Here is a 72,089-nt window from a genome sequence, read left to right on the forward strand (position 1 = left end):
CGGCGTGAAAATCAAGCGAAGGTGCGGTGCAAAAGCGATAGAGTAAACGAGCGAAAGAGTAAAAGAGACAGAGAGAGAGAGAGAGAAAGACAGAGGTGGGAAAGGATTACGGTGCGTCAACGGCGATGACTGAACGGGCCGTAATCGCTGTGCCGATCTAATATTTCGAATAGTTCGCATTTACAATAGGCTTTATTGGCGGGAAAACTGAGGGGGTATTTTGAGCAGGCGGGACATCCATCACGGGGTGTCAACGCGATTGTCTTCCGCGGCGTTTGCCACGGGAAAGTATTGACGTTCGGAGGGGGAGGGGGAGGGGCGTGCGCGCAAACCGCCGAAATACCGGTTGCGCTCATCGTCGCTCGGAAATGAATAAATGTCGTTAAAGTAATTAAAATCGGGTGCCGGCTGTCCGCGCGCGATCTCGAATAACGACCAAGTTCCCCCGATGCGCGGCGATATCGATTCGCGCGACGCCCGTCCCGTCGTGGATGACGCGTCAGGAAACGCGATGGACAGTATTACTTCGGCCAACGAATTTATCCGGACGACACGGCGCCCGGCTTCGCCATTGTGTCGTATTTAAATGAGCTTTCTAATGTGTTTAGCTTGAATACCACGTGTGGCGAAAACTACTACCCCCGTGTGTCGGCAGAGGCGCATTTTGCCGCCGCTGCCGTCAATATCAACAAGAATATCGTTTTCCTTATTATTCAACTTTTTGTTAAAAAAAAAGGAAAGAACGAGAAAACGTGGAAAATTTACTTTGCTCTACACTAGTCTAATGTAAACATTAATAGAAGTAAAATCCGAGTGGTCTATTCATTTTCGTGATGCCGTCGTTGATATAAATTTTTCTGTAATTTCATATTTTTTCGTTATTAGTGGATTTATGGAGAATCGGATTTGACAGGCATTCATTTCGGTCGCTCGCGATAGTATGTCTTATGCAGGAGATAATGCGTGCGCGAGCATGCGCGCCGCAATTTGTGTATCTATCGCAATGTGTATCTATCGCGTCTGAATGTGCTAAAATAATAACGAGAAATTGCGAGCCGCGAGTATAGCTGCGTTTGCAGGGGATGCCGACGTATAATCGAGGCGCACCCTCTCTCCCGGCTATCTGTTTTATTTATCCGATAACACGCCATTATGGGCGAATCGTGAATGCGGCTGTGCCGGTAACGATTGGCTATTTATAATAACACGTGGCATACGGGTAATTAGTTGCGCGCAAGCCACAGTGAAAAACCGAACGCGGCTATCGGTATCGAGAAAAATTACCGTCGTTTTTCATCGCGCCTTTGTCTACTTTATTTGGACTTTCATCACCTTTTTTTTTCGCCCACCAACTTGCCTGCTCGAGAAACACATTCAGTCGCGGTTCCGCGCACATTTTGTAGCGTACCTGCAGTGCAATTAAATTTCGCATTGCACTCCTGACGATTTTATCCACGATTGATTTTTTTAATCTTAACTACACGAGGGGCTTTGCAAATAGGCCACTACTTATATAGCGCGTCAGATGAAGCGATCATAAAAAGATAGACCTCTTCGATAACTTTCGCATTTACTCTCGCCGTGTTCCTATTTGATACTTTCAGTGCGGAAAAATATTGTCAGTATTTAAGCAAAAAAAACTTATAAAAAAATACGCCGATTAAAATAATTTAATTTACATTTACTTTTGTCAAGTGAAGAAATAGTATCGTATGATTTTAGTGTCATTTCAGATCGAAGCGCGTCGCGTATCGGTACACCGAAATTAAAAAGCGACTTTGAAGCCGGCGATGAAAAAGAAATTATGAGACCGCGCTTCTGTTTAATTCGGACGGCTATTCGATCAGAGAAGATTACGCCGGGATTTCATAGGCTAGGGAGGCAGAGATATGGTGGCTCGGATAAAGGAGGGCAGGGGAGGCAGGGGCGGCTGGAAAGTCTTGTCCATTGTGCCGGACCTGTACAATGCTTATCGACGGTGATTGCTTCATTGCGGACTAGAACGGGGATGCTGGATGTAAGGGCGTGATGCATACACCGACGCAGCTCGGCGTTATCGGGTTATCGGCCGTAATGCACACGCACGCCGACCACCTTTCTACTGGGTTAACATTTCAATCTGGAAAATGTAAACCATCCCACCCTCCGCTTCGCTCGCTCGCTCGCTCGCTCGCTCTTCCTTTCTCTCTCTCTCTCCCTCTCTCCCGCATTCTGTCTCTCTTCGCCGACACTCGCTCGTTTGCATATCGCCCGCTTGTTGTTCTCGCCCGGCGAACGGACAAATTTGACTACGGCGACTACCGATTGATTCTGCGATTGTGATTCCAATAGCCGCGTATGCCGATGCAAAATTAAAACGGTAGAATTGGCATTCGCACGATATTCCGCACAGCGTGAGAGCTTCGTATACGATCGATATTCATCCGCCGCGGGAGTTATCCAACGATGAAACGCGTACCGTTAAGAGAGAAAGAGAGAGAGAGAGAGAGGAAGAGGGAGGAAATACGGTGAACGCGCATCGGCGTGAACATCGAAAAGAGCAATCGGGCCTGTTCTCGATGCAGTTCCTCCCGACGCGAGTCTGCTCAGCTGCGTCTAGATGCGCTCGTATATTCTCTACGCGAGATGGGCAAAAATCCGTCCGTGCGCGCTGCCTCCTTTTTTTTCTACCCGCCTTTCGCTCGTAACGGCGGCGAGACCACCCTCCGCCCTCCCTTTCTCCATATAGGCGTGTAACGACGATGCGCAAACAATGACGAGGGTTACGTAACAGCTATGCACGATGCAAACACACCGTGTTGCGCTAAGCGCGTATCTGTAGCGGGGTGGGCAACGAGCGGTAACAGGGACTACGGTGGCGACGGCGGCGACGTCCAGGACGAACAATGCGTATCACACGGTGGCCTGTCTGAAAATGCCCGGGCGCTCGTTCCCCGTCGTGCCAAACCTCGCGCCAAACGCGAGCGCGATATCGGTATGCTTTCGAAAAATAGACAGGGAGAGAGAGAGAGAGAGAGAGAGAGAGAGAGAGAGAGAGAGAGAGAGAGAGAGAGAGAGGGAGGGAGCAAAGGAGCGGTATGCGTGATATCGAGCGTAATATCCGAAATAAATTTCCGATAATCGAGAGTCTGAAACTCTTTAAAGAATGGATTAGAAAAACTCGTTGCTATATTAGATTTCTACAGCGTCATTATTTTAGCTTGATGTTTTATTTATTTAAATCAACTTACCTGATTGACGTGACGTTTTTCAAGATGTATGATATAACGAGATACATAAAATTAGTATTGTTATTGCAGTTACGATTAATACGAACGTGTTTACGTTGAATCCACTTTGAAATTTAATACTTCGGTAACGCCTGTTTTTTTTTTTTATGCAAAGTGCATAACGACTGCGCGTATCTTTCCGGTGGTAGTCGAGCAAAATTAGCCAGCCAAGTTTCTTAACGATTCAGTGGAGCACCGCCGCACACACAGTCTGTAGACTTACGGAATTTCATCGGTGACCGCAGAACAAGAGGAGGCGGTGATCGCGCTTCCACGAGCGAATGCATCCGAGGTATAGGTACGATGACGGGATTGTCCTTCATTACGCACGAAGGAAAGTGCAGTCATCGGCGCGCATACCCGTAGGTATGCACACACAGAGGCATTAGCTCCCCCAAAGCCCAGCCGGTATTAATTCCACTAATTGGACGTGGTTTGGGTCGCGGCAAACATCGGTCCCCTGCCGATCGTCCCCCTCCCCTTCCCTCCCCCCTTCCCACACATCGACTTGTCCGGACCACGCGCATCGATCTCATGATCGATCGTCCTCTCGTAAGACAAAGGACGATTCTTATTCCGTTCTCGAACGAGTTGCTCTCGAGCCTCTAAGCTTTATCCCTCAACAGACGGGGTTCACGCGCAATTTATCATATCCGCGTGGTGGTTTCGAAGTTGCACACGAATATCAGTTTGCAAACTCGTCCGACGTAAATCTTTTTTAGATTATTAGCGTAGTCAGTAGCGAATATATTCGACCGTTATTAGATCGTTGTACGCGGCTACGCGAGCGATACGATTATGATAAATCGATCACAATGCACATATGTATCTAAACTTTGCGAGACCTTAAATGCTTCGTTTAAATTGCTTCTCCTTCGCAATGAGTTACGATTTTCGTAAATGCGGAATCTCAATTAACATGTGGAATGATGACACACGTGAGTGCCGAGAACGGAGCGGCACGCAGACTGGATTTGAAAATGTACGAATAGCGATCCCGCTCAACGAGGGATAGGCCCAGGGGGCCGCGTTTCGTTTGGGGATCTATAAGGTGACGAGATCAGCTGTTTCGGGTAAATATATCTACACGGACCGTGGAATCTGTACGTGGGCAAGAACACGGCTGTGTGCGATTGCGTACGGTCGCACGGATGTGTGCGATATATAAACACATACGACGATACTCGCATCGCGAAGGGTCTCCCTAGCGAATCTGGGTCACCGGGCCGATGAGGGACGATGAGGGGTTGACCGGCCAAAAGAGAGGAGAGAATGCTAGACTCTTTTCCCCTACCAGCCACGAAGCGTCTATGACGAGATAATCGGAGACTCTCTTTCGGCTTCGGATCTTTCCTGCCGTATGACATTTTTCGCACTTTGCTTGAGTGGAGCCAAAAAACCGCGTTTAAGATTAAAGCTCCTCAAAAAGAAAAGTTAGTCTTTCTGCTCGTATCCAAGATGAGAAACGTCACGTATATTATATTTAATTATTTAGCAAGTAAATACAAATATTCGACTTTCTCTTTCGTTAATTTCGTTTTTTAATCTGCTCTCGAATATATCTACTCTCGAGATTAAGCGTCTTGTTTGTAACATTCGCTCGAATAATTATTCGTATCCGCGTGCACGATTACGATTTTCATCTCTGTCTCGCGAATCGAGGCACTCTCGATCGCGGCAAAGTTCACCTCCAGGAACTGTCGGCGGATACGGGCGCCTTGGGTATGGCACAAAGATATTAAGCACCCATACCCTAACCGTGTCGAGCTACGGAGAGCGTAGACTATCCTATGTGCCGGACTGGTGGGGATGGAGAGGCGGAGGAAACGCGGAGGCGCGCGCGGCTAAGAGGGGGCAGATGGACTAAGGGTGGGCGAAGGCGCAACGGGGTGGCAGAGCAGGAGAGAGATCGCAAGGAAAGCGGAGTTACCTACAGAAGAAATAAGTGCGCGCGTGTAATGCTGATGGCGAATATGGTAGAGGAGATCTGAGGGAAGAGTAGAGAGGGTGGCGCGCGGAGAAGGTTGAGGAGGAGGAGGAGGAGGTGAAGGAGGAGAGTAGAGAAGGGAGAGGAGCAGGGGCAGATAGAGGAGGAGTGGGCTCGCGGACGGCAGAAGGGTGAAGAAGGGAGGCAGTGCGCGCGAAAGCGAGCGATCGATTCGAACGTTGGCGACATTCTTCGTCGTAGGGATAGGGAACAGTGGGAGAAAGAGAAAGAGAGATAGAGACACGGGCAGTATGTGTGTGCGCACGTGACGCAGAGAGGGATGACGAAAGAAGGAGATAAAGAGAGAAGGCAGAGAGGGCTGGTCGCGTGAGAGAGCGCGAACTCGGAGAACGTGGAGGATGGCGGAAGGCGTGGAGGGGCGGGAGACGAGAATAGTATCAGAAAGATAGAAAAGAACGAGAGGAAAGCGTATGATCCCGAAGAACTGAGAATGCGAAACGTGAAAGAATAGCGATATGAAGTGAATAAAAAAAAAAGAAACAAGAGACTTGTTAAACGAAGACGAGATTAGATGCGGGCAATGAAGGATCCACAATCAAAATGTAATGATGAAAATGGTGTAGACACTGTAGACAACCGAAGAAAGAAACAAGAGCGAAATATCGAGACTCGAGAGACCGGGCAACAATCAAGACGCCTGAGAGAAGAACAGCGCACGCGAAATAAGAGACAAGAGTGAAAGATATAAAAGCGGAGAGTGGGGCGAGGAGGTATGCACGCGCGAGCGAGCGAGCGAACCGAGGTAGGAAAGAGAACATAAGACCTAAAACGAAAGAAGACAAACCCAGTGAGGTAAAAGAAGAAATCCCCCACTCGCGCCACGCTCGCGTCGCCGGTACGTTCCAGTCGTACTGTCCTCAGGCTCTCTGCGCGTCTGCGTCTGGTTGTCCCTCTGTGTTGGTAGCCCCCGGAACCGTCCTCACCGGCGTAGTCGTCGTCGTCTACCACGTCGGTGGCAGAGGTTGGCAAATAGTGGGGGACGCGGGGGGCGGGTGGCCGAGCCGCCGCCACTCGGGGGAAGGTTCGAAAGGCGTAGACAGTGCGAGCCTGCCGTCCAATAGCGGGAACAGCCGCCCTGGTGGCTCCGCCAACCGGATAGTCAGTTGCGCGCACAGAACGCCCATCCTCCCCGTTTGTCGGGCTCCCACTGATGTTTTTATTTATTACATCTGTGACTGGGTAGGGAAATACTCCCGACTCGACCGAGAGAGCGTTTGCTACTTTGAGAACGAGCGACGCGCGTCCCTGCGAGTTACCGCGGCAGCCGCCTCCGTCGTCATCGTCGCCGTCGCTGCCGCCACCGTCGTCGTCGTCGCCGTCGCCGTCGTCGTCGTTGCCGTCGCCGTCGTCTTCCTCGCTGTCATCTCGTCTTTGACATCGTCACAGTCGTATACACGTTACGGTTCCCTCGTGCTCACGCGTTTCTATCGTCTAGGTCCCGTATGTAGTCGTCGCGATTCGCTTTCGCGTTTTTTGTGATATGAAGATGTCATTGTCGTGAGCTAGTGAAAAAGTTGCTGACGTCTCATTGACGAACTCGGCGCGACAACTGTCGTTGCCGTTTGCGCGATAACTTTTATTGTCAACCTCGCTGTCGGTGTGTTGTCGTCGAGTTAAAACATCTTCGCAATATGGATCGGTGAAAATAACATACGCGCTGAAAGTGGAGTAAAAGTGGACTGAAAGTTTGTTATGGACACAGAAATTTGCGTGCGTGTAAAGACTGACAGAACGTGCGGTCTGACTTGTGTCAAGACGCACGATTCTCGTTTGCAGTGATAAGCGACACGTTCAAAGGACGTTAGTCGAGTGCAATTTAAATAATTTAAATAAATTAAATTTTACGCTATTTATCGGGGTGTCTCTATATACGAGAGCTCGCAAAGAGAGGATTGCGAAAGAAACGGCTTGAACATGCATTGAAACGATTCACATTCGACCGTTCGAGCTGTTACCGATATTCGCCAGCGGGCGGACACAGTGATACGGCGACGTGAACAACGATAGGCACGGAGCGTATCGCTGGCGACAGGAGCGTGCCGGTGTGTCTCGTCGTCTCTACGAGTCGCAGGAAGAATAGAGACGCGCGTTTCCGACCCTCCATGGACCACGGAGCGATGGACAGCTCTTCCGACCACAGCAGCCGTGCCAGTCCCGTAACCGGCAGTCCGAAACATCCTCACAGCCCGTCGACGCAGCAGAGCCAGCAGCAGCAGCAGCAACAGCTACACGGCAGTCAGCATCAACCGCCGCCGTCTCATCAGTCGCACGGGCGCGATCAGATCCGCGATCATCAGCAGCATCGCGGTGTGCCGACACCGGGATCACCCACGAGAGGTTCACCACCCCAGGGCCTTCCTCTGAGTCCGCCGCCGTTGTCGGCCGGGGGCGGCCCCGGGGCACCGCCGGGTATGGTGCCTCGTATGCCGGGTCTGCCGCCGCCGGGACTGGGACTACTGGGCCAGCTCGGTGGTATGCTGAGCGGACACCATGGCTCGCCACTGGAGCTGATGGCAGCCCATCACGCGGTCCTGCCACCAAGATCCTACAACAGTCCACCGCCGATTAGTACTAGCGATCCTACCGCCAACGAGTGCAAGTTGGTCGACTACCGTGGCCAAAAGGTCGCCGCGTTCATCATCGCCGGCGACACGATGCTCTGTCTGCCACAGGCCTTCGAGCTGTTCCTCAAACACCTCGTGGGCGGCCTCCACACAGTCTACACGAAGCTCAAGCGTCTGGATATCGTGCCGTTGGTGTGTAACGTCGAGCAAGTTAGGATCCTACGCGGCCTCGGAGCCATCCAGCCCGGCGTCAATCGGTGCAAGCTGCTCAGCTGCAAAGATTTCGACATTCTTTACAGGGATTGCACCACGGCCAGGTACGTCCACGATGCTCGGATATACGCGATGACAGGATTCTCTTATCTGTTTAATTCTCGTTCGTCAATTAGGTCGCTGCAATTTGCGAACATACGCGTTTCTAGATCAGAAAAAACTTGCGTTCGTCTATATTCGTAGCTGACAACTGATATGCAGAATATTTCGGGCAGAAGAAGAGAGTCAGGCCTTTTAAAGATCGTGACTTAATTTTGACGAAACTAATTTTTTTTGACGTTGCCTCGTGGCGATCGTGCCGTTACCATATTTTAAATGTTTCTGAAAAGAAATCCCATATCCACTTAACAGGGACGAGTAGCAGATGTTTGTCGACTGTTAGCCATAATTAATGCCAGTCCGTGTTTCGATAACGAGATAAGAGGAAGAAAAAGATTCCGGAAATAACACTCATATACTCATGGGCGCCTCAACGCGCTTTCTTGGGCGCCGTTCTACGAACGGAAGCTACGATTCTCGCATACATTAATAACGCATGGTGTCGCCGCTGGGCAGCACTTTATCTTCGCCCCGTACCTTGGCTTGGCTTTCACGCTACCAGTCCGCCAAAAAATACTTTAATTGTGCACCACCTACCGCTCCTTAAGACTTGATCATCGTCGAAAACAGCTCCCGGTGACCCTCGGGCCTTTTCGTATAGGCAGTTCACGAGCGATCCTCATGCATCGTGAAATTGCTTCACGAAATTGCATTTTACGATTTGGAAAGAATACCATTTCGGGGGTAATTTTATTTGCATTCAAAATGATCGCGCCCGAAACGAGAGACATATCGCATCTGCATGTAAAATAATACTCACGAAATGAAACAATTGTTTGGTGCATCGTACTACAATAGAGAATTAAGATATCCGAGTCGTGTGGCAGTGGCACGTGCTCCTCGTTTCTAGGATTGTCACCGAGTTCCCGCGCCAACAGGTGTCCCTTTCACGGCAGTTTCTCTGAATGAATCGTCCCCGAATAGGGAGAGAAAGAGAGGATGCCGGGCGAGAGGAAGAGAGCCTGGTTGTACAAGCTCTCTCGGCACCCCACCCACGAGGTAGACGACAGACGAAACGGAATGGTAAACGGAACGAGGGGATTTAAGGTCGTCAGAGAAAGTGTTGTCCTCTCGATGTCGTCTATCAATCCGGATCGTCCCATCCCTCAATATTTTATTTCTGGTCGATAAGCTTGACAATTTCGCTCGATATATTTTTGACAAATTAATCACTCGCTATATTTAATTGTCACATACACGAGGTTCGCGGCGGGCCGGGAATCGCGCGGTAAACGGGCAATACTTGTTCAGCGTGCGATGCGCAGCGGCAGTCACAACGGAAACGGATTCAACGCGACACGGAGAGAGAGGGACCGAGCGAGAGGGAACCGAGGGATATCCCGAGGGACGGAGTGAAAGAGCTAGAGAGATAGCCAGAAGGAGAGAGCGAGCGCGAGAGGTAGAAGGAGGAAGCTCGTAGGGATCGCAGGGATCCAAATAATCCGGAGTCGCAGTCACAGAACAGAGTTCCGCGAGCCGTCGGCTCGTGCGGGTCTCGTCTTTCCAGAGCATGTTTTATCGTCCCGTTAGATTGCTCGTTCTCGTGATATCAAGTTCGAGTTGTAGCTCGATTAAAAAAAAAAAACTCGGCAGTTTCCTCGACATTCTGTTATCTCTATTCATTAAGATAATTTTTATGTTTCTTCCTTTACGAATAGTAGTACGATCTAGAGAACGAAGAATTGCTGTTATTTTTTTAAATAATTCCGTCTTACGATTTTGAAATTCTTCCTCTGAATTGTCACGCATCAATATTAGAACACGACTTGTTATTATAATAATATTGACCATATATGTTCAGAAATATTCGCGTTATGTTCATCGCGTTGTGATGATTGCAAAAATGAAGCAGGCAATCAGGCTCTTAGCTCTTTAGTTTGTTCTCAAAATACTCGGACATTATTTCCACCGGCCTTTCAACAACTCCGATCTGCGGAGAAACGAGATTGTAGAAAAGCGAAACGGCGATTGTGAAAAACAGGATGATCAAGAGACTACGATACGATCGTTCTGTGCGGTCCGATCGCGCGTGTAACGTTGACATCGTTACATTCTGATAATACACGGCAACGGTAGCGGCGGCAACGGGTACACACGGCCGTGCCACATCTACGACGAACTAAACCACACACCCGCACGCGGACGAACGATGTAATACGCGCGCGCATGCACTTGCACATCTACGTAGAGAGCGACTGCACGTCGACCCCCCGCGCCGCCGTTTCTATCGGACCGATGCAACAGCATGCGCCCAGAACCGCACCAATAATTCAGGGGGATTTTTCTTGCGGTTTACAGCGCGGCGCCGGGTGCGTTGTTCCGTCCGGACGGCCCGTAGATACAGAACCGATTGCGCCGGACGCGCCGTATTTCGTGCTCGCGGGCCGTAATAGCATTAAAAAGCGAGGTATGCAGGCGACAACGACGAATGCGAAATTATTATAACACCGCGTGAGAAAGAGGGAGAGGGAGAGGGAGGCAGAGAGAGAGAGAGAGAGAGAGAGAGAGAGAGAGAGAGAGAGAGAGAGAGAGAGCTCGTTCCGCAAGCGAGAGCCAGTCGCGGGAGACACGCGTGTCGGGACGACGTTCCGTATAACGAACGCACAATGCGTGAATCGTTACTGCGGCACGGTGTATTTTTAAATGCCGCGTTTATTTCTTATCGCGAGAGACTTCCTCTCCGTAGACGCCGTCGTTCGAGCACGTCCTCAAGACGCGAATCCCAAGACGGGGTGGTCGCTATCTGATCTGAGAACGCCGACAGATATATTCCTGTTACAAGCTGAAAAGTAATCGACTGCAATAATTGCGCGCGTCGTATATCATGCATATAAGTCGATGCGGGCCCTACGATAATCGGCAAGAAAATAATAACGCGGCCGCATTGCGCGCAGCTAACGAGACGCGAGTCAATTATATTAATTAATTTACCTAACTCGGTCGGACGAACGAACGAACGAACGATCGCCTCGCCTCGCAAACTACCTCTTCAGAATCGAGTCTCTAATTGGAAATTCGCGAAAAGAGGTCGCGTCTAGGAGACAAAGAGAAAAAAAGGGAAAAAAGCAGGGAGGAGGACATACGCAGGGAAAAGGGACAACGCGTCTGATTTTTCTTCATTCTTCCTTCTTTCCTTCGAACGTAGCGTTCAGAGTATACTTGATATAACAACAGCTAGTTGGAAATACGTGGGAGTGCGCGCGGCCCTGGACTATAATTCTATGCGCTATTAGCCGTTTAATTATAAAATTGTGCATAGATTAATTGGCTCCCGTAATGGCCCTAACAATGCACAGACATATTGTGAGAGAGCGAGAGACACAGAGGAGAGAGGTGGCAAGGGGGAAAGAGAGAGAGAGAGAGAGAGAGAGAGAGAGAGAGAGAGAGAGAGAGAGAGAGAGAGAGAGAAAGGAGGGTTATACAGAGAATAGAACCAATGAAGAGAGAAGTGAGGGGAGAGAGAGAGAGAAAGAGAGAGAGCCTGAGAGAGAAAGAGACATAGAGAGCGTGAGAGAGAAAGAGATAGCAACAGAAAGCCGTTATTAATATTTATTTCCTCTGCTCGCTCCTCCCAGCTCCTGGTTGTTGCCGTGCGCCGATGCGTGGTTATAGGCTACGTAAGCTTTTAATATCTATGCGCTCGTGTTAACTGCACGAATACACAAATAGGGCTCGGTAAAGTCCTCGTATGAACGCGACTGTGCTCTCTCTCCGCGGCTATGCGCTCTCGGGAAGCGTCGCGATATTATTTGACGGACGGACGTCTCGAAAAGGGATCGCTCGATTCTTTTGCTACAGCGACGCCGAGTGGAGAATGATCATCTCCTCTTCCCCCTACTTCTTTTCTCTCTGTCTCTTTTTCTCCTTCGTTCTCTCTGTATACGAACATCTATCTGGTAATTGTATCGTTTACAGCAGCTGGCAGGCCTCTCGGCCTTTTTTCCCCGTTACGTATCCTGCGCAGGGAATTGGGCCGCCAGCGTGATATTATAAAGGCTCGCATGACCCCATTGTTAGCATTACTTTTCATCGAGATATACGCGCATGTTGCCGCCGTACACGCGCTCGTAGCTAGACTCACCCACGACGTGTATGAGCGAATGCGTGCGTGCGTGCATGCGCGCGCGTGTCTCTCCATTAAATCTGCTTGTCGATTAATCCCATAACCGAAAACGAAGTCCGCGCGTACGCCGCTACTGTGCGTCAGTATCGTGAGAATAATTCAGGCAACTCCAATCGATGAAAACCGCGAGGCGGATAAGCCTTGAACTTTATAATATACACTAACGAAACACAGCCGCGCTCTGGCTTTTTTATTGATAAAAAAAAAAAGCGGGAACTGTTCCACCCCGATTGGAAAACTCGAGTGCATCATAACGTATCCGGATGCCGGTCGTTATTGGCTATTTCGGAGCTCGTATCCGAGCTATGATATTTAATGATACCTGTATAGTCACGGTATGTATACATCGGTATCGTTCATTTATTCATTTATTCGTTTATTTGTCAGTTTAACAGCTGTGGACTGCAGTTGTTTATCGAGTTGTTTAATTACTCGACGCCACTCTTTCGAAGAGAAAACCGGAGCGCGCGGAGCGGTCTTCTCCATTTATGGAATCCTCGCAGTCCTCGAGGCACACGGCCAGCGGTCACTAATCTCTTCTTACAATCGTTCTTAATTTACGGAAATTAATTGAAAACACAAATCTGAGAGGGGTGCCTTTCTTCCCAGCATCTCGTCCCTCCTCTCCGCCCCATCCACGGCACCGTCCGCCATCACCACCCAGCGCCTACTCCCCGCGCTTCGCTCGTAATTCTCGGTAATTAATAATCTGCAACAAGTAATAATAAAGCCAGTAATCCGGCTGCGCGCGGCGCCGCGACCGGCCAGCGTTCTTAATTCTGGATAATTAATGCAAAGACAAACAAGAAGGATTAAAACCGAGCTACCCGCCAACCCACCCACCTTACCGCTCTTTCTCTCGTTGTTTCTCCGTACTTTTCCCCCTTTTTGACGCTGCTGCTCCGCTTCTATAACGCTTTCAAAGATGGCCGACCGATGTAGCAGCGGAAGATATCCGCATCTTTTATTTCTTCTTCTTTTTCTTACAAAACTTATGAAGTTGAGAATACACGTGTTATATCATATCTTGTCTAAATTCAATGCAAAACATTTAGTTGTCACTCTTTCAATAGGTCACTCGACGAATTGCGTCTGATCGAAACGCTATACGTATTTTAATTGCGTGAGTTCGAAGTAATTAAGGTAGGGCATTAATTTGCATCCAGGCAAGGAGAGAAGAGTATGTGTTGGCTGCGCGTGCAACGATAAAGTCACAATATTATTATCGCGATCTGCATCGTCTGCCGGCCGTCTGCATGCGGCAAGACGAGATCGTTTCTCGAGGACGATGGGAACCCGTGTACGATACGTCCAGAAAGGAGAGGAGAGCCGGGAGAGAGAGCAGGATGCGAGCGGGCCCATGGCTATAATCACGGGGCCTCTTGATGGCGAGATACAAATGCAAGTCATCGGGGCCTCGTATTGTATCGCAATGGCGCCAGGCTCCCGTTCCGCATTTCCCTTTCGGCGTTCCCCGATGCGTTCTTCTATCGTGCCGTGCGCTCGACGGAACCTGAGAAAGGCTCCCAATTTAGGGCGTTAAATACGCGACTGTTGCGTCGATACGGCGCTGGTATTTTGTATTTCCTGCCGCGCCGTTAACGTGTATTTTCGCCAATCACGATGGGCCGATGGATACGGTTCGATCGAACTGCAGGAGCTAATTTCTCCCGTCGTTTTTTATATTATTTACAAGACAAATCGATTTTTTTTGCAGAATCTACCATTTGATTTATATATATATTTCAAAACCGAAATTAAAATTGTGTATACATTATATATAATTTTAGTAATATCGATATTTTTGAACGTTTTTATTTTATTCTGTACTTAGATTATTAGATCAAAGAGATATAGATATGCAAATTCAATTACCTTCTTGAATCAAATTGTATGTAGAACTTTTGAATAATAATTTTGGCATACATTGACCTAACGATCAAATGCAGGCTACGCATTCGATCCTCGTAGCGTAGAGGAATTTTTTTTACCTTAAAAGAGCAAGATTTTCCTTTTCGACGCGCAAATCAATCCTCGAGACAGACGCGCGCGGTAAGATTGGCGGCTAAAATGTTTGGTCGTTCGAAAACGAATTGCGTTACATACTTTTAACATTGGCCCCCGCATCGCATCGCAGGAGCCAAAATCGATTGTTTCTGCGCGAGCCAGTGACCCACATTAAAACAGCTGATTGTGGCAGAGGTACACACGAGTCCCATTTCGTCCTTTCCCCTTGTTGCGACGCCGCCACCCTCGTAAAGAACTATCCCCAAGAGCGCATCTTTCTCACTCGCCCGATAGGCCGGTGAAACCCAGCAACAATTCACCGAGCGAAACAGGGGTCCTTAATCCTTCTCTGTTTTTATCGTTACCCCAGATTTGAATCGCTCCTGTCAAGCGGAGTACGCGAATATTCATTACACGTAGCAATAATGCGAACACATAAATTCACAAATAATTCAAGCGGATAGAGCGATTAATTTGACAGTTCAGGAAATTTCTTTTGAAAAAAAATTCTAGTGTGTGAAAATCTCTTCTCTTTGCATCAGGACGTATTTCATTATAAACGGGATGGGACGGATTGAGAGACCTCGAAAAGAGAAAGAGGCTTACGTGAAATCGGTAATAAATATAGATCGCGCGATAAAGCATTTCCTTTCTCCATCAATCGATATTGTCTTATGGATTTCTTACGGTATCGTGTCTCGCATTACGGGAAAACATTCGACGCGGGCCGGCTCTTAACCATCTCCCTCGGGAGACACGTTTAAGAATCCCGCGTTTGTACATGCAATCGCGTGTTCACGTCGAGTAAGCCGTGCCTCGATAGTAGCCGGGCTCTCGTCGTGGACGTGTCGTGCTACCGGCGCGCTCGGGGTCCGTAAATCCTTTACGGCAACAATTTTATGCGGCCGCAGATTTAACGGAATCGATCCGAGAGGGTCAGTACGAATTCTACCTCGGCTATATTGCTTTCCTATTATCGTAATCGCTCATATCCGATAGCGGAGATTCGCATTAGACGATTAAGTTTCTTCTGCCTCTTTTTATTCTGTACTTCTCTTTCTCTCTCTCTCTCTCTCTCTCTCTTTGTGTTTGTTTACATACCTAGACCGAGTTATTATCTTCACGATATCGTTATTTATTTATTTACGATGCTATTCAGTGAAAAGGTAAACTGCTTGTCTAGATTACCTTTGCCTTACCTGATCATTTCGAATGTTGAAAAATACCGAGTTTATCGCATTTCGATTCGCACGATATAAAATATCCGTATGATACCTATAATTTACGAATGATTGATTGGCCGGAAATGATATAGGAAACATTTTATAAAACATTCCGACGAGATACGCGCTACGCGATCATCGAGTTATTATTATTATTAATTGTAGCTGCAAATGTATTTCAACTAGATAATTATATGCTAATTATATATTTTTTCTTGTAAGCGCAGAATTGCGTAAGGTATATGTGCGATGCAAAAGAGCTTCTTAATCTGCAAAAAATGTCACGTGTTGGCCGACGGCGTTGCGTAATTGCCACAATTATGCGTCACCTGGAAATATCGTAGTGGCATTATAATCGTCGTCGTCGTCTCACGTCGGAATGTCGTATAGTCCAAACGAATTTCAAGTTTTCGTCGACGGTAGTCGAGCGGCTGTATGCAAACTGCACGAAAGGCGCCCTTTCCGCCTTTCGCGAGGCGGCCTGTCACAACGATACTCGGTAATTTCGAGTGATTCGTGGACGACGTCAGCGAGCATATCGCACCCCTTTCGCGCGCGCGCGCGTGAGAGAGAGAGGGGGGAGGGGCGCCTTCGTGTGCACGCTAGCCACTCCAACTCGTTACACACGGTAATTAAACGACGCACGAGACCACCTGAGAAGCTAGGTAGCAGTTAGAACTTGGGCGTTTAAGAGAAATCAAGTCGTTGTTAGAACTCGTACGCTCGTCCCGAGCTATATGCTTTATTCGGATCGATTGCGCAAACGTCGCGATTAGCATCGTAGCGGCCTGTAATTAACGTGATTTACTTTCTTCGTTTGTTACGATCGTGGATAAGAGTGTTATGAAAGGATACGGCCTCGGTGCCGCGTACTATGGCACGGATGCATGGCGCGTCGAAGCCGCGATTGTTTGCGACTTTGCCGAGGCGAAAATCGGTGTCGATCGGCGGAGGCAGCAGCAAACTCGAGCGAAACTCTCTGTCTGTTTGGCTCGCGTGCCGTCGAGTTTGGCGCAACGTCGCGCGTCAATCAAAATCGGGCTCTCGGGTAGCTGCTCCTATAGTAATGATCCCTACACTCGATGTCGAGTCGATCTTACGTACATGGACGCCTGATAGCCCCTGTGATATACCCTTGAAGGGTGCCCAAGCTGCGAGTCGTCAGCCCAGTCAGCCCAGTCAGCCAACTCGACCGGCGTTTGCCGGTTTGTCGGCTGAGCGGGCGAGGCGAGGAGCCATCTTTACACGCGTGCGGTCCGCTCGCGTGATGCACGCATGCCACCTCTCCTCCTTGGTATTCCGCTTCTTCTTCCCTCCGTGGGGCCCGTCGTCTTTAGTTCTTTCTCTCTCTCTCTCTTTCTCTCTCGTTTCTGTGCACGTCTTCCGGCGATCGCGAATTTACGCGCTTTTCCCTTTCGCACACGGTTACGAATGTAGGCTTACGGGATAAATACCGCGTAACTGGGAAATATCGATCGAGCAAGTTACGCGAGAATCCGTGGCGAAGTTAGTGCCTCTAGGTTCTTCTTGATAATCTTCATAGTTGTTGCTGACGATGCAGACGAAAGAGAGAGAGAGAGAGAGAGAGAGAGAGAGAGAGAGAGAGAGAGAGAGAGAGAGAGAGAGAGAGAGAGAGAGAAGGAAGGCGGGATAACCGCCAATAACTATTATCGATCGTTACGCACGGACGTAGATTGGATGGTGATCTATTATCTGAGTTGCGCGATTTGCGTTATACAGTTCCGTTTTGAGGTTTCGTCGTTGAAAGGTCGGATGGATCTTCTGGGTGGGAGAAAAAACGGTCGATCGCGTGTTAGGTACGTTTCTAAAATATACGAGCGCGGTAATGTACGCGATTGTTATCGCGGATCGCGGATACGTTTTTGCGATCTCGCGATATCGCGTATAAGCAAGGATATTTATTCTAAATCAACGAGTTTGCCCGGCCATTAAGTTCCAGCAGAAATATGCATTCGACAGCCCGCGACTCCGAGTTCGAATCGTTTTTGGCATCAGTCGAAATTGCCCTTTCATTAACACGGCATCGCGATCTCGGGGAGCCCGGCGAAGGAAACCGGCTCCGAGACCCCGGCACGCCATTTCTGGTGTAATCTCGTGGAGTGAATCATCCGATTCCATCTTCCTTCCTCTCTCTCTCTTTCTCTCCGCGATCTAGGCGATCTCGACGAGATCGACGAAAGGGGAGGGGCGCCCTCCTCCCGTGCATACACACTCCCAGCCCAAGCATAACAGCATGCAAAGAATACCGAACCGATTCGGTCTACGACCTCTCTCCGACGATGACCGAAAAAGAGGCGAATGGCGATCCACTCTCGGCTACTTCGATCCAGTTTATCTTTTTTGCTGTTTAAGCTTCTAATTGCGATCGGGCTCTCTTCAAAGTACCGACCAACGATTGTTAGATCATCTCTCTTTTTGCCACTTAAGCTAAGCCTAATTTTTAATCATCATCGGCGATCGTACGTGAACGGTGCAAAGGATTTCTTGCGCGGTCGTGCGACCGCGCCGGAAAGTTTTTAATACGCTCGACGAGAAAAAAGTTTCGTCTTAATTTACGTTTTCCAGCGGATTACTTCTCATCGTCGGCCGTGCCTAACGCGGTCGTCGTGTAACGCGCACTCTTTTTTTTAATTCGCTCACCGTGCACGCCGCGCGTATATACTCGAGATAACGCCGAATAATATGTAATTATATCATTGTTCGGAATTAGCTGCCAGCCGTTGTTGTTACACTGCACAGTTCGGGGGCCCGCGAACGAGCAGCCGAGGTGTTATTAGCGCTTGACATTGATACATCCGACCACGTCGTGCTCGCAGTGGCGTGGATATCGCGTTATCTGCTCCGGCATATCCGATCGGTTCGTCGATCGCGTCGGTGACGATTCCGCAGGCTGCAGGTGCTCGTCATATTTGTCGCTTTGACGAAGGGGGGCTCGACGAGCGCTAACGAATCGCGATGAGCGTCAATTAATTAGAGCGGATGCAGCACTGAATGACACGGAGTTAAAAAAAACATTTTAATAACTCAACCTGAGAGAGTGAAGGTATGTGTTATGTTTCGGAGATTATATAAACCGTACGTTTATAAAAAAGAAGAAAACAGCTTAATTTCGGGTTATTGGCTAATTCATAATGGTTATCGTATCGAGAATCGATGTTAGTATCTCAAGAATAGTCGAGGATAATTCTCGATCGAGAATCGAACAAAACGATCTGTTCGGACGCTGAGAATCTTGACTGTTGCGCACGGCGAGTGCATCCACGAGCGAGCATAGGCATGTAATTACGCGGGATTCTGGCTCTCGAAAGCGTTTGCTATTTATCAACGTCGCTCGTTATGGCGTCTTCGCGGGGCAGAGCTATCCGGCAAAAGCGGAGAAAACGATCGCGGGCGTCGTTCGGTTCGGTTTAATTGTCAAACTTCTTGAGAGAGCGTTCGCGAAATCGAAAATGCCGTTCATCGATCGAATGAAAAAAAAAAAACCCGAGTCCATTAGACGATTTAATCTCTAATGGCGTTTACAGTAACGTATATGATATATATACATATATATCGCGACGTCGATCCCCGACAAGAAGCGAGCGATCGGGCCGCATCGCGCCGCGAATAAATTATAGGATGATTGTGCACGATCGTGACGTTTTGCGAGAAAAGTTATGGGCCGTAGGCCGTTGAAATTGCTTCAATTACTAACTTTACGTTTTCCGATGTGCCTTGCGATCGCACGTTCGATCGCGATAAGAACGCGCCGCGCCGATTTCTTTTTAATCCCCCGCTGCTGACGATCCGAAACGCCGAGTGTTCGCTCTGCGCGGGCGCACACAATATCGGGAATGCGCCTCGCGAGAAGACAAGCGGCGGGGGCGGCGAAGCTCCTCTCGCGCCGCCGGTGTCTCGGGCGATTATTATCGCCTGACACAGGCCATAAAGTACATTTTAATTCGCGCACATCGCGCGAGATAAGAGCCGGCCTAGACTAGCTAACCGAGCGCTGTGCGTGCTCGGGAGGAGGAGGTGTACGATACGCCGGGCGGATACGTGGGACAATCAGACTTGCAAAAACGGGACTTAATTGGGCCTTTAATCGCGGCGGAATGATGATTAATCGCAGAAGAGTCTCAGGCGTAATCTGGGGTACCTATTCGGGGGGAGGGGGGTACCTATACTCGAAAACGGGCCGCAAGATAAATCACAGGCGTCCCCGTGGCGGGAGTACCGGCTACGTTGTACCGCCAGAAAACGATCGTAACTTAAACACCTGCGAGCCTCGCGTGTAATATCCCGCTGAATTATTTATCTATCGACAGATGATAGATACCCGAACTCCCGCGAGATGCGAGAAGAACCGTACGACGATGGAGCATGCGCGCGCGCACGTTTAAACGCATCCGAGTGTGTTGCCGTTAACTTAATACGCGGTTTCGTCCGTAACCACACGTACAATATATATATATGAACGTACAGCCGGCTCCTCGTTGACTCGATCGTATCTCACGCCGCTAGAGGAGTTTAGACAACCGTTGCCCGCGGAAATATCAGCATTGTATAAACTTGATCCTGCATGTTGGGGGGATTTTATATACGCGATGTATTACGGGAATCTCTTCTGCTCGGCCAATTTCGGATATGAGAGCGAGCTAAAGAAAGCGGACGCAGAAATAGGAGAGCGGGAGAATTCCGTTTCGTCCGTCCGTCCGTCCGTCCATCCGACCATCCATCCGTCGTCGCTCGAGAGAAGCAGTTTTGTCGGCGTGGATATTTCGTTGCTTACTCTCATTCTTCTCTTCTTCTCCCTTGACCGCCGCGGTACTCTAGGCTGGCCCTACCATCTGCCCCTTTTTTCTCGTTTTCATTTCTCGCTGTGTACGCAGATATAACTTGAGCATATCGCGCGGCATTTCACAAGACGTTCAAGATTAATTGTGCTCTCGCTACGAACCGACAAGAGTAATATTCAAGACGACACTGTTACAGCCCGGAATAATTTTAACTTTACAAATCTTTCAATCTTTATACTCGAACACATGATAAAAAAAAAATTGTACGTCACATCCATGTGGACACGCGTCAAATGTTTCGGGAAGTTGGTTGATTTCGGCGAATGTCGACCGATCTCGCGATCGACATTCTGCTTCCGGTGAACCCGTGGCGGCGTGACGACGTCGAGGACGACGCGCGGTGCGGCGCGGCGCGACGCGACGCGACCACATATGTATTCCAGTTCCTTAAGAAAGTTCGCAAACGAGCCGCCGCCGTTAATGAGGCGATATTTCAGTTTTTGAATAACTGACCTAGCCCGGGAGAAAGAGAGAGCCCAGGATACACGTCGAACCGGTTCCGAGAGCAGTCTCGGCCGCGTCTACCCGTGGAAACATATGTCTCAGCCGCGACGCGGCTTCCCCCCCCCCCTCATATCGGCTTTTGTCCAGGCGTATTGTAACGCGCTCGCGCGCGCTCGTTCCCGATTTTATCGGCTCGGCACTCATAATTCGCGCGTTGCATGCGTATCTACTCATCTGGCCTGGAGTCTTCCGCGCACCTATGTGTATGCGCCGCCTTTCCCCTTTTTTCGCCATTGCTTTTATCGGCTGCGCGTACACTGTATGTACGTACATACACGCGCATACATCATCCGGTCGATTCGGTACCTAATGGCCGTTTCAGTTTCGGACGTGTACCCTACGCTTCGATCGTCTCCTCCCTGGCCTGGCCGCGAGAGAAGTTTCCTTGTCGAATCTCGTTTTCCCCGCCGCATATCGCGCCGCGATGTGTGCAACGAGAGCGCGCGCACGAGTGCGCGCGGTTTACCGTTCTCGGACGCATCGGACGCGAAATGTTTTTTTTTTTTTTTTCGTTTTTCATCTGTACCTTCGCGCCGCGCGAGATCGATTTGAGAACTGGGATCCGATCCCGACGAGAGACGGCGAGGCGAGGACACGCTTTTTTTCGTTCCGAATCATCGATCGTTCCTCATGTTAATAGACGTTTCATCGGCCGGACGAGGCCGAGAGGTTGTTCCATCGCTTCGCGACGAAAGGTCCGGACAAGTGGCGGGAGGGAACGAGGGTGCCACAGGTCGATCGAACGAGGCTGCTTCGGGCAAACAAGAAGCCGTTGCTGCGGCTGCCGTTCGGTGTATACGCAGCATAGTAGCGTAGAGAATGAAAAGAAGAAAGACTGGACTTCCTCCCCCCGCTGCATCGGAGGATAACGAGAGGGAGAGAAAGAGAGACAGAGAACGAGCGAGATCGCCGATCGAGGGACACGGGCGAAAGAGATTCACTGCCGATCAGATATCGACGAATCGAAATGAAAACCAAACAAGTCCACCTCCCGCCTATCGGATCCCACCCGTCCTCGCGCCGCCGCGCCTCGCTCCATCGATAATTGATAGAATAAATTAAATCATTTGTCTTGGCGGGAAATTAAAAAGGTAATTTATATACGGATAGCCGGGGCGTACCTGGCCGAACCTCGATCGAGAGGAAGTGAGAGAGAGAGGAAGCGCGAGGGAGACGGGCGAAGCTATACACCTACACACGTGGGTCCGTTCGTTTCCTCGTGGCGCATTAGACGCGCGCAGGAAACGGTCCCGGGATGCATCATTTCGGAATTACCGAGGTGGACCACGTGGGAAGGGGAGGTAGATGCGAGACAGAGAGTTACAGGTATACGCAAAGGGCGAAAGGAGGGGAGGGGGGGAGAGGATAAGAAAAGAGCGGGAACTATATACGCGGTGGGTGAATCGTTTTGTTTTTGGCTCTCTCGTCTTTCGATTTATTCCTCGCTGATGAATCAGGTGTGGCTTTTTCTCTTTCTCTCTCGACTCGAGGGCGAGATTACTTTTGTGGGCGGGTCGCTTTCTGTCAGTGCCTCCGAGGTTACATCCAGGTATATTCAGAGAGAGGGTGAGAGAGAGAAAGAGAGAAAGAGAGAGAGAAAGAGGGACAAAGAAAGGGAGAATCCCGCGCGCTACGTTCGGCCTGTCTCTCTATGTGGGCAACTCTTGCGCTCCCGAGTTCTTCTCTCAGCTTGTCTTCCTGATTTGATGTAAATTGGAACACGGAGAGTAGTGATGGTACTGTGTGATATCTTCTCTCGCGCGCGAGCTATCGGATACTTCCACGCACGCTTTCGCGCGCGCTGCATGTATCAAAATCTCTAACATTGTACTTTCATGTCGCGAACACGATCTCGCATGAGATATCAATTCCCTTAGCGTGATGTCGATCCATCGCAAGCTGAAAATATCTTGCACGTCATTACATCAACGATTATCGCGTTTATAGCATTCCGTTGTCATTCTAAATATGAGATTTGACGTAAGAGGAAAATGGCATCGGAGGGTTAACGAGAGGTCTGCAAACGAATTTCATCGCGTTCGGAGTCCGCGATGCGGATCGCCTATTGAGGAGAAATAAATCCACGGTTCAACGAGGTCGTAAAACGCCCGGGCACCGGGCAGGGAACCTGGCTCCTATACGGGAGAGAAAGAGAGAGAGAGAGAGGCGCTCGACGGAGGCGGTCCCGGCGCGAGCTCACGTGTTTGAAATTACAATAAATATTGGGCGCCAATTAGCAGGGATGTTTTCACAGATGATACGCGCGCCTGATATACACCAGCCGTATGTGTCTACGTGCCGCGATATCCCGCGAGGGGGGGAGGGGGGAAATCGTACCGACGCCGTGCCCGTACGATCGCCGTCATCGTCATTACCACCGTCATCGTTCGCAACGGGCAGCCAACATCGAGCGCGGCGCCTCTGATGATATTGGTTTAGGCGCATCACTCCCCGCGATTGCTAATAAATAACGAGAGGAGAGAGAGCTCGCCGAGCCTCAAGACGAGCGGCAAGGGAGGATGAGAGAAGCGATTGCTCGGCTTTGAGGAAGAGAAGGAAGGGCTCTGCGGCGGGTCCGGGATACGTGTAAGGAAGAGAACGAGGAGGGCCCTACTTTGACGGGCCGATGGTCGGCCATGGCCCGACCGTCTGTTTTCTCAGGCAACAACAGAAAACGAAATATATGCGCGCGAAACGCAACACGCTCTCTTCCTCTCTCGCTTCCACCCCGCTCTCTCCTTCGCTCCTCTCCGCATCTCTTCCTACTTTACTTCATTCTGCGCTCTCTGCTCCCTGTCTATCCACCACGTCGCCGTCTCGTCTCCGTCTTACCTTCCCTACCACTCTATTGGGATGCAAAGCGCGAACAGTGTCGGTCGTTAAATTTGTTTTCGGCCGGGAATGGCTGGGAGACGATAGACCAAAATGAAATCGTGACATGATATCTCTCGTACGTTATTTCTCGATATTTAATCTTGTCGAAAAGTAAATGTATCTCAGTAATGTGCGATGAAAAATATAAAGCTACCCCGATAAATCGATATGATTAACACATCCATAATTAATAGATGATCTACGAGTCTCAATTGTTTGAGGAATCTCGTTGGATAGCTCTTGATGTAGACGATGACACGTGGACAGGTGAGAAGTGTTGGCGAAAGGTTGACTCGACGCGCGATATCCCCTCGCGCCAGTTTAAAACGAGCGTGCGAGAAAGCGATATCGCACGGAAAGCTAAAGGGCGAACAACAGGAGAAACAAAGCCCACGAAGTCTCGAGAAGCGGCAGCGAAGGACGATTTGTTCGCGCCGCGGGAGTTCGGCTTAACGAAAATAAGCTAACTTCTCACATAATTCACTGGGGACTTGGTCCCGGGACCTGAGGCCCTCTCTTCTCCCCCTCCCTCTCCCGCCGCCTCCTTCTCCTCCTCCTCCTCCTTCTCACGAAACGAGCGAAACGGACGAATACAAATAGAAATCATTAATGGTTTTGTTTCGAGAGCTCGGTTCAGACCCCGGAGCCAGAGCGGAACGATAATGATTCGTTAATGATTGGCCCCGTATACCCTGCACGTCGTCGCTACGAGATTCGATTCTTCCCTTCTGCAGCAAGGTGGAAATGACTTTGTCTTGCCCGACCGCAAGTACAAACGCCTCCTCGGCGATGGAACAATCGAGATTTCACGCGGATCGAGTAACACATTTCGTCCCGACCGAAACATCGAGATCACGGTGTATAACGGACGGCGCGGTGGAAGTCGGCAGGTATTCGGCGCGCTCGGGCCCCCTTAAAAAACACCGCATCATACATCATCGGCTTTTCAGCACGAATGTTCGAAAGTGTTTTAAACTGCGTGCGTTAAGCGATATACCACCACCATCTCTCCGGCCTTCGTGATAATTTTCTCATAAACCGATCCGTCCTCGTTTGTTATATAGTCTCAATTTATCGTGTCCTCGAATCCCACGTTTGTTTCGACTGCTGAACGGCCGCTCGAGTTTGAGCTTTGTGTTGAGCTGAGTAATTTGTAAAAGATCCTTTTGAAATTGAAAATCGAAGGAAGAAAATGGAGCGCTCCTCGAAGCATCTCTCGCACGATAGCCGCGTGCGATAGCTTTCCTCCTTTGACTTTCGGATCTGAAAATGATCGCTGGATATATCCGACATACGGTTCGTCTATCGGCGTTAGGGGTCCGCGGGAGTACACACGTGAAAGCATTTCTTCCCAGCAGCCAGTCGAAACGCGGAGCGGAGCGTCGTATCGATCAATGACAAAAATGTTTCGAACAATACGACCCCGTTTCTTTATTATAGTCATCAGTCATTCGGTATAAATATTAAATTCGCTAAAAAACTCGCCTCGACGGCTACGGGAGGTGGGGTCGAAATTGCACCGTCAGCCTGCGGCACAAAGAATACATGAGAGAGCAGCTGACCGATATCGTCGATCGGGGAGGGGTGTGCCGATCTCTCGGTGGATTCTGTACGATCTGAAATCGACTTTTGCGATTGCTATCTGATAAAAAGGGATTTGCGCGCTGTCACGACGCATAAAGACGGAAACTTAGCCCTATAATCCAACACAATTTTCGTCCGATACACTTGCCGAGTAATTCAGGATTGAATTACAAGCGTCGCGTTTAGCTTAAACCAATTCAGTTGGCATATGCCACTGTTCTCTGAAAGCACATCTTTTTTTTTCACACACCATTATTAGGAAGCACGAGCGTTTCGTCGAGCATCCTGAAGAGCGCACTTGTGCCGTGAGTTAATGCTTTATTGTCGCCGTAATTGCACTCGCGATCAGCGTGTAAACCAGCTTGCGCTTTCGCGAATACGCCAATTATCCGGATGGCCTGGATACGACGACGAATCTCTCGGTGGCCCCGTAAATATCCAGAAGCAACGGTCGCGTCTCCTTCTCGCACCGAGTTCCTCTCGAGGCAGAGGGGAATCATTGTGGCCGCTAGGAACAAAAGGAATTTGAAAAGAAGTAACCGAGGGAGCCCATTGTCGTGGGAAGCGGCCGTTTAGCGTTCGATAATGAAGAACATCTGAGAGGTAGAGAGAGAGAGAGAGCGAAGGCACAGGCGGAGAGTGCCTCGGGAGGAAACAACGAACGTGTCCGGGCCGCAACTATAAACGCGCGCGCGCGCGCACGCCTCGTTCGAGCACCTCTACGAGAAGAGCACTTCGGCACTCCGGGAAGGATAGTAGGATACCGGCTGTTCTCTCTCGTCTCGCACTAGACAATGCGTCCGATCCCCCGTAATAGCTTTATAATTATGAACGCGACAGAATGGATCGCGTCGCGCGCTTCGGAGCACGAAGAATTTTTCTTCTCAGCTTTGTACAGAGCAGTCTGGATGTACAATCGCGTTGCAAGAATATTCGATAACTGATTTCTACCACTTACTTGCCTTTGCCATAATGTGCCATAAGAACATTCTCAACGACCGTAAATTCCGCTCATCCTATTTTGATCGCGAGAAAAAGGCGAGATTTAATTCTACAGAGGTATAACGTAACGCGCGAGAAGTATATTGAGATCTGAAAGAGTTAAGATTTCTACATTTTGTTCTACAGTTTGATTGAGGAGAGAAAAAAATCTCCGACGCGACCGTGCGCCTCTTTCGCGACGCGACGTGACGCGACGCGATGTACACGTGTTTGCGTCCTCGATAACCAGGATTTCACGGCGGCCGATGATGGCGGGAACACATTGAACCGACCTCGCTCGAGAAACGGCGCGCCGTAATCGTTTCAGATAGAAAACAGGAAGCGCGAGCGCGTTGATCGACGAGCGAGCGAGTGAGCGAGCGAGCGAGCGAGCGGACGAATGCGCCTGCTAGTCTCTAACGCTAGCTGGCAACGCGCTAAATAATCGCTTCTGTAGGCATAAGCGAGCACAATGGTACTCGGCATTAATTAACGTACAAATTAGCATCACCGGGGTTAGCGAACAGCAGTGATTACGTTTTAATGATACCAACCGACGGTGGCAGCGGCAGCGGCGGCGGCGGCGGCTGCGATTCCTCGGGTTGTTGGCAGCGCGTTGAGCTGGATACGTAGATACTCGAGGATCGCCTGTCCCACTCCTTTTTTCATATCCATCCAACGTAACTTCTATTGTCCCTCTCTTTTTCTCTGTCTGTCTCTCGGGCGCGCGTTTCCTCATTCCACGCAGGAGAAAACGGCGGCAGCAACTTGAAAGTATCGAATCGCTGCCATAAAAACGATTCTATATATTAAATTCTTTTGAAAGATGGTGAAGTCCATGGTACTGCGTGCTGTCCCCCTCAACCGTTCCCTTACATCCTTTCGCGTCGCTGCAACTATATATACTACGTTGCCGTGTGCACTTCTTGCGGTATATTTTTTATCAGATATTTCGGTTCCCGTCGCAATGCTTTTCCGAAAGAGCAGGGAATGTATCATCTACGTAAAGCGGCGTCTACAATAAAGACTTAAGATTTAAGAAAATTGACCAATTGATTATTCTTCTCATGTGAGATGAATAATCGGTTATAATTGGTCAATTTTCTTAAACCTTAAGTCTTAAATCGCATTGTAGACGACGCTTAAAGTCTTTGTGTTTCTATCTTAAAGTTATAATTGCATTTCTGCGCGAGTTGATGCTCTTTTTTTCTACTATGAAATTCACGGTTACCCGTTTCGGTTTCATCATAGACGCCGTGAACGCTAATTGCGCTAATTCGCATGTAGCGCAATTGTAACATTATATTTTGAATCACTACGCCGGTGAATGCACTCGCCACACGCGACTTTTCTTTTTTCTCCATTATAGAAATGTCGTTGCGCAATTTTTTTACTTTTCCGGGAGACCACGCGGAAGCACCGCGCCCGGTTTTACCGTAGATCCTGTTCGTGCGAGAACGTTACATTGTGATAATCTAACAATAAGGCGCGTCCTGCCTATTCCTTCGGTCACGCTCTCGCGCACGTAACATACCGATGCATTCGCAGCACGTGGTGCACGCAAGACGTTTCGATTCACCAGAGGTACGGCTAAATGCATGCAATTGACGCGAGTACGTGAGGCTCATTCAATTCCTAATTACGCGGCCTCGGGATTTTTTGCCGATATTTGATTCGATTTTTTTTCATTGATACCGCAAATATGACACCGGAAATATTAATTTAGACAAATGTTTGATGCTGTTATCGTAATTATTTTCGTGATGCATTATGCCAATCTATTTCTTGATGTTGGAAATTTGTAATAAAGCCATCACATAATAACTTCACGCTAATGCCGTTGATAATCACAGTAGCGTGTGAGTAACGTTAAATTTTCTTGCATTTAATACTCGTTTAACTGATAACATGCGCGCCGCTACCGTGCGAGTTCGCTTCTTTCCGGAATCCCCGTGCGTTCTTAATTAGTTTCCCTGCCCTCGACATTGTAATGCATCTAGCGAGGTCGTTAATACGCGAGTCGTTAATACGGCCAGTCCAGAGCACATTAGCGTTACGCGTGCACTCTTTAAGCTTTCGTGCGTTTAGGCATTAGCATACGTTCATATACAACGATGATGCATCCTTTGGAAACTTTGTGAAAGAACGATGGCACGGGCGACGTGCGAGAGGAGGGAGGAGAGATGAGAAGAAAAAAGATAAAGTCGCACTTTATCAAATATTATTCTTCTATATTTGTCCCGCGACTCTTCAGGGGTTTCATTTGTGAGGTACCGTTGCGCCGCGTACATCGTCATGATGTGCCAATCGCGTTATAATGTCACGAAGTGCCGCAACGGAATTCACCTTTACCAAAGTATCGATCGAGTTCTTGGCAAGTCTGGGAACGTCGTATATAGAAGAGAACTTCCGTTTTTACCGTCCACGTCGACGGCGGCGGTCTCGCCGCGTACGAGGCACCTTAATTATTAAAGAACCCGATTCTAGATGCTGGGAATCGCGAGGCGTTACACGACGTGCCCTCCCTCCGTCCGCGCGCTCCGAACTCGTTTCCTCCTCTCGACGCTTCTCTTTCAACGCGGACAGCTCGTACAACCCGCGTTCGTCTACCGCGATCTGCCCGCCTTACACGTCCGAGAGGATCCTCGCACGATAATTAGCGGTCGCATTATTTCCTCCGTCCCGTGCCTCTATCCAGCTTCGGCTTCTCGCCACGGTTCTCGGGCGCGTATATAGCGAACGGAGAATCAGATTGTCACCGAAACGACGGAAATGCGTCTCCACTACGCGGAATAGCGGACTAACGTGTTAACGATATTACACTACACGTATACATTATGTATGCGGATCTTCTCCGTTTGACGTGCATAGGACGATGTACAAAAGACGCGTCGCGGCGTCGGCGTTTACGCGCGCAATTCCTCCTCGGATAATGAGCGACTGGCGGTATATTTTTATGGAAATTACTGTGTACGATATATACAGTATAGTGTGCAGTATGTCTCGCAATCCGTACAATAATTTACTAATATTATTCTAGAGAATAATAAAAATCGAGATCTCTTCTTTATATAAAATTCTACATGTTATATTGATTTTCACAGACCAAATGATATCGATTTTTACTGATTTGCTGATTTTGCCCTTGATATTAGAAAAATCATCTAAGCTTTGTAAATAAATTATTAATGATAAATATTAACTATTACATGTTACAAATTACTTAATTATTTTTCGTATTAAAAATTTGAATAATTTATTAATTACTCTACTTAAGAAGAATTATTTTTATGTATTAAATTTAAGTTTGGGTAGCCCAGTTTATCTTTATGAATTGCGTGATGGAAATATATTAAAATTTATTTATTGATTTTATTACCGTTTCGAAATTTTCTACGTTCCACGTAAAAGTGAAATCGTATGATTTCAATAAATTAAAAAATTGAGCCGCATTTTTTAATGATTTAATTTTATCGAGTTATTAAAATCACATATAATTCCTCCAGGTCATAAACATTTAGTAACATATAACAATAATTAATTAATTTGCATGAATATTTTCTCGATCAAAATAAGGTAAATTTTATGCGTCAAACAAACTGTTTAATTTAATGCGATAATGGCCAATTCACCTTACAATTTCTAATAAATAGAATATAAAATTTGACATTTATCTTATACGTTAATTATTTCGTGGCGGCAACAAATTGATTGGCATCCGTACAGCTCGATCTGACGCGTTGTATACACAAGGTCACGTTGTTGTCATTCACATGGTCGAGACTCGAGCGCGCGTGAAGGCAGTACCCATGAGTTCTCATATTTCTCATTGCGTCTCGAGATGCAGTTGCGATGAGTACTAAGGGTAAGAAATACCAAACGTGATTATTATTATCTATCTCTCACATATAAAACGTTGGCTATCAGTCTGCAAGAATAATCGACTATATGTTTAAAATATGTTTCTGTGACTACGGTTTTCATATTAGAATTTTCGATTAATTCTCGACTCCAATCTTCCAGAATACCACTGTAGTGTACGGTAGTTGCAGAACATTTTTTTATATTGCATTGTACAATAATTAAAAAGAAAAAAAATTATAGGCATTGGGAGATTACAGTGTTAACAAGATTGAGAGGTAACTAATATTTCAGAGATTAACATCGTAAAAAAATCGCGCCGCTAATGATGATTAGCTGTAATGTAATTTCGTCAACGCGAGATTCTCGCGCGTCCTTCGCGCGCGGAGGAAAGTCCCGAGCCAGCTGGCGTGAATAAATCGTTCGTGGTTACACGTGCTTTTTCCACTTGCGTCCGTCCGCGTGCGTATGTGCACGGGGCCTCTTAAGATCTTAAGCGCGACGGGGCCCTGGGAGTTATGGTAACCGTAAATAATCCCACGGGCACGGTAATGGCAATACCTGAGCGCGCGGGCATCGTGATTGTGCGCGACGCGCGCGGTTATTTGCCCGCGCCGCGCGCGCGACGGTTCGACTCGGGGATTTCAGATAGACACTGTGTTATTATAGACGGGCCCCTCTTCTTTTTATCCGTCGCACGGCGCCGGATGCTTATCGGCGACGCATTTTTCGCCGACCGTGGTAAACGGGCTGCCGGCCGCGGGGATCGAGAATACGCGCGTCGCGGATACCGTATGTGCTCCACGTTAATAACACACGCCCCCTTCGATTCCGCTCGTCTCGATTGCCAGCGCAGACTCCTTTAAGAAATTGGAGTCATCCTTCCTTCGTACTTGCGCAGTGTTTAAACTCCGCTCGAGCAAGAGGCGAGTCTGTCGGACTTGTCATAAATTCGAAACTAAAATTGCTCCGCAGGATAGAATTTCAACCTCTACAAGATTCTGCGCGCGATCTTATAATAGCAAACATCTCTGTACGTAGCGTACGTTTCTTCCGATGCCTCTCTTTTTCTCTCTTTCTCTCTCTTCCTCTCGACTTACTGCCATTTAATTTACTCCCGGGCATTTCCGCTAAATCACCCACGACGTGACCTACATTAAATTAATGAATTTCTCCATAGTTGATATTAAAATACACCGTCGCTTGTCTCGATGAACGAGGGGTGCGACGTTTTGTTCGGGTTAACGCGTCGCATAGTCGACGCTGCCATCACCGGGTTTCGGATTCAGATCGAGGTGCCTGCCCCGTCGCAATATCTCACGCGCTGCACTCTCGCGCTCGGCACGCTTGACCGTGTCTGAAAGGGCGCCGCACTCTATTTTCATCGGTGTGCCCCTGTCGTCGTTGTCGTCGTCGCATAATCGCCCCGCGGGTGTCACCTCGCGTTTAAAGAGGCGACCGATTTCACGCCCCCGTCGATCGCCACGGGTGGCCGACATTCGGTTGCGCGACAGTCCTCGCTCGGGCGATGGCTAAATGCACCCTGAATGCTCTCTAAAACCTTCTTGGACCGCCTCCAGAGGTAGATAGAAAGAACGAGGGAAAGAGAGAGAGAGAGAGAGAGAGAGAGAGAGAGAGAGACAAAAAGAGAGACAAAGAGAGCTGAGGCAGGCAGAGCAGCCAGAGATTCTCGCCGCTGCTTACACGCCGCTACTGTTTCGTTGTCTCTGCCGTCGTTCCATCTGCCCTGCCCTCTTTCTCTCTCCCTCCACTTTTTTCTTTCTCTTGCAAATATCGCTTACGCCCCGTTTATCGCGGTAAATAGCGGGATTTACGCATCCCCGAATTATCTCGGATACACGTCGAAAAAAAGGAGACATTGACAGGAGGGTAGCTGCTGGGTGCGCGGACGTGGCTTCGGTTGTTGACGTATTGTCACATCCTGACATTTATTTCTTCTTTATCTACTTGACGGACGAGGACAAAAATTATATATATAAAACATTGAGTAAAAATAAAAGAATAATATAATAATAAAAAGCCTCTCGGTCTCAATGTATGCTCGATTTATATCGGTTGGCGAGCGGTATTTTTTTTCCTCTGCATGCATCCAAGAATTGTTCTAGCCCTCGGATTTCACGATCCGAGTCCTTCCGCCGTGAGATATGTTTCATCAATCATGTCGTAGCGGCTCCCGCAACATTGTTCAGCGGAATCACGCGTGCGCATCGAAGAGTGCGTGTGTTCGGCCGTCCGATTCGCCCCGCGGAGAGGTGGAATACCCGCGTTATATCTTTCGCTCCGACAAATTGCCCTTAGCGCTATCTCATCGTGGCTTCCGGTTGCGTAGGAACTTTCTGGTGCACGGTGCTCCTCGTATACACGTCTATCGCGTGCCGCGGGGCGGGAGAGGGAGAGACAGACGAGAGGTAAAGAACGAGAAAAAGAATTCGTACGTGTGCCTGTGTACATGTGTGTGTTTGTCCAAGATTAACTCAATAAATAATAGCGACGCGATGTGCGGCGGGTGTTCCGCCTCTGCGCTTTTATTATCTCGGAGATGCGAAGGCGTACGGCCGTCTGAAACGTCTGAACCATCGATCGTGCGTTCTCATTATTTTCACGATGCGAGATACTAACAGGAGGAATACAAAACGATGCCGGTGTAATGCGTAAATCGGAATTAAAATCCTACGCTATTGCGCCATGAATCACCGCTGCTTTATCTCGATTAGATGTTACTAACTGCGTCTACGCATTTTGCAATTGCACTTTTTGATTATTGAAGATAGCTACTTGTAAAAGTAACCTCGCGTTGGTTAAAATTACTGTTGCAACATTTTCGTGACATGACGCGCGTCGCAGACGTATATCACGAACGTCCGCTTCTCTTCCCTTCCCCCCTCGAGTTTGTCCGAGACTTGGCGCAATAATCGCGTTTAAAACGCATTCGTTTCAATCTCACTCCGGTGCCCGGTCGCTCGCGAGAGTTTCCACTCCTTGCTCGGCTGGGCGAGAGATGAAATGGAAATGCAATAAAAAGTTGTAATCGAGAGTCGGCGTCGGGTATACTCGGGGGATCAGGGCGAGCCGGATAAAAGCCGGTGCTCGCGCAGATAGAGACGCTCGCCCCCTTTTTTCCTCTCTCTCTCTCTCTCTCTCTCTCTCTCTCTCTCTCTCCCTCCCCCTCTCTCCCGCGGGAGAGAGTGAAAACGCATTCGGAAACGGAATAATGCCGGAGCTTTATTATTCCGACGCGAGCTGTATAACGTCTAAAGAGGTCCAATTTCGCGGAGTTAATCCTTGTAAATGGATCTCGTTGACTCGCCAACGAGGTCCCGCTCTTTATTTCTCGACTTTTATTATCGTTCTGAAAAAAAAAACGCGGGCGATTGCTTCCGCCTCGGAATCGTACTTTACTTGAACTTTCCAAGCTACAAATCTTCCCGAGATTTCTTTCGCCGGATAAATCTTCTTTCGAAGCGTGAAAAACTAACTAAACTATAAGGCCTAAAATTCTAGATACCTATCGTGCTTCAATTTGTCTCCTAACGCTCCTGAAAAAAAAAATCATTTCAGCTGCGCGGTGGAAGGAGAAACTGGACCTTCGACGATCTTGTCGGCGTTCCGCTCGATTCAATTTGTCGGGTCGAGGGAGATCGGTCGCGGTGAGAGTCCGGAATTGAAACATCCGACGATGAAACATCCCGCGCAGATATTGGGAAATAAAATACCTCGCATATTCCGTACACGAACACACGCGACATACACATGCATGCCGAAAGGTCGAGCTATAGCCCGCTCGCCTTTTCTCGACCAAGCGGAGAGGATGTAGAGGAGGTCCTCGCTCGTGCTCCTTGGATTATCGTTTCCCCGGCCGCGGCGAGAACGACGCTGCGGAATTATAATGCGGCGGTGTACAAACGAGTTGGCGTTTTCGGTTGTAATTTATTCGAGGCCACCCCGTAATTAGCGGGACGACCCGACGGGCATACTATTCCCACTCCTGTCGCGTTCCCCGGATTCCATTTATCACAAATCAGCAGCTGCCTCGGATACCCGTGGCCCCGCTTGCGGTGTGCTGTCATGGTGTCGGACATGACATTCTGATAAAGCTCATAAGCGAAATTAGAGACTGCGTTTTGTTTTTCGCATTTCCTGATATTTTCGCCCGCTAATTGGAAGCATAATCTGCCGACCTGATATCTTGAAGCTCTTTCGGGACGTACAACAAAATCATGGGATATTATCTTTGAAAATGTACGCGCGAAACAATCACGCGAAATTACTTGGGGAGGAACAATACTGCGTAAAGTCTTATAACAAAAATGAAACTTTATTATGTATAACCGTGCATTTTAATTTAATTATACGTATGAAAGAGAAATTATGGAACAAGAGCTCTTAATTGAACAAGAATCGTTCTACCGTTCTACCGCACTTCACACCAACCTGTAGAATCGTATTCTCACCGGTGTATTCATGGTGCGATAAACTTAAGCGGAATGATATACGATACGGAAAGAGCCGGAAAGAGCGCACGCGAAAATACCCAAAGCGAATGGCAGCATAGGCGCAGGGACATTATTCACGGCGTCACGCTCACCTCCTTCCGTTTCAAGCGCTCGGGCTCGAGTAGTCGTGGATCGAGGGTGGATCACACAACGTTGGCGTGTCGCAGGGCTCACGCGCGATCGCGCCCGCTCGACACTCGGCAGTGACGAGGAATCAGGACGCCGAATACCTCCAATTTCCTCCTCCCCCTTTTCCCGTTCCGTCGCCTCTCGCTCGCGCTTCCGCGATCGACGATTCCCGTTTCTACGTTTCTCTCTTTGTCGTTGCCGCGCGGAGAGCGGAACAGCAACAGGTGTCCGCGGGGACATTCGCAGAAACTGCGAGGGATGCGAGAGGGTGGAAACGTCGAGGGCAACCGGGCGCTTCGAGAGAGCAAGGGAGAATTCCTCCTCTTTATTTATGAGCTTTTTATTCGACTTGTTGAGCTCTCGCTTTCGCCCTCCCGTCTCTCTCTCTCTCTTTCTCTTTCTCTCTCTGTCCCTTCCGCTTCGTATCTCGTCCTCTCGATGAACGCGAGTACAAATCCAGAGAGAGAAAAAGACGGAGGGAATGGGAAAAAGGGCGGAAAGTACGCGTGGCGGCACTCCTTCGCCCGAGAGGGTGCCGGAAATCTCTCGTTTGCCAGGGGCGGAAAAAAATGCGACATTTTTCCGCGTAGCTGGTGGGGCCGCGCTTCCCGATTTTTCGCATAAAGAGGCAGAGCGACAAAGTCACAGCTTAAAGCCGAATATATCCACTGAGAGTAACGCCGAGCTACAAATCCAGTTGTTACGCACTATTGTATCATTAATTGTTTCAAGAGGATAGTTTTTCTTTTCACTGTCATTCCATTTAATATTGTCACTTATCGATTCTGTATTTTATTTGACTAATACAAAGATTAACGAATGAATCCGTTTGGACAAAAAATTGATGAATACTTCTGAAAACTGTATACAGAGAGAATCGCCACGGTCGAGCCATCCGTTTGACCCAGTTTTTCGAATACCGACGTACGCCTTTTAATACGCCGTTATGGCTTTCCACCGAGATAAAGATAATAAAACAGCCGGTCTTTGCACAATATTCGCCAACGATTTGCGCATAATAAGTGCCGGTAGAGGAAATCTTCGTAGGCGAGAGAGAGATTAAATTCGCCTCTAAACGAAGCGCGGATCTTTTAACGATCTCCCTCCTGCTTTCCCCCTCCCCCTCCTTCTCTTCCACTCGATCGTGCTATCGCGCGCAGGTGTAATAAAATTTTCAACTCCGTTATCCGGAATCGCCGTATGGATCTCCGGAGAAATCAAGCGCTTCGCATGTCGATGTGCACGTTTGCGGCGCGGCGATGCGGCCGCCGACCAACGCGGTGCTGCATCCAGGAGTCGGGGCAGCCCGGCAGATCGTGACAACGATACCGATCCAAACGCCACCGACAAAAGCCAGTTGGGTGATGAGGAGAGAGGAGGGAGAGGAAGAGCTGGAGGAACACCTTGGAATCCCGTCGGTTAGTCCGAAGAATACTTTCCCGCACAGTAGTGAGCGAACCCCTCCCCCCCCCTCGTCCTCGTCGGTTTTTCTACCTCCTCTCCTCTCCTCTCCTCCCAGTAAGTCCATCGGGGTTTCAGGTATTATAACACTTAGCCTCGGCTACCCGCCGACCCCTCGCCGCTGCTGCTGTTACTGCTGCTGCGAGGTTTTCAGGTATACACAACGATCGGCAGCGCTGGGACGCGAGAGGAGATAGATACGATTTAGGCGTAATCCGTCAAAGAGTTCTTTCAACGTCCGCCAGAAACGTTTTATCTATGATCTCCATTAAAGTTCAGTTAACGCCCTCTTGGCCCTCTTTCGCTTTCCGTCCGGAACCCCCTTCTTCTTCTTCTTCATTTACGTCTTCTCTCGCTACGCGCACGCTCGAGCACGGCTCTTCACGAGAACGGGTACGGATTTCGTCCGGAGCGTCTCTTTTTCCCTCGACGGTCCCTTTCAAAACGATTTTCGCGCGTATGTCGCTATTATCACTCTTTTACAGAATTTAGTATGATGCGTGACCACTCCATTTCTATTCTCGTCTCTTTATTTAAATATAAATTTAAGAGAGTACACAATAAATACAGAAATTAAAGAGTCTCTATCTTTCTTTATCTTCTCTGCAGTTAATAATAGGATATTTATCGTGATGAATGAAAGTTGGCAAATATATGATCCAATGGAAAACCAGGCAATCAGTTAACCGCACCTGTACACTTCGACTCGACGTCGAAAGAATTGAACTTTAGAAATAACAAGGGACATTTACAGCCTCCTTTCATTCGATTCTGCTTGATCTTGCACGATCGTTCTCGTATACCGATATCACATTGCAATAGACAAAATTGAACAAATTGTAATTTTTGTAAGCTGTCTCATAATCTCGGTGATTCATATTTATCACTGATTTTTGCCAGACTTTTTCTCGGCAAGAAACGTTAACGGTCATAGACATGAGGTGTGCATTTCTCCGGCGTCGCGCTACCCGTTCTTTAACCCGCAACCGCGTTTCGACTTCTCAAAGTGTCTCGAAACAGAGCGTGGAGAGAGCGATATTCGGCCGCCGATGCCGAGGCATTGTAATTAAAACCTCCTGAATAAAGCAAACGCAATCTCCCGGCTCGCGCGAGCGCGGAGGCGCGTCGTTTAATTTCACGTTCATTACGTCGCGAATGCGTGCGTGCGTGCGTGCGTGCATGCGTGCGTGCGTGCGTGTATACGCTCTTGTAGTCGGGGGCGCGTCTCTCGATGGCGCAACCCTTCCTTCTTAGATGTAGCCCCCTCGAAAGCCCCGTCTCTCTTTAGCCGTCTCGCCCCTCGACTGCTACTCCACTCGCGATCCCTTCCCGCTACTCGAAAACGTATCGGGTTACCTCCGACATAATTCCGTTAATTATGATTTCGTAGTATGATTTTCCGTCGACTCGAACGCGAGTACACGAGTTGCACGACTACCCCTAGGAGAATTATTCTTTGACGCGACGTTTGTAACCTGTCGTTATGTAACACGAGTAGAACAAACGTATCTATGTGCGTCGGTACATCAATCGTATAATTATCTATCCTATAATTTTCATTACTATTCCGAAATTCATCCCGTATTCTCTTTCCAAGAATTATCTCAAACGAAGAAAAATTGAAACGTTAGTGAATTTATTTGAACATGTATCTACATCTGCCTATTTCTCTATTCTTTCCTTTTTAATATTATGATGATTATTTAATGCTAATTAATAATTGCTTTCGCTAAAATTTCTCTCATTTACGATGATTTGTATTATTTTCGGCGTACGGTTTTAAACTGCGTCCTAGCGTGACCGAGGCGATATGGAAAACCGGGAACGGGTTGATCGTAACTGGCAGAACAGGCGGAACGGTAGGTGGTACCAATTTAAACCTCATAAATGCAAAATCGCGCGATGATTGCGTTCATAAAGGTCTCCGTTAGTCCGCGTGGCATCTTGGCGACCTCCTTCCGCGGGTCGCCTCTTGCCGGGGTAATTTACATTGATATTTATGCCGTGTCATAACCGAGTCTCCGCCGGGGGGAGGTTACGGAACGGATTCGTACAGCTAATCCCCGTCTTGCCGGGGGGTTGTTTTAATTGAAATCTTACTCGGTTCCTCGGATTCGCGAGCGAGGGCAGAAGACGATGCACTCCACCGAAAGGGGTTAACGAGGGAGCGTTACGCGTGCCGGGGTCGCTATGCCGGTTTACTTTACACCGTGCTCAGATACGAGTCTGGCAAATCTAATTTCGCATTAACCAAAGATATATTTGAATATCAAGACGAATTTCTGAAAACAACGTCAATTTCGGTATAAAAATTATATGTATATTTTGCTGTTAATCTTGTAATTTTATATTTAAGTATCTCATCTAACGTACCGCGGTTCGGTTATCTCTCGTAATACCTGAATACTGCAGTGCGACTTCAAAAATTACATTAATAGAACGTCGGATCTTCCCTTCGATAATCCGGCGGCGCGACGCGCGTTGTACATGAGTAATTCAGAATGCTCTTGGCGAATTTCCGCGGGACGCCGCGCTCACTTTTTCTCGAAACGACGAAAGTTGAGCAATTCCGCGAGATCATGCCGCACACCGAAATGTCAACCGCGAGACCACTAAAGCGAGAGAAACTTTTAATTCGTTCATCTCGTCGGGCTCAAAGGGTCGGCGAATGAGACTTATTAAAATTTATACGATCCGCCCCCCGCGTACAAGCGGCTCTCCTCGTCTCCCCTTTCACAATCGTACCGTCTACCGTTTCTCTGTGTACAGATCTCCGGAAAATTCTCTTATTTGCCGAGAGATAAGAGTATCTTCTCGAGAGAACTTATTTTGTGGGCGAAATTTGGGCCGAAGAGGATCGCTTTCTGTAATACAAATTTCTTTATTAAATCTGTCTTTAGTATAAATAAAATTGCGCATGAAGTTACGCAATCATAAAAATATTTCTTTCTCGAAAATACGAACATTTTGTACAGAAACAAACTGTAAACGACTGAATGCAGAGGATTGAAACGCGCTTTTTCTTCGGTATGGTAAAGTATAATATCGGGTATAAAGGAAGAGAAGGTTGTGGAAGATAAGGTATAAAAGCGGTCTTCGTCCTCGAGAAATTACACTTTTACTTTAATCCGCGAGACAATACCGCGGGCGGCTGTGGCCGGGAGCAAAGGGTTTGCGTTCGCATCGACCTTCCGCTCTTCCGCCCCTCTCTCTTGTCTCCTATACTTTCTCTTTCTTTCTCCGGGAGTCTCTCTTCTCGACCGTGCTAATACTTTTCAAGGGGTTAAAATCTAATTCCTGCAACGCAGCCCCTAACGGCCAACCCCTCTATACGCAGTCTCGCGGCGCGATCCTCCGCCTCGCTCCTCTTTTTTTTTTTCCTTGTATCGTCGACGGCGAGAAGGCGCTTCGCTCCCAATAGACATAATAAAAACGCCATCTGAAATATGCATCCCTTAATAAAACTGTCCAATTAGCCAAGAATGGAATTAAGTATTTAGGGGGTGTCGGAGAAGACTTTTGCCTGGTTCTCAGGTGCTTTCGCGAAAACCCTTTCGCGAAAAGATTAGGTTCCCCTTTTGACCGTAGCGAGGGTGAACGGGAGAGGGGGAGGGAAGGAGAAACGAAGGAAGTGCGAGGGAAACGATATTTCGTTCTGGACAGGGATTGAATTATTTATGACGTTGAGATTTCTTCGATCGTCTTTTCCTGTGTCTTTCTGCGTCGATTTATTTATTGCTGGCTTATGATTCGCTCGTGTTCTCGAAATTTTTCATCAAATTGTACAGTTTTCTCGCAATTATGCGTGAGATTGATTGTAATTAACTTTTTTTATGGCGAAGCTAAAAAATTAAACGAGCAGGAAAAAAAACCGGAATTTTTATTGCCCCACCGAGTGTCGCGTATCATCGCGTAGCGCTAACCCGTCCCTTCGTGTCTCACGTACGAAACGTAGAAGGTAGGGAAACAGCGCGAAGCCGAGGTGATCGATCGAGCAAGGATCGTCAGCAGGGTCCGCGGCAGGGACAGGATGGTCATTTATAAAATTAAATCCCTGGAATATTTCAGTCGTACAAATCCCACCCCCCCTTGGGTGGCGTAGGGTAGGCAGAGCGGCGGTCAGGCAATCGTAAAAATTCCACGGGGTCTGGATGCATTGGAAATCCACGTAATTAACCGAAGGAATTTCAGAGTGTACGCCGGGGAGTCGATTAAAAACGCGAGCAACGCCTACAGTTAAACGGCAGGGAAATTTTTCGCGCACTCTCTCTCTCTCTCTCTTTCTCCCTCTTCCCCTTTCTCTCTCCCTTCTTTCGGCGCACTCGCCCGCCCATCCTCTTGCAGCTTCACCCTCGATCCGTCCGCGCGCGTTTCTCGCTTTTTTTTTCGTACTCGCTGCTTCTGCTCTATACCGCTGTACCGCTGTGCCGCCGTGTACATTTTTTCGGCTCCGATTAAAAATACTTCGGACCAATTATTCCGCAACACCCGTCCGCCGGCCTTTCGCACCGCCACTCGTTCGCGCTTTCTCTGGTTTTATTGCAACTTACACTTTTTCTCCCCCTCTCGTCCAGCCTTCGTATTTCTCGCGTGTATCGTTTTGCTCCAACGATCGTCCGTTGTCATCATAAAATCACTCTTTACACCTGTCGTGTCCTCTATCGAGAGCCTAGCGCATCGCAACGTTACGTTTTTCGGCCAATTTTCTTCCGGTGTACCCCGAGCCTTTTCCCGGGGGGCGAGATTGACGAATGGACGATCCGCTGACGCGCGAGAGAGAAGGCCAATTATGTAAATAATTGTGCGGCTTATTTGTATACGCTCGCGCGGTGCACCGACGTCATTAATCCTCGGTCTCGAGTATTTCGTGAAGTGACTATAATTAATACAAATCGTTATACAGCGTACTCGAGAAAACGCACACGGAGTGGTGTGGAAGGAAAGAGAAGGAGAGAGAGAGAGAGAGAGAGAAAAAGGGAGAAGTTCGAGGGGCGTTGTGTGTACCGTGCTGCGGAGAACGAGAATCCAACGTCATTCGAAGTAAATTTATACGACTAATACACCGCTGCCGGAGGTCTTAATATCCAGCGGGGCGCGCGATGAAAGCAGGCGAGTTTAAAAAGTGCAATATCACGGAATACATAAATGCGAGATGAGGCCATTTGAATGAAGAACAAATAAATTCCGCCAGCGACTCCGGTTCCCGCCGGATCGTGTATCCAATTTCGTTTTCACGCCGGTTTCATTTATTTTAGCCGCGCAGCCACGCGTTTCCGTCGCTCATTCGGATTTATCATGTAATTACGGTGCACCATATAATTATATATCCGCTCCTAGAAATCTCCGCGATTTGTGCGATTCGACATCGTCACCGTTTTTTGTTTTTTTTTTGTTTTTTTTCTATACATTCGTTACAAGTGAGTGACTGGAGTCGGAGTATAGATACGATCGAATTCGAGAAGTGAACGCACGCAGGCGGTTATCTTGTCTGACATCTCTCCGTGCTTCCGCCTGTCCGTGTAGACGAGACAGGAAGTCGCCAATCGATCGGTAATCGAATATCGTTAGCGTAATTTTTTTTCCTTTCGCGCCCCCGTATATACGCGCCGCGATGCACGCGCGCGTGCGAACCCGCGTGGCCGTATCCGTATCCCGTAGATTTCGTATTACGATGAACCCCTCCGCGTGTGCGCGAGAGAGCGTGCTACTTTCGATGGATGCTCACTCGATATGACACGATACGAAGTATTCTGGGGATCGAGATAAAAGAATCGAGTGGGCAGAACGTGACGAGACAATGGATTGCCGATCCACTAGCCGTAATACAATCGCATCAGCATCTCGCCGTATTGTTTGCCTCGCTTTGATATCAGCCCCGAGCTCTCGAATCTTTTTCCTCGCCGGCCGCAAGTTCTTTCTTTCCCAAAGATCATCTCCAACCGCGCCCCCTCTCCCCCTTCTCTTTCTCCCCTTCTTCCTCCCTCCCGCTCCTCCCACCCCGGAGCACGCCGCGGGCGAAATCCTCCTCGTAATTAACCTCGCAAAAGTAACGCTAATTACGGCCGAGTTCCACTTATCTCTCGCCTCGCGTCAACCTCGCGGAATCGCACTGCGAGTTTTTCTCGCCTCGCTGTTTCTCATCTTTCTCGCTTTATTAATGAGAGGAAAAACTCGAAAGCGTGGACGATGAAAATGCGGCGGGGGAATCGTAATGATACATTCGACGTATCTTTCGTATCGCGAAGAATGCACGTGCGGAGCTTGTGTATCACGAGCGCGTACATAAGACGTACGATATCAGAGTACAAGAAGACTTTTGACGAATATATGACACGCGTTGTATCATCATTGACGCGAGGAAGGATGAAGACGGCGCCTTTAAGCGAGGAAAGAGCGAGGGCGGACGAACCTGAAAAGGAGATCGATGATCCGTGAGAGGAAGAGAGAAAGATAGAGAGGACGGGGTGGGGGAGCAAAGACGAGGCGAGCATGAGCTCCGGTGAGTTCGTATAGATAATAAGACGCGATAAATTCGTAACATTACCACATGAATATCCCCGATGTAGGCGGAGTAGGCACGGCCTCGCCACTGGCACAGAAACGCAGAGTGCATCAATTAAAAACAGCGCGAGATTATATACAGGCTTGCGAATGTGGCATCTAATTCGCGCACTCTCACGCACGTTTTCTAATACTGCAGCCGCGCGATTGCGCGGCTTGAGAATGCTCGGATCGAAAGACCGATCTCGAATTGCCAGTGTTGTGTCGTTCCGGTACGCGGTGTCGGACTTGGCGTAGGTAATCCAAGTGAAAATTATACGTTGCAGTTTCTTTTCTTTTTTTTTAATCTCCGACAATCGATATCAATTAAAACGCGCGAAGAGTCCGCTCCATAAAATTAATTATACGATTTATTTTTCTCGACCCGTTGCGTATACCCGCGTTCGGGACGCGTTTAACGCGGGACGAAGTTTCCTTCGAGTGGAAAGTCGGTAGCTCTTGGAGGAGAAGAGATCGGAGATCGATGATTTCGAAGATGAAACCGGCAAACCCATTTCACTCACGGTAGACTGAATCAGCATTCCGCCGAGGGCTGAAGGTGAGGAGAGATGCGTCTTGGGATATCGTACATAGCGTGTACACGAGCGTCTCTCGCGCTTCCCGATGAAGGAGGGGAAGGGGAGGCGGACTGGAAAGAGAGCGATCTTGGAGATTAAACGATCGGATTCCGTCGTATCGTTTCCCCCTCGGTGGCGGCGGATCCGCGAAGCCGGTGGTGTACCCTCCTCCGAGACCAACAAATTAGTACAATTAGAATCCCTTCAAAGAAAATTGATAAATTCCACCGGAACAATTTCGCGACTCATTTCACTAGGGCGCCCTTTGTTGTGCGAATATCGGGGAGGCGACGGAGGATAAGGTAGCACCGGGATCCACGACAGCGAAAACTTATCGCGACAAATGGCCGCGAAATTAGCGGCAAATTGAGAGCTCATTTTTATCTCGACCTCGGCTTCGTTCCTCTTCCTCTCCGGAAACGAATAGTTCTGAAATTTCGTGAAATCGGATCAGCAGAACGAAAGCTTCGTCACGACCAGCTTACGTTTGTAAAGATCGTTTAAGACGTTATAATGCCCCAGAAACGGAATGCATGCCACTGTTGAACTATTTATCTCGCCGAGCGAGGTGTCCGAGAAGGTTCGTTCATTCTCGAGCAAGGCTACATTCTCCACGGAATGATCACAACACTGTTTCCAAGAGCGTGCGAAATAACGAGTTCTTCGCCTACCGTGCGAATGTGCCGCAATGCACCGTGTGCTCTTATCCGAGCGAAATCGTCGGCGGCCACGCAGGAAAAGAAATTAAAAGACTCGGCCGACAATCGGACGGACGAGGGCACGAGCAGCCGCGCCTGCGTGCACACGAGCGTACTTTTAATTGTATGCATGTAGAAGGCGAAGGCCGCTAATTTCAGCCTACCTGCCTAACACATCCGCGATAGTCATTAATTCGTGCTGCGAGGAAGCGAGGAACATCGATCCTCGCGATGTGTTTATTTCCGACGACAGCAGTCTAATTTTTTACGCCATGCGAGCGAGATATGATATCCCGAGCGCGATGAGTCGAGACGACGACGGATTCGTAACGGAAGTACTTTAGAAGCGAGACTTCGCGAAGGAACAACCGCACACGAGTTCGACCCTTCGGGTTCTACCCTTCGAGGTCCTCGCTCTCGCCCGCCCCTCTTACGTCCCGCTCCGTTCGCCTTGGCCTCTTCTTTGCCCCGAATTTCTCCTTCGCCACACTCCACCGTCGCTTCCGCGAGCACGGCAAACATTAAGAGCCTCTAGATTTATTTATAACTACATTTACGCGCATGCCAGCCACCCCGGCAACTCCTTCCTTCCCGACCCCTGCGAACCGCCACTCCGAATTATTGCGTTTATGCGAACGTAAGGGCGGGTTGCTCTTCTGTTTCTCCGCTTTCCGCGGCGCAAAGTGCGCCGCGAGGGTGCCGTCTCTGAGAAATTTGCAAAGTTCCAATAAGATTCGCGGCTTTTACCGAGTTGAACGATGTCGCCTCCATGCCGACATTCGCATTAACCCTTTAATTGCTAAGAGTTTCGTAAGAAAGATAGCACTCGAACGACGCGAAAATGAAAACGCAGCCAACGGCGAAGTCCGCTTAAAAATAGTAAATCAGTGTTTTGACTTAATTTTTTTATTATCCTTTGAAAAAAAGTGAACACGCGAGTTACTTGATTTATCTCTCTGCTGGCATCGTGTAAATACGACGTAACGGCCTAGAGCGACTCGCCTTATTTCGAAGGTCTTTATTAACTCGACGAGTAATCAAGATCAATGTGCGAAAGATAACTGTATATATGAAGGTACACCGGTGCGACAAGAGTCGACTCTCAACGTCGCTATCTCCGCGAGAACTTTTCCCGGTTGACGGCCCGCTGCTGATGTTGATATATATCGTCGGTTATATGAGCCCTTCTCGCGCGCTGATGCCGCGCTGGTGGACCCGGGGATTCCCCCGACGACGCCCCGCTTGTACTTACATCGCGCCACCTCACCTCACGGAGAATTATTTGGGCTTTATATCAAGCCTTACGACGCCGCTCAACCGGAGGAATCTAATTTGAATAATACACGACTCCGCCGAGAATACTAACTCGTGCAATGCGCGGGTACGCGGTGTTCTTCGAATGTTCACCAAGTCCGCGGAAGCGAATACATAACTATTGCAAGGCTCTGCTGCTCTATCTTTTATTCAAATCGTTATATAATGCTCTCTCTCCGTATTTCTTAGAGTTCAAAGATACGAAATAACAGTGTATGTTTGGAAATACGGAAGATTGAATCTGTAAAGTTGTGTACGGTAAACGTTTTTAACGACCGCTCAAGATTATAGGAAGAGATTAACAAATAAAATTTATAATTATCGAGACGGTGACGCGCGAAGTTACAGGTAACTGTTTTTTTAAAGAATGAGGGTTAAACATTGCTTGCCATATTCTTTCGAAAACCGAGACTGACGACGCCGACTTCAATACCGGTATCGGCAAGCCGACTGCAGTCCTGGAATAGAATAACGGGTGGTCGCGTGGTTATCTTGCGCTGCAGTCTAATAGGACCAAAGGTATTGCCAGACGTCGCGCATCGATTACCGCACGCGCGTCGCGAGCTTCACGGTCGAGAGGCGCATCTCGCGCAACTCCGTTCGTTCGGCGCTCGACTCTTCTCGCTGGAAGACAGCCGAATCGAATTTGCAAACTTGCAGATTGGATTCCAACTTGCCTATTATAGGGTGCGTCTGTTCCGGTTAAAAGCTGGGGGCAAGGGAATTAATGTCGATACGCCAAGGAAGGCCGTAGGATTACTCCAAAGGCCCGTATCTCATTGTCTTAGATGTTGCTCCCTGCCCCGCATTCGATCCCCACCCTTTTCCCTCCCTTTCCTCTCTCCCCTCCCTTCGTCATCGCCCTCCGATCCCCTGACGTCTCGAAGGAAGTAAAACTCGATAAATGGATGTTAACATTAAATATTAACCATCTTCTCAGACTGATTATAAATCTTACTTCAGATTCTAAACAAACTTTTCACCTATGCAGCTCTCCTGTCTCGTCTTCATTTACCGTCTCTCCGCCTCTCGCGGAAACTTTGTAATGCATTTTATTTATTCACAAAGGCAAATACTCATTTACCGCGGAGACACGGGCGGGCTGCATTTCGCGTCCGGCAAAGTTACTGTACGAGAGTAGGTACACTTGCAGCCACTTTATCCTCAGTCGCCGAGAGAGAGAGAAAGAGAGAGAGAGAGAGAGAGAGAAAGAGTGAGTAAAGGAGTGAGGGGAGAAAAGAGAGAGAAAGAACGGCCGTCTTGCTAGGCGCACCGAAACTCTAAAGCGTAATGCCACAATCCCTTTGATGGAGTTTCTGTAAATGGAGCCACGTCCAGCCGAGTAATGTCCACGGGGCGATGTACTCTGGCCAGTCCTTTCACTCGCCTTGCGGTTTGAAAAAGCGGGAATTTTTAATTTCCGAGGATTACGTTTGCCGGACGGAACGAAGAAACTGGGAAAGGGCGACGTGGATCTTCCGCGGTATAGCGGTTCGTTCCGACAGCGAGGCAAAGACATGCCTCCTGTATTTTTTTTCTCAAAGTCTGTTTGCCACTCGACGGCTAATATCTTTGCCTCTTGTAAACCATACGTTTCATAAAAGTACCCCTCTTAGTCTCACTTCGCGGAGACGTTCGTCCCAAAAATATTTTACGCTCAATGAAAAATTAATCTCGCAGTTTTTCCTATCACGATCTTTCACGGTCAACTACGTGCCATCGATTTGTTCGCCCGTCACACTCTCTGCCCCCCTCTCTCTCTCTCTCTCTCTCTCTCTTTTGCCCTCTCTCGGAGAACCACTGGCTCCGTCCCAGCGGTAGCCTTTCATCAAGTCTTCATTAGGTCGTGGTAAATGTATTATGACTTCTGATTGAGTGCTGTCGAGCGTTATATCTACGTGTCTATATATAGCGAACCACTACGCTCCGACATTATACCGAGCGGCACTCTCTGCCGTCCGATGCCTCGTTTCCCCTTCCTTGTCGCCCCTTGCTCGACTCGCAACAGTCCGGGCTGTCTGAATTTTCCTATCTCTTTCCTACATATGTCGTTCACGCCATGTGCGCAGCTCGTATCGACGATATCGTAAATTGATAAAAATGGCGACGACGATTTATTATCTTGTTCAAGCCGTAATTTAAAGCTGGAGGGAGGGCGGGGAGGGACAAAGATCAGACGGGTAATAAAAAGAGGTAATAAGCGTTTTTGGCAATTTCCGAGATGTTCGCAAATGGAGTTTAATTATACAGCTGGCGATTCCTTGGAAAGCGCGCAGCGAACTGGCGGGTTCGACGGAGATCCGCCGCGTCACTTCCGTCGTCGGGACTGACTGTACCCGGCGTATCGTTGACACACGTCGCTATACGCACGTATAATAATTAATGGTACCCGCGTAGGTGTGGTCCGCACACACGTATCGGAGCCGGAGCGCGGCGTATATCTGCGCGGCGCGCGGGCAAAGATGTGTAATTGCGTTACCCATCGAATTCAGTTATACGGGCATGGCGAGTCTGATGCATAAAATGACGGGGCCAAATTCAGTTATAGTTCGCTTCACAAAGCGAATACGGCCGCGCGTCGTTAATATCGCGCGCCGTTGCGAACGCCGGTGTCACATTGTTACGACGGAATTTTCCGAGGCTCGAAAGTAGTCATCCAGCAGAGAGGAGGAGGAGAGAGAGAGAGAGAGAGAGAGAGAGAGAGAGAGAGAGAGAGAGAGAAAGGGAGAGGGAGCGAGGGAGGGAAGCGAGCAGATTGACGTTGCGATAATCTTCCTGAGACATGCAAAATCAGATGTCAATCAGCCATATTTTTCTGACAATCGTTGTACCGGATTTCACGGAAGCAAACGTGAGTCTTCTATTGATATTAAAAATAGCTCATTGTACCACTGTTGAGCGAGAAATAAAGTTACATTCGTAATCTTTATGTATACTCTTATGCATATTTAAAGTATAAAGAAATATCTGCCCGGGAAGGCAGATAGAGTGAGTTGAAGGCGGCTAAAGAATCAAATTCCGTTTAGTATCCGTGCATTAATTCGTTTGGCGGGTTGAGTTCCTCTAGAATGGCTAATAACGCCCATCCCTCGGCGAGAAATGTCTCGAGTTAATTTTTTTTTCTCTTCTTTACACGGTCTCTCTTTCTCCCTCTCTCTCTTTTCCTCTCTCAACAAGACGAAACAGGAGGGATGAGCGTGGCATACAAAAAAAATCGAAGGAAGAAAGAAAGTGAGAGAGAGAGAGGGCGGGGGGGAAGGAGAAAGAGAGAGTCCTATCCGCGCTCTACCTCTTATTTTTCCTCGAAGCTCGCGACTTAATTAATCGCATAACACAGGGCCTAATGAAATCAGAACTCCCATCCCATCTCCGTTTCTATACTCGCCCCTCGCGTTGCTCGTGCTACGTAAAAACGGAAATATTTCCCAGGAATACTTTTCCACCTCCGCCGCCCTTTCGCCTGCACCTATCCTCCCCCACCTCGGCTTCTCCGGCGAAAGCCGAGGGGTCGGGAGATAGCGAGCGAGAAATTAATTCGGAAATCGATAAATTCATTTCGACGAATTTCTCTTCGTACGCGCTGCCGATGGCCGCGATGTGAAAAAATGAATTATTGCGGTGCGGCGCGTATTATCGTAAGATAATCGGCGATTTCTAAATTCCGAACCGCGCACGAGCGCGCTATTAAAATCGAATTGACGAGCAGCCTATGCCAGACGATTGCTCAGTACAGCGCACAATTTAGTAGAATATATAAATTTCAGTTAGAATCCGATTTCTCCGATATCGCTTGGCGGTAAATCTCATCTCATTGTCTTTCTCTTTTCACGTTACAACACAACCGTGACTAGGAGATCTAGGCAGGGAGCTGCAGTTTTTCATTTCTCAGCCAGGATCGTTTTACGCCAGAAATTATCAAGCATCTTTTTTTTTTTGCCAATGTAACGAAAGTGGCCTCGTACCAATCAATGGCGATGCAATGTAAAGACGCGATTGCCGTTGATCTTCTCAAGGATAAAGGACGGATTTGGGAGGAACTCGAGGAATGCCGGATACTCGATGGAGCGTGTACGGAACAGGCGGGATACGTCGAGTTCCTTCGGGAATCGAGGGTTCGTTTGCCGATTGCTCCTGCGGTAGTATCGAGGGCAAAGCAATTTCTTTGCCGAGAGAGTCGATCGCGCGCGCGTTGCTTCTCTCTCTCTCTCTCTTTCTCTTTCGAGGATTAATTAAAATCTTGAACGTGCTGTCGATTAATCAACGGCACTCGATGCGCCTTACGGGCTCGTAACTACGATTAAAAATGCATCGCGTGGCTTACTCGTCGAGAAGAGTGGGAGTTTGTTCTCCCTCTCAACTCGCGAGTTTCTTCAACTTCTTTGTAGCTCGACTGATTTCATACCGTTTAAAATCAACAAGGTATTCGATCGTTTTTACGTGCTAGGAAGCGAGAGGAAAACGAGTCCTAAGATTTCTATTGAGTCCACTCCTCTCTCCATCCCGCCTCGCCCCGAACGTCCGCATCTTTTAACTGAAAATCAAGATCGTTATATCGCTGTCGATGAAACCGCCTAATCATGTAATTCATTAAGACGCCGAGCCGATTGGAGGGGTCGCGAAAGGCGACGCGGAAGAGCAGACTTAGAACACAACGGGGCTGCGTCGCTTCGTAAACGCGGGGACGACACGCTTTTCGAACACCTGATCCGTTCACACGGCGCATTTAGCGGCCGGTATTAATTTAACACCTACCGGCGGGAGTCCGGCACTTCTGCGCCCGGTTAAAATAACAAGTGAGTCGCGCTGAATGCCGGAGAGAAATAGGCTGGAAACCCTTTGGGAAAAACGCCGAATGTCGTTACGCAATTTTCATGCCCACGATTAAGACTCTCATTCAATTTAATTGCTCATTTTATTTTGCGTCGCGGGCTAAAACATCACCTCGCCACGCCGGTCGAGGTGCCGCCGGCCGGGCCGGGCGTCTTCGTGACGATGAGAAATTACGTTACAGCGAGAAATAAGAAATCGACAATGTAAGTTCAGTAATAATTAGCCGCTGCACGATATATAATTGATTGCCGCGTATCGTTTATAGAGTGTATCAATTATGACTGGGTTACGCTATTCAGTCTTGTCGAAGTGGTAACAATTATATATTGCGCCGTGTACACATCTGTAATAATTTATGATTATCACGAGATTAAATACGTAACCGCGGGCGATTGTTATTGCTACCGTTGTGCGCTACACAAACCAACGCTATATTGAGAGCCTTCATAGCGCGCGTTTATATCTTTGACACTCTTTTTTCCTTCGTCTCTCACGCTACATGTATTCGTCCAATTGCGATAGCACAACGTTCACGCTCACATTCTAACCCGGTTCATTAACCATAACATTTCGTTATGGTTAATGGGCATTTAATCTTGCCGGTTCGTTGGACTAACATTCGATAATGAGCGCTTTCGAGTGTTTGTTTTGTAGCGTTTGTCCGGTCGATTGATTCGGATCGAATGAGTAATCAATGATAAGGTCGCCTCACGGATATTCGCACCTGTACAGGTTCACATTGGCTTCTTTTTCCAATTGGACGATTTGATATGATATTATTATGTTTGCACGTACCTCATATCGCGCGTTATTAATTCTTTTTTTTTCTCTGTCTTTGAGAAGAAATATCCTTGCCGCGCCATCGTTTCAGGAATCAATGCCGTATCCAAGCACGCGTATCGCCTGGAATTGGCATTTAACTGCAGCAAATAACGATTTTATAAATGAACATGACTATCTTTTTTTTTTTTTTTACCAATCTCTACCGATACATTCAAAGAATTCCGAGACGCACAGTCGACAGAATAAATCGCTTCGTCGTTTGGAGAAATCCAACTCTCTTCCTGATCGAGATTCGCCGGCCACAATCGGTGTAACACGCGATATTGCCGCTACGTGATAGTCGTTACGAGCGCACTTCTATCTCTCGGTACGCACCGCACGCGTACGTGCTCGTCCGAGATATGCAGACGCCACTCGTCCTGAGTGCAAGCGCAGCTGCGTCTGGCGTCGTAGGACGCGCAGACGATGCCGGCTGACGGGAGCTTGTTCCTTAGCGGGACATAATTTTTATCGGGGCGTATTCGGGGGGCCCCAGATGCCGCGGCGCCACGGCAAATGGAAGCGGCCAATTGACACGCGCGCGTTTCAGAAATAATGCATGCCGCTAAAAGCATTCGAGCGACTTCTGTTTTCGTTGCGTTGGCGTCACGGAGAGCGGACTCTTCTTTCCGGCGCGAGTACATCCGACTAACCCAATGATCTTCAATTCAGTCTCAATTAAGAAATCGTCAGTTAGGATTTGAAACCTCACGGCGATAACGGTCGATGAAATCCGATCATTGTTTTGTACAATTGCCAGTTAAACGTATTTATAATTGCATTTGAAGCAACGAGCTGTTGCAAATTGACAACCGCTTGGCGAATAGATTTACGCACATGTGCGTACAAACAGTTGCACGCGTACTGCGCGCGTGCACGCGTGCGTGGCCGGTCGTTAACGGCGCTCGAGCGGCTCGCACCGGTACGCGCGTAAGGACGGGAATGACATTTCGGCGCGTTGCATGCGCGCTCTTTTGCGATAATCGCACCTGCCGTGTGTGTTGCCTCTTGCCCGGGCCGCGATTCTCCGCGCCACGTGTATATGCGGGCGTGCACGTGTATCGGTGCGAAAAACGGCCGGTGTGTCTTCGGGCCGAGACGTTTGGGTCGAGAAGGTAGAGTCAATGAGTGAGAAGAGGAGGAGGGGGATGAAGGGGACGAGGAGAAGCGGGAGGGGAAGACGAAAGTTGGAAGATAGAGCGAGGGAGCAAAGATGGAAGGAAGGTCGACGGGAGATGGAGGATCGATAGCCTGCACCTCGACTCGAATTGCCTCGCGCCTGCAGGCTCGGTGCGAGGGATCCATTAATTTCTGCACCTCGAGATCATTCGACGTTGACCGGTAACCTTCTCATTCTCGGCGAATCCCGAAATCTCGGTTGCGGTACGAGTGGCCGTGATAACGGCACGTGACGGAGACGCCGCGTCTCATTTCGAAACGACGTTCGATAGATATCGAAGTATGAAACAATAACGGTCTTGTTTTTTCCGGAGCTTTATCACGAGGAATGCATTTTCTCCGTTCAGAATTGCGAACGGCAGGAGAAAGGGGCAACGCCGAGAATCCCGCGCGGTTTTGCCACTTAACAACTCCGGGAAATGGATTCGATCGAACGATTTTCATCGCGACACGAGGGAATTACGGGGGTGGGCGCGTTAATCCGGTATGCTGACAGCGGGCGCGAAACCTTTTCCAGTGCCGACAGAATGATTGTTCGAATTCAATGCGCAGTGGCATTTGGCAGTTGGCAGTTTGGGGGGCAGGCGGGCGGGCACGACGGAATAAGCTGTCAGAGAGTTGCAGGGCCGATGAAAAGTCTCTGTCAGGGAGAAAACGCTCCGGTGGGCTTTCGCCATTATTTTCTCTCTTTCTCTCTGTGTCTGCTTCTCCCACTCCTTCATTACCCCATGCTCTCTCTCCCCATTCTCTCTTTCTCTCTCACCTCGTTTCAACGTCGTTCCATCGGGCACGGAGGAGAGAATAATCAGCGGAAATTCGACGGGAATGTACGACGGATGCGCTCGTCGGATCGCACCATGTATTCTGACATGTTTGAATATCGTCTTCTAAGACACGTCGGAAGACGACAACGACGACGACGGTGCGCGCGATCGATAAACTCGATACGTAATTAATGGAGAATTTCCTCTCTTTGTCCGTCCCGTTGTATGTCTCGCTTTATCTGGACCTTTTTTTTGTACAGCCGCGCGTGTGTGGGACCCTTTCTTTTGCATGAAAGACGATGTTCGTCCAACGCATCGTCGACTCCGCTCCGTATCCACAAGTGCGCGGTCGCTGTAAAATCCTTTCGCGCCGCGAAAGGACCATCGCGAAAACACCGTCATCGCGTGCCTTTCGACCGTGACGAATGTCCGCCGCGTATATACCCGGGCGAAAAGAAGCGTAAGCGAACCCGCGATTATCGCGGAACGAAAAGGGGATCGTTCTGACATCGGAGTCACCGGAGTACTTTAATCACCGCACTTGAGTAAAGTAATTACAATCAGACGCCCTTTTACGGGTTATAGGATAGACGCGTAGCGCGCTCAGCGAGTGCAGAACGGAGGTCGGGCGAGGAGAACGGGGGAGTATTGTGGAGGGTAGGAAAGAGGAGTCTCGGGTGCCAAGGGGTCCGACATGTCTGTGGTCTATGATTAGCTGGAGGTGACCAGCGCGGAATCGACCCACACCCCACCGTGCTCGCCCACTTGCGGAGGCAAGTCTAGCTAGTGTCCAGGAGGACCCTTTCAATTAATTACCTGCCGTCGCGTTAGTTAACTGGAGATTCATCGAGAGAACTCGGCGCGAAGAACCCGATAGTTACCCCGGAGATTCGGTGAAGGGGTTGTGATTAGCGCTAGGGACTCCGCACTGGCGACACGATAATCGGAGACGTCCGGTAGTGGCTATCCCTCGTTACGCAATTTCTCTGTTACGCGATCCTCGTGGTGCGAATTCTTAGGAAGAAGAGAACCAATCATTATGATCGACATGCGTAATAACATAAACGTAACTTACATCGCTTGTGAGCAATTGAGAAGCACATCTTTCATATTTTTTATATAATGTTAGCGAGAGAGAAAACGTGAAAAGGGAAAAATCCGCTTCCCCCATAAAATATACCTGTGATCTTTTAACATTAACCGCGTACCGATTGTAGCCCCGAGAATTACGATACATTCTCGCTTGCAACTGATAAGCGGCATTCTCCTTTACTACTGGCTGATTAGACGACAAAGAGCGAGTAGTTTACGCGGAATGTACGTAATTTGTTGTCTATAGCCTCAACTATGGTGGATAGTCGTTACGTGGTCGCCTCTCTCGCAAAATGAGCGAGAGGCTCGGTGGTCGTAAAAATCTACTGGGAAAACGGTGAAAACAACGGCGAGAAGAGCGGGCGTCGAGGAGCAATATATAAAATTTTTACCACGCCTTAATTATACCGATTTTATTGTCGTCCAAGCGAATTTTCGCAATTACCGCCATTTCGTCGCCGCCGCCGAGCTGCTGCGTGTACAGCGTGTAATTGTAAAAAAAACAAGACTAATGGATGAGCCGCGCTGTTGTTTCCTGTCTCTTCCCACTCTGCCGATGTACCGAGAGGCATAATTATTATACGGCGGAAGAGGGCAGCGTCGGTAGGTACAGCAGGAGTGCAGATCCGATAGATAGAAGCCACCGCCATCACCGCTGGCGCTTCGTCTCTTCGTCCCTTCACCCTCCTCTCATCTTGCGCCCTTCGTTTACTTCACTTTCGCTTTCGTCTACAGCTAGTTCAGTAATTAGTTTCAGAAACACTTTCGACGAAGAGATGTTAATTCTCTTCTAAATAGTAAAATTTCTACGTTTCTTCTTTTCGTTTGACATCTCTGCATTGTTTTTCCCGCAATTACCTCTCAATCATCGTCCCGAAAGAGGCGGCTCACGTCTCGCGACGTGAGTCTTTCCGTAGGCCGACGCGTTTATTCCCGTATCGGGAACGGAACGAACCGGGCGACGCGAGGCCTCGACGATAAAGTCGTCGCCGTTATATTATTATTACCGTAAAACGGCGCGGCTCGCAAGTAATTTAAATCCCATCCGGGCAAAGCAAAGGCTCGGCGCTACGTCCGTATGTACGTACGTACGATCAGATTACCCGGCGAAGCGAGGCTGTATTTGCATAAGTCAGGTTGTCAGTCAGGCCGCGTGGCAACTGCACGACCCCCCTTGCCCTCGCTTGCCCCCGAAACAACCCCGTGAACCGGGCGAGCGCGGCCACGACCGACGTGCCGAGGAAACGCTCGGCGCCTTGAAACGCTCCACGCCACCGAGACCTTCGAATTTATTCCGCTTCTTCCTCTTCTTCTCGCGCCTCTCGCGCCGACGAAATTACCTGTGTGAGATCGTGCCCGGGATAGCTACACGCTCGATCCGAATCCGTTCAGAGAGTGTTCTGCGAGAGATACAAGATATACGTTTTAGAAGCTCTATTACGCGATGTATCGCGCAGAAATTACCCAACGGCCAATCCAGCCAGCGGCCAATGTGCTTTCTCCAATCGCATCTGGTTACCGAGAGAGGTTCACGGCGTTCCGATTAGAGAAGAAACTTACGCCGACGTTACTGCGATCGTTTCAGCCGCTCGGTTCATTTACTACGAAGCGCATATTCCCGTTTCGTCGACGGCATCGGTCGCATTAATTTTCGTATATTGGCCGAGAGACCGCAAGGACACCCGGTGTGCCGTGGGCTTCGTGGTCGCCGTCTCGTGCACACGAGCGGAGAAGGCAAACGAAGGAGGTGGAGGTGGAGGGACGAGCGCCGAAAGAAAGAACGAACGAAAGGGAGAAAACGAGAGTCGAGCGTGGCCGATTAATCATACTTTCGTAGGAATTACCCTGCTATACACGTTGGCGTTTGCGGGGTCGAAGGGCAGTCCTCGTGCTCCCTTCTCACCGGCAACTCGCACTCTGGTCGTCTCTCTTCTCTTTCTCTCTGTCTTTCGTGCTTTTTGTCCGTCTCTCTCTCTGTCGCACGCGAATCGCAGCTCTCATCAGACACGTGAATTACGTAAGGGCCCCGCGAGCATGTAAAGTCCGGAGATTACGATATTCTCTGATTGGAGTGCCCTGTCACGAGTTCAAGGGGCAACCACGAAGAAGAAGACTCGCCTTGCCTCGTCCGATAGGGCAGCCGCCGTGTCGGACGTGCAAATTCGAGTTAGGATAAAGCGCGTTTCATTAAAGCTTCACTGAAAGACACGTACCGCGAGTTGCCACAACCGCGGAAGATCAACGCAACGCGGGATAGGATACTTTCTAAAACGCACAACGACGGCGATCTCTTCGGGCGATCGTACGCACGGCGTCTATACCAATCGCTCGCTGAAAGCGAGAAATGACGAGCGGCCTGGCTTCGATTCGCCATCGCCTCGTAAACGTCTGGGAAGAGACGTCGGTTGTCCGAGAAACGCAAATATTAGACGTATCGCCGCGGGGGAGGTAGCTCTGCGGCGGAGATTACAGAGGGTGGAAGGGAGGGTCGGACTATCGTTAGGGAAAGAGGTCGAGGAGAGTATCCGACATGCGAATACCGGCACGCCATTCGCAAAACAACGTTAACACGCGGCTCGCGTTCTCGGCTGTTGTTGCCTTTCGCGACTCCTAGGATGTACTTCCTTCACGGTAGGCGTGCGCGTGGAACGGTTGTATGTACACCGTATCGCTTTTACGGTCGACGACGGTCGGGTACGGACACGTCTCGATCCCCCTTAGGTAAGGCCTTTCTTAGGACAACTTTGCCGTGAAATTGCAAATACGCGTAAATCAATAATTCGGTGAAAATCAATGCGATCCGCGTATTTTATTCGGTTGACGTTTACTCTTGAATTTTTTTTTTCAAGTCAAATTAATTTCAGAAAGGTGGAAAGTGGCCTACAAACTTGCAATGAAATTTTTGTATTCTGGAGAGATACAATATTCAGAGTCTTAATGTCGATAATAATATTTATTTGCAATAAAGTTACACTATAAAAAATTGCTCACAATCTCAGATGAAATTCGATGATAAAAACCGATGGAAGACTTTCAGCTAAACGAGTACAATTTACTGCAGGTTTCCGCGCTGTTTGAACATGAAATGGACAACATATGTAACGGCTATTCACGACCGAATGATTCTAGCGCGCACGGTCTAGGAAATCTAGTCGAAAAGAGACAAGGCAATTTGCAGACGATGAAGAGAAGAAGACGGCTTCGCTTCGCGATAGACGGAAAGAGAAGGACGAAAGACGTGACGGAAGGATGACGAAGGAAAGTGCCAGTGAGACAGAGACGAAGTTATTTGCCAAGCCATTCGCGCGATCGCCGGCTCGACGAAGCTTCATCGTGTCCCTCTTCTCCTCTAAATACATTCTCTTCCGCGAGACTCGATCTCTCGCGCTTGTCTTTCCATTTCTCTCCCACGAAAACTACGGCGAAGAAACGTGGCAATGACCTCGGGAATGAAATATAATCTTTATATTAAATATATGCAATCTTCCGAAGTAAGCAAAATTAAATTGAACGCATTTAATGTTCACGGTTGGCGATATGACTTTCTCATATTTTATCGTCTAATAATTTGGATAATCGAGTGCGTTGAATTAAATTTTCTGAAAAAAATATCAACTCCAATTACATTAATAATAATTATTAAATTGGCGATATGATCAAGAGTGCCACTCTGGCTAGACTGTCTCGTAGGGCTTAAGTCCGACACCATCACTCCTTTATATCTACCTTCCGCGCGGTCAATTTCGGCGAACCCTAAATTTCAGACCTCATCCGAGTCGGCACTTACGCAAGAAGCACCGAGAAGCACCGTGGATTGATGCGGTGGGAGGGGAACACCAAGGGAGGAGGAGACGAGAAGGGAGATGAGTGCGAGATTCGGCAGAGCCACCTCGAGATATGACACCAATAACAAAAATCATAAACACTCGGATCGTTGATTAAGTCCCTTCGCGAGGATCTTCGAGGCACTTCGCCCCGCCGAGATGAGGATCGTATCGCAGCGAGACGAGCGGAATCTCGTGTCTTCTTCCCTCCCTCTTCCCCCTTTCCGTGTGCCACGTAATACTCCCGGGACGGCGTACGTAAGTCGGCGCGTGTACACACGTACACGTCGCCGGCGGTGTGTGATACGTACGTACGTCCATCTCGAGTTTATGCTGCTTCGATTGCCGCCTGTAATTCCGGCGATATGAGCGCGATCGTGTTAACGCCGCCTGTTATTCGCCGTCCGCCTGCCTGCCTGCGTTTCCCTCGGCTTGTATCGATCGTCTGAAAGAAACCATGACGGACATGATTTGCCTGTTTAACAATAAATAAACGTACAATTAAACCGAGCATTAAGTAACGAATGACTTGAGATTCGATCTTCACATTCCTGAGCTCGAACATTCAAAAACGTGAGAGTCGCATTACTTTTTGAAGAAATTTTTAAGATGAGCGTATATATATATATTTTTTCTTTCGTTTTTTGTTCTTTATTCCATGTCTCTCCAGAATACAGATCGTTACGCGGAATTATCCGCTACGTGGAATTAACAGGAAGAGATCGATTCTCCGCAGATCGACGAGATTCTACATGACAGTCGACTCGCGTAAAACTCGGTGATTTCAATACGATACTCCAAGAGAAGAGAAACGTACACGTTTCTCGAGCGTGCGGTCGATCGACTTTCCGAGAAGTTACCCTCCCGTGGCGGCTTCATGTAACGCGAGCCGGTGCGTGGCGTGCGGCTCGGGAGTACCGCGGCGTGTACGCACTCGAAGCTCCCTCGAGGAGGGCCACAAGAGACGAGAGAGAAAGAGAGAAAGATAGATAGAGAGGGAGAGACAAGAAGGTATGCACACGACGCGGAAACAACGCGGCGCATTGTCGCACGACGAGTGTGTATTATGCCCGACACGGACGCGCGCCCGCGCGTAGTTTCCCGTATTCGGTTCTCATGTCGCTGCGGCTTTGTCGACCGTGACGAGATGCGATACTTGTCGAACAAACTCGGAAATATTTGCGACACCCTGCACGCGCAGGTATCCCCGCGGCCGCGCGTTGCCGAGAGCGCGGGTAAACGCACCGCACGCATAATAAACGCATGCGCATAACGAATGCGACCGTACGGTACCGCGTGTCCGGGGATAATTACATCGGTCGAAAGAATGATACGGAATTACGTGCAAGCCGATGGCAGTGGGAGATTACGCTGGCGATGCATTTTTTTTCCTCTCTTACGAGGGAGAAATTATCGTGCGAAACTGCTTACACGGCGAAGAGCTTCTTGAACGCCACGAAGCGGCACGGAGCCACTTGTCTTTCTGGATTTTCGCGTGTCCCCCATGCCTCTCCCCTATATTAGTCTCCAATTAATTATTTCGATATTAAAATACACATTCAACACTTTATTTTAATCTCTTACAATTTTATTATTCTCATCAGATATCAGGCTTATGGAATTTAAACAGTTTTCTATTTTTTTCCTATCTATTTTTTTTTGAGAACTCATATGTTCGGAATTAAAAGAGTGTACAAAATCGAGACGACGTCTTTAATGGACCTGGGACTTCATATTTCCGTGAACAGCCTGACTTTAATCTCGTTGAAGATCCTTTGAAGGGGCCCCTTATCGCTGAGACCCCTGCGTTTTCGGGGGCCCAGTGATAATCGTCGTCGTTGTCTCAAGTGGCGCCGCCGACTTGATTCCAAATTGATACGAGCACTAGGAAGAATCACGTTCTCCCCGTTCAACGAGGACGAAAAGCAGACGTGACATCCATACAGGGTACTTCAAAGTTACTGGAAAGGATATTATAAATAGAATGTACGAGTTTTACGCGTGCTTAGAGCACGCCGGCATACGACGCGCCACTTGAGCACTTTTTTTTGTCAATCGTTTGACCGCCGGTTTCAGTTATGTAAAGTGCTCGGAAACCATCGAAACTTATTTTTAAAGACGGATTGTTTGACCGCGGCGCTAGTCTTCCACGATAGTTCCCCTCCTTCTCTCTCTCTCTCTCTCGCGAGAAGGAATTTTTGTCTTCGTAACACACGCTCGTCCTATAGTGTATCACTCGCTTCGCGCATCGAAGGATGTTCCGGCTGTTAATTTTCTACGACAACTTTCGCGCCGCGGCGCGATTCCGCTCTCGTTTGCATAGCGACCGAAGGTGCGAGCAGCGAATATATGGGGAGCGGAACGAGATACGTGCGCCGGCGAAGAACGCGGAGGACTCTCTTGCGACTTGCGTTGCGTGCCGCCGCGCGCGTGTGTGTGTTTTGCCAGACTACAAAGCCATCTCTCACACAATACTGGGAGCTCGGTACTGCGATATCCCAAGACAGTTTCCGTTCAAATATAAGAGCTGACGTGCCTCGGGAGTTCGTTCTCAAGCCGCAGGTGTCAACTCTCGGCGACGCTTCCGGGCGCGAGATCTGTGTCATTACCTCCGAGAACGAGGCGCGTTAGCGGGCACAGATATCCGGCACGACAGGTGCGCCCGGGTCGAGCTATCTTTCGCAGCGATAAGGCATCAAGCTATCCGGCCTCTTTCGCTCGATAAGACGATTTATGCGACAGAGCCGGTAATGCATTTCGTTGAGGAGGAGAGATAGATTTTTCGAACTATAATTAAAGATAAAACCGAGATAATACCAATTTTTGCAGATTTATGGGGGAGCAATACTTTGTCGATAAACACGGTGTATGTCTTAAGACGGATATAATTCCGTATAATGATTTTAATAGCGTAAAGACACACATATTATGCGTTCTAACAAAGAGCAGCCGTTGCTAAAAATAGCGTAACTTCTTAATAAAAAAAAAAGCACGCCGTGGTCATCTTTACGCACTTAAGTGTCTGCCGTAGCGAAAAAAGTGGAGACAGAAAGGGAGATATATATAAAGAGGGAAAGAGACACGTAGGCTTAGCTATTATAGAGGGATCTTCTTCCCCACGCGACAAAGAACAAAACCGACAATTAGCCGTCGACGAGCGTTAATAAGCGGCCTCGCGAAGTATCAACGCGCGTGTACTCGGATAATTTGATACGTTCGTGCGAAGACAGATACCGAGGAAATCACGGAGGGTAAGTAGCCGAGTTGCATTGTGTCATACCAATTAATAACGTTAATCTCCATCGTTATTAATACGGATTCAACGGATCTCGAATTATTTCCGGCTCGTCGTATAAACTCCGTGAAGATCATCTTATGTATTTATGCGAGTTACTTCTCTTCTCCGATAGTTATTTCATCTATTATTACCGCTACAAGAATTAATTCCTCTCGCAATAGCGTACTATTACGTATTTTTTATATCTTATTAGTGTGGCCTTTGAATCGTTAGACGCTTCTCGAACCAATTCAATAAAAAGACAAGAGATGGTACAGCGAATGAAGAGCGTACATTACGAGTATCTCTTTCCCGCGTTCTTTGATATTATTCATAGGAAAGGTCGATGAACCGCGCTTCTCTTTAGGTACATCGATCGATCGTCGTAACGCCGTACAAGCGATTGCTGACGGGACTTATTCACACAAGTATTTACCGTCACGGTGTCAATAGTATCGTCAAGTGTTAACACCGCGCGCCGTAACCCCCGGTAGTGAGAGGCCGTCTAGATTGCTGATCTAGCGTTTACGATTCATAACTTACGAATGTGAAGACGGAGAGAAACGGAAACGGGGAGTGAAAGCGACATACAGAGTAGGGGATGTAAGGACTATATAGGAAGGATCGGATATCTCTCCGGACCTGGACATAAACCGTTTATTTATATGTTCTATTTAATGTTTGTCTGTGCGTCGCCTCGTGGGACTCATTCATTATATCGCCTCTCATACAAGGAGCGCGTATTGAACGGCCGATCGTTCCGTTCCGGCAACGTTGCGCTTTCTTTCGCGAATTACGTGTATCCTCGGATTTTACAACCGTGCACTCGTAAAACATTGAGACCAGGAGAAATAGTCTGGAGATCCTTAAGTGAAAAAACGTTAAAGAGATGAATCATTAAATATATCACGGAATATATACGGGCAATAGGAAAATACATTAATGTCGGTATATATCAAGAGTCGAACTTGCGTAACGGGAAATTCGGAATCTTGTGCGGGGAATTGGCTTCGCGAAAATTACCACGCGCAATTTTCTCTTCTCGGCAAGGCGTGGGTGCAGCACTTGCTCCTGGCTCGTGTCGTACGATTCAATTTCTACGAGATTGATCAATTCTGCGTGCGGAACGGCCGGCGCGAGAGAGAGAGAGAGAGAGAGAGAGAAATAATGCCTCGACGTCATGCCACTCTCGTGTAACGAAACAAACGAACGCAATTTCATAGGTGGCCTGCGCTCCGGCTGGCCGTCCGTCCGTACGCAGTATTACGCAATGAAATCTAGTTGTCCGGTCAATGGATCCGCATCCTCTGACAGACGAGCAGATTCACATAACGTTCGAAGCTGGCCGGCGGCTGCATGGCTGATTCGATGTAACCAGCTCTCGGTCTGCGCGCCACCGACGGGTCTCCTCCAGGGCCTAACGACGTCCACTTAACGCTAATAATTATTTTCATTGGGGGCTCCGCGCGTACACGGGGGTCCCCCCATTCTACACATAGCCAACTTCCTGCACGAACGGATATAAAAATAGAGCTCTGTACATCGGGACGTTGCGACCGTCGAGCCAATTCAAATACTTACTTTTTCTCTATAGACCCGTTCGTATCAAGAATCGTTTATTTTCAGAGAGCGACACGTGAGTCAGAAATCGGAAATGACATTTAAAACGGATGATTCATGCGTAGTGTTCGGAGTATTAATCGCAAAAAAAATGTATCCATCACTCGAACGTGGCGAGAGCTTGAATTTTCGCTTTCAGCGGCATTCATTCTGCGTAGCGTGCAGTTTAGCGGCGTTATGCTTGCGGTGTCGCAACGTGCTCGGATTTCAAGCTCGTACGTCTCGCCCAGGGGTGGACCAGGGCTGGCCGGTCGTAATTCTTCGCGAGAATACCGGGGAAAGACGTGGACGGGGTGATATAACTATGCCGGGACGATTTCCGCAAATCTACCGGAGCGTTCGTCGTGGATAGCGAGAGAGTGAGAGAGAGCCAAGAGAGGGGCGACGGCAGGGACGGTGCGCTCGTAAATTATTTAGGGCCGGGGTCCGAGGTGTCGGAGCTCGACGTCTCGATTGGCCCTCGCTGCCCAATCCGGGAGAAAATTAAATAACAACAAAACGATAAAAGACAATTGTTTCTAAGTTTTATGGCTCTCCCTTTCCCCGTCTCTCGCGTGCCCCCCGTCCGGCTGAGCTGACGAGGCGAAGGGCGTTTTATTACTCGTCGGTGTGCTTTGGTACTCGCCACTAGCCGCCCCTGATCCACGGGTTACTTTATTTAGGAGGCAAGGGCGACGGCGGCGGCGGTGGCGGCAGTGATGCGATTTCACGACACCGCGCATCGCTATTCTCCGCTGTCGTTAACCCCGATTCGCTGGCCATTTTGAATATACGTATGTGTGCTCGTAACGCACCTCTTTCTCTCTCTCTCTCTCCACGGGAATGAATTTGCGATCGAGTCGAATGCCGCGCGACACGAACACTCGCGATTACGCTGCGACGATGTGTCGTCGTTTGCGCGCTACGAAGGCAATTTTCAGGGAGGACTCGTCACGAGTTCGTGCGAAAGAAGTCGGATCAGGCGTTCTATAAAGCTCGCCGAGATTTATGCTGATTATCGGCCGGCTTGCGGAATGACCGTGACGAAAGGCGCGGGGACGCGCCTCATTTCTGAAAGTTTGCCGATAAAAAAGACGGGAAAGAGATGAGAGAGTGCTTGATGAAGAAGACGCCGAAATGCGGCCGGTACATACATACATACGCACGATCGACGTTCCCATTCTGCGCCAGTCTGGTTCTTCGCCAGGTTCTTCTCCTTCCTTTTGGCCCATCTCCGTTCTTCCTGCCCTTATTCCTCCTCTCCGTCGCGCTCCTCTGGCGCGAAGTACACGGCCGAGTCTCTCTATCATCACGGCTGTAGCAATAACAGAGGGCTTACGGTTCCCGCCATATATTGCGGCCACATTTTTATTTTGACACTAATAGCCACGTGGTATCGGCCACGAGCATGACTCGAGTCCGTCCGATCGTGCTAATCCCGCCCCGATATTGCCCGTATAAATCCCCGAGTATCGCGGGCGGCAAAGAGAGAAGGGGGGAACGGTATTGAGAGAGAGAGAGAGAGAGAGAGAGAGAGAGAGAGAAGGAAAAAAAAGAGAGTGTGTGAGTGAGCGAGCGAGAGCGAGAAAACGAGAAGGTGTACAGGGGTGGGTAGGAGATGTGTGAGCGGTCGGCGAGAGATCGTGGATCCAATATGAAGTGGCGCCTAATGCTTTCCTGATTTATCGATCCAACGCGCGCAACCAGCAGCTCCTCTGTTGCCGACGAAAGACTCGTATCGCAGCCGCTAGACACACTGCGAGGAAAAGATTGCGCTCCACAAATCAACCTCGCCGCGCCGCGTCTTTGTCTCTTCAAGTATCCCGAATTATCTTCGTGCTCGCGATCAATCGCGAGTCCGACCGGAATATCCGTGGCTCCTTTGTCTCCGCGATCTTCGCTCTCGCGCTCGCAAGGTAGACCCGCAACCGTTGCTCTCTCGAATGCGAAAGGGCACCGCTAATTGCTGATTACTCCAATTTATTTTGCTGATAGCTGCAAAAAATTAATGGATTCCATTTTCTTTTTTTTTCCAGGTATGTAACGGATTGGATTCATTTCTCTACTGCATGTGGGGAGCGACGTTTCGAGAGCAAAAGGTGGGTGGATGAAAAATGTGAGGATTATGATACCGCTATAAATTACGTAGAGTTCATCGTTTTTTTTAAATCGTTACCCTGCGTTATTGGATAAGATGTACATTGCTCGAGCGCGTTTCGCACGTCAGTTATTATATCTCTTGCCGCAGCATTTGTATTTTCCATTCGAGGGAAAGGTGGACAAAGCGCGAGTTATCACGGGACATTGTCGGTCGCTGGAGGCGACCCTGTCGTAAAACGCGTCCTCCCCCTGTACGCGCAATCATTTAAATTATTCCATAAGACGGGTGTAGCTACTGAACGGCGCGCGCGTATAAAGGAATCTCGGGATATATGGGCAAGCCGGAAGCGAGCAACCAGAACCCGAGACTCCGCGGTAATGTAAGAGAGACAGAGAGAAATGGAATGGGCAGGGGGAAGGAGAGTACGCGTTTACTGCTTCATAACTTGGCCCGAGCATGGACAATCGGCCGTTATGATTTCGGATGCTATTTTGAATGCTCTACTCGCTTCGCCGTGGGTGGGCCTCGGGCAAGCGCAGAACAGTACCAGAAATATGCTACCTCGTAAAAGCAGGAGACCCTTTATCCTAACACGTTGCTACTAACCGCCGCGCGTTTGTTAAATCTCTATCAGATGTTTACTCGTACCGTCTCGACAACCGGCTTCCCCTCGGATTCTATCGAGGATGCTCGCGTCGCGAAATCATCGCGAGAGAATCATCAAAATACCAGACGGTACTATCCTCGCTCCCTCCTTTCAAATAGAAAAAAAATACTTTAATATTTCGAACCTGCCAGTTAAAAGAATTAAAGAAGGTCGAAGGAGATACGTCGATCGATCGATTCCATTTCCTAAAGAGCGTCGGAGTGTTTTCGTAGCGAGCGTTCAGACTTCCAAACGAATCCGTTGGCAACGCGGAATGTGTAACTCAAGGCGAACGTGCGATACATCGATCTTCCTTTCACATACTCATTTTTTTTCTTCTGTTTTTTTTTTCAATATTTTCTTCTCTCTTTAATGCATAAATATCGCGTCCTGTACGCACAAACGCGCTGGAAGACGAGGAACGCTTTTAATTTCGCCCGCTCTCGCCGTGTTAAGGAGCGAGCTGGTGCCGTCGTAATATCGAGGTTTTAACACGACTGTCAATATCGCGGAATAACGCCCGCAGTAAACGACATTAAAATCGTTTCGCCTCGGGCCACGATCCTTAGATCCGCGCGCGTGCGCGCGTACACATGACGTCGGTAAATCACTAGTTAACGTTTCCCCGTAATGCCACGGCGAGAGCCGGAGACACGCCTCGCCCATAAAAGACGACCCACGATACTCTGTACTCCGCGAGAGGTACTGGCCACCAAGGGTACCGCATTCGCGACACTTTGTCCGTGGTTTAATAGCAGTCGGCGCGATCAAAATCACATCGCGTACAATCGGCCGCGGGACCGCAAGTCGCTTCGCCGGAGTCGTCAAGCTGATCGATTTTACGTATAGAATAGATCGTATCTCCTCGTTCACTCCTCCGCCAAATTCCTCCGAATTTTATTCGATCCTAACGCAGCCGAAACACAGGAATTATCAAAATCAAGAATAATTCAAATCGCGTGAAATTACTTTTTGGATGCAATTAATTTAATGCTATTTACAAAGTTGTTATCGTTCAATCCACCGCCACATTTATATTCGCAATTCGTGACGATCGGTATTTGCAAATATCAAAATCATATATCGGGATTACATACATGAAATGTAAATATCGTTACAACCGCGCGTTATTCCGATATGTTCTTGAATTTCGTTCGACGGCGCGCAAAGTGACGCGTGAAAATATCCGTGTACATTAATAATAATTTGTGTACTTTGCGAATTGCATTTGAATAACTTATGGCCTGCTTGATAATTCAATGCCGCAAGAGACACGTCTCGCGTTAAATTCAACGCAAAATATAATTTGCCGAACAAAACGTGCCGCGCGGCTCCGCCATTTCGTCGTATTCAACAACAACAACCGCGTTTAATCGAACGGTTTATTTTATTACGAGTAATTATCGCCCTTATTTGTACTGCGTGTTAATATTGTGAAACATATTAAACCGCATATAATTCGCACACATGATTAATATACCGTAGGCGTATCGGGACTTGGTTGCCGCTTTCTGAAATTTTTCGTCCTCGCGGGACCGCGAGATCTCTCTTTTCCGCCCTTTTAAATGATGTCGTTACGCGAAATCGCCCGCTCGAGACGGCGCGTCGCGCGGGCCGCGTCTCTTCTCTCTCGACTTCTCGAAGAGATAACTGCGAACGTATACCTTCGCAGAGGGATGAGCGGAGCGCGGGTTCGAGGAAATAATATTAACATAAGCTTTATCTAAATGTTAATACGCGGAGACCATCGTATCGACCTGCCGACAAATATCACGTGCAGAGAATTCCCAGAGTATTTGGGATATAACTTTTCGGCGTGGGGATACGCGTGGATCGTTTCTCTTTTACTCGTTCTCGCTAACCCCTGATGCGTACATCTATCTTCCTTGGTTGAAAGACAGAGAGAAAGAGAGCAGAAACGCAGAGAAAAAGAGCCGCGTTGGGGGTGGTGGGGGCGGGAGGGGGTGGATAAGCTCTCTCGCCGCGGGCTCGGAAGCGAACGCTTAAAAATGTAATAGCGACGAGCCCTGAACACGTCCGACGCGAAACCGTCGACGGCGCTGGGCCTCTTTATTTTCCCCATTATTCAAATATAAATGTAAATGTTGATACAAACGGATAGGTAAATGGAAAGAGAGAATTCAATTGTTCGGCGCCGTCCGTCCTGGGGAGGCGGGAAATTAGTTTATAAGGAAGCGGCGCGGCTAAAAATGTAAAGAGAAAGAGACAGAGAGAAAAAGAGAAAAGAGAGAGACAGAGGGAATGAGAGAAGGGGAAAGGGGGTGAAAAAAAGAGCGATAGACAGAGCTTGAGCGGAGCAAAACCGGATCGACGTAGCGGGATGAGGACGAGTTTTGTCAAAAAAAGAAAACCACCGCCGCTCGCTGTCTCCATCCGAACGCGGTAAATTTTTAATTCGTCATTTTGGGAAATTTTCTTTCCGCGGAACGATCCTTGGCGCTCGGCTCTTCTTGTTTCCGGAAAAACAACGACTTTCACCGTCGTGCGTGCCGGCGCATTTCGCGGGCACGAAAGTTTCTCGGCCGGGGCCACGGAGAGGGTCGCGTAATATCATCCGATACGTGTGTTCTCGTGTTTCCCCACGTCGGGCGCATTGTTCTCGCCCTTCTCGGGCGGCATTGTGACGAAGGGTATGCCTCACGGCGTCGGGTCCGGGCCGGGCCGGGATAGGGCAGGGGTTGCAGCCGATGCAGAGTGCATATGCGCTGATAGCCCCGTAATGCCATCTCTAATTCCATGCGCGCGAGCTGATTCGATTTCGGCATTAAGATAAAGCGACTCTCTCTCTCTCTCGCTCTCTCTCTTTTCTCTTTCTCTCTTCGGTCTTCTGTCCCGCACCATGCTCGGGCACTGTTTCTCTCGCGAACGAACGCTCCTCGAAATGACGCCGGGGAATCGAAACGCGATAGCAATAACTGTAATAACAACGTTACCGGCCTTAAACCCTTCGGGACCGACGTGCCATTGCGCGATTCATACGCTCCGATGAGAAGCTGATAAACGAAAACTTTAAAAGACACATGGTTGCATACGGGATAATAAATTTCTTTTAAATGGAAGGAGAGGAATATCTTGACGATAAAAAAGTTAATATTCTGATATATTATAAATATATATTATATATTTTAGATAAAAAAGAGATCGATGAAGTTTCTTACTCTTTTGTAAAGTAATTCGCTGGATGCGAGAAGCAACCACATCTTAATTGTTGATCCGATTATCCAATATTATTCCACGCGGTTCCTCCAACGATCTTAATGCTTCTCGAAGTATACGTGGGCGACGTTAACGTCCAATTCGAGATCGAAACCGACTAAATCGGTACAGCCGAGTGAATCGATGAGACAAGAAAGTCGAGAGCGCTGAATAGGTGGCAGGAAGTTTCGGTCGCTTTATCCGGATGACTCGCCTGCGCGACGGATGACGGCGACGATTATTTGTATAACGAGGCTGACGAATCGCCCGGCTAATCTCACGCGACTGGCCGCTTCGGCGGGGTGCGAAACTCGTTCTCGCGAACGATCGCTCTTGAAACGACCTGTTCACGACTCGGCTTCTTTGCGAGAGGGCGTAAAACATTGCGTCATAATTGATAAAGATATTGATAGTTATTTTTATCGACATCTATTTTTAGTAATTTTTTTAGTAAATTCCTATATCTTCGTCAAAATTAATCAATTCTTAATTCTTATCTTCTACAAAATTTAGGTTTTTTTTTGTACATTTTTGTTTGGTGTACACGCTGCCTTCTCGGAATAACAAATATCCTGTTATTGCAAAATCAGTTGTAGCACAATCAGCAACGCCAACAGCGCGCGTAAACATGTGCATGCGGGCAAACACGAGCGTGATTTTTATGCGCACTCGAACGCACTCGAAACACGTGGCGATCGACGTGACGGTCTCGATCGCACGGCCGTCAATTTAATTTGCCGACGGACAGAATCGGCTATAATTATCGGTAATGTCTTCCGTGAAATTTTATACCGCGGACGTCGCACGTCGGTTCGAAAATTTTATACGCGCGAGTAAATTTTAATATCACGATAACTAGCTTGAAAATTGTTTATGGTTTTTTTTTATAGCCGACGTGACGCATGTGAATTGTACAATATGTCGACACTTCGCGTTCACGAGCGCTCTTTTCGTTTGTTAACGCGCCGATGCGCACCAGAGATACTTTTACTGCCCAAGCTGACGGTGACAGTTTAAGGAACATTTACATCTTAACGCACGTTATCGTCTAACGATCGTTATAAGACCGACACCTGCGCGCGCGTTTAACACTAAATGCGCGATAAGCAAGCAGGACGATGCCCTCGAGGCTGTGCGCGCGCGGTCAGTTCGGGAATCTGCTTACACGTGTTTACGGCCGATGACAGTAGGGCCCGGGACATCCTTAACGACGAGAGTCCGGGACCACCACCGGGTTCTTAGACCTCGCATGGACATTGTTACGGGCCCTGTGGTAGCCCGGGTGCGTCGGCATGGTTGCGACCGCAGAGGTATCGGAGTGTGGTGCGGCACGGGTCAACCGCAAACCGACAACCGTCCACGCGCGCACGGTCTCTCTCTCTCTCTCTCTCTCTCTCTTGGCTTCTCTCTGACTAGCTGTCATGTGTACGTGTACGTAACAACGCGCGCGCGTACGCTCGCGTTCCGACTTATACGACGTCGTCGTAAATCAAATCCTCTCGCGGTGGACGCGTGCTAAATAAGAGAGGAGATCGGCAGGAACGCGACAACGCAAGAAACAGGACCGCGTTCCGTGCGCCTGTTCCTTCCCCGGAGACGCTTCGTCTCCGCTTCGCCGCGGTGTCGAATCAATCGCGCGCGTCCGCGTCGCTGCTTTTTTGGCGCCGCGGAAAAACGACCGCTCGCGCGCAAAGAATCTCGAGTTGAGCGCTGCCCTCGAACGATGAGAGAGTGTTTGCGTTATCGTTTCCTCACACATTTGTCTCCGATTAATGTAAAGTACATTATTTAAAAGACGTTATGTAAAATATATACGTTATTTATCAAACAAGACGTTCCGCTGTAATAATTACAGTGTGATACATCATTTTGCATTAGTCGAAAATTAGCGACACACTCGTGATGGTCACGCACCTTTTATTGGCCAATAATTTCTCTCCCTTCGAAAAGGAAATATCTCGTGATCGATCCCAGATATCAAGTACGAATTTATCGTCGAAGAACGCTTCCCTTGGAAACGGATGATTACTAATGCGCCGCGAAGTCGACGAGAGAAGGAAATGTGGGCAGGTGCGGCGCGGTAATTGCAAACGTTTGATATTTAATTACAATTTGCCCGCGCGTGCTGGCAAGCGAAGCCTCTCGACGTTCCGTCCGATGGGATCTCCCTTCGGAAACAAAATATAATTCCCCAATTACTTCAGTGGTTCGCGAGCGCGACGTCCTTTGAGTTATGGGGCCCGACTTAATTACGTTATTAATTATCGCGCTTAAACGCGGAAGACCGCTCGAGTCGGCGCGGGCATTCCGCGCACACGGTCCGTGCACTGTCGAAGCCGATTTAAGCGGACTCGCGCGTGTGCCCGACTCGGGCTCGTTTACGCGACGCGAAAAGTCCTGAAAGGAGGTGATTTTTCGCTATATAAAACGTGCACCCGCGAGTGCGTTTTACTGCGCAATAAAATCAATTGCGTTACGCGATAACGCGCGTATAATTCACTCGGGATATCCGCGCTCGGCGCGCGGGCGCGTATACTAATAGTCGCCGCTCGATTTCCATGCGGAAGAGGAGAGTTTATGCCGACGCGCAACGGCAGGTTTTCCCTTTTACGCAAATATCGGATCACCGAGGAACATACGGCTACCGATACAACACGGTAATAGATGCGCGTCTGCTGTTAATTGATGGTAATCGAGAATCGTCTTGTCGGAACGATCGCGCGCGACGACTACTCGCTCGAATGTGCGTTCGAGGTGAGGAATGTTACCGAGTACAGTCGACGACGATTCCGCGATTTAACGACTTAATAAAGCCGCACGAATAACGGGGCGGGAGGAGAAAGAGGACCGACCAGGCCCGGGGGGGGGAAGGGGGGGGGGAGATCCAGGGCCTCCTCGACGGTACGAATCTGCCATAAGTCGGCGTGAGTTTATGTATCGCGCATACGCACACGTGTTCGCGCGCGTAGGTATGCCTTTTTCTTCTTCCATGCCGACGACTATCCCCCTTCCGCTTATTATTTCGATCTGGACATACTTGTAGCGGTCATAAAAGCCAGACTAGAGCAGCGCGAAGGAGCGCGCGGAGGGGAGAAAGAAGGACCCGAAGACGCGGAGAATCCGGCGCTGCACGCAAGGTGTATTGGCTACGTCGCGTTAGTGTGAGAGCTACGGCCGTGCGGAGCCGGCTTTATTATTTATTCCGTCGCGACTCGTAAAAAAAGCCCGGGACGCGCGCGCGGATTTATCGTGGAAATATTGAAATGAGAGACACTG

General features: G+C 48.7%; 1 protein-coding gene across 1 annotated transcript; it reads left to right on the forward strand.

Annotated features, from left to right (window-relative positions):
* The first annotated feature begins 7,394 nt into the window (after window positions 1-7,394).
* LOC105450437 (splicing factor, proline- and glutamine-rich-like) lies at window positions 7,395-34,064 on the forward strand. The gene is made up of 2 exons (XM_011690275.1): window positions 7,395-8,158; window positions 33,809-34,064. Exons 1-2 carry the CDS (start codon window positions 7,395-7,397, stop codon window positions 34,062-34,064), a joined length of 1,020 nt encoding a protein of 339 aa, XP_011688577.1.
* The last annotated feature ends 38,025 nt before the right edge of the window (window positions 34,065-72,089 follow it).

This window comes from Wasmannia auropunctata, unplaced genomic scaffold, assembly GCF_000956235.1.
Source record: "Wasmannia auropunctata unplaced genomic scaffold, wasmannia.A_1.0 LD336111.1, whole genome shotgun sequence".
Classification (NCBI taxonomy): domain Eukaryota; kingdom Metazoa; phylum Arthropoda; class Insecta; order Hymenoptera; family Formicidae; genus Wasmannia; species Wasmannia auropunctata.

Bases quoted from the DNA above. Each gene is read 5' to 3' on its own strand.
- LOC105450437 (XM_011690275.1), top strand. From the start codon at position 7,395: ATGGACAGCTCTTCCGACCACAGCAGCCGTGCCAGTCCCGTAACCGGC. The intron at 8,159-33,808 runs GTACGTCCACGA...AAATCATTTCAG, and splicing joins AGGGATTGCACCACGGCCAG to CTGCGCGGTGGAAGGAGAAA.